The sequence below is a fragment of the Triturus cristatus genome, chromosome 5_1, assembly GCF_964204655.1.
Source record: "Triturus cristatus chromosome 5_1, aTriCri1.1, whole genome shotgun sequence".
Classification (NCBI taxonomy): domain Eukaryota; kingdom Metazoa; phylum Chordata; class Amphibia; order Caudata; family Salamandridae; genus Triturus; species Triturus cristatus.
In genome coordinates, this window is record NC_140587.1 from 311,828,125 (window position 1) to 311,900,213 (window position 72,089).

Consider the following 72,089-nt stretch of genomic DNA (forward strand, 5'->3'; position numbering starts at 1 on the left):
GCATCTAAAAGATTCTAAAGCAAAAGGGTAAAAGGAACCAAGTTAAAGTCCACTAGGGGCAAGTCCATAAACATGGGCAAAAAGGGTAAATAAGGCAAAATCAAGTAGTTCAGAAAATAAGGATTCCAGATCAACTGCTTAAAGGCAGAAGTATCGTCAAAAGACTGTCCCAAAATAGGAGATCAAAATTATAGGAAAGCATTCAGTCCTCTTGCAACGACAAAGGAAAAACCATGGAGTTCATCCGTAGCTCTTGCTATGAAAAGAAAAAGCATGATGATGCCCCTCTTTTGGGGTGTATTCTTTCATAGTCTTTATGACGCTTTTGGTGATGTGGTATCACGCCACAATCGTCAGTCCATCACATGGTTAGATTACATATGAAATCACCAAATACATTTTTGTTATTCCTGCAGGCTTTCCCGTGGTACTCATGAGAAGTTACTGGCTTTCAGGCCTCAAATGTTTGTAAATGGTAAGAAGTATACAGTGTAACAGTTCATGGCATCGGGTAATATTTCAGTTTCCCACCAAACCATTTCACAGTGAACTCTAAAATAATGTACTTAAAACGCAAGAAGTTACATGTACAGAAGAAATAAAGCAACATTTGCAGAAAAGCAAAAGGTCCATTAAATTTGGCTATGGAAAAAATGCAGCTTAGGATAAATATTTTTAAAATGCATATGTCAGCTTTCAATGGATTAATATAAAATTGAATCTAATATACTGCATCAAATCATACTTTTATAATCAGAGAAAATAGTAATGCTTCACCAATGTATTATTACAGGAAATTGATTAATATTAACTATGGCCTACTGCCACACATTTTCAAACTTCATACATGTAACAAAAATCATTTTACTAAAATCATTTCTGGTTTTATATAATCATTATGGTCTCTACTATCACAATTGTAAGTTTGAGCTTCCTAACTAATTTTATTGCATAATTGCACCACATGATGCATTACGAAGAAATGCAATAAATATGCCAAGCCACATCATTAAAATCATAATATGTTATCAGTAAGTGGATAAGTAATTTTGTTATGGAATCCTCTTAATAAATTTCTCTTTTTCTTACACTTTTCAAGCACCCTTTTACAGTGCTCTTATTTACTTTGTCTCAATTGCTGTCTCATTTCCTTTAACATGTGCAATGTGCACAATCAGGGATCTGTGTCTAAATCAGAAAATGCGTAGTGTAAGGAAATGTGAAATATTTTGCATCAATAAGCCCCCTTCTGATGGCGAGTCAAGCCATCACAAATGTTCTCAGATCTGAACACAGATTACAGGTTTGCTGTCTTTAACCTCTTTCTTCTGCTCTCTTCTAGGATTATCATTTCGTCATAATATTTACATTGGTCATACTCTATTTTAAGATCTGTTCTTGTTCTTTTCACTCCTCGTTTGTCCTTTTTGTATCTGCAGAATTTGATAGATATCATCAGCATTATGCACAAGGAGATCATCACTAAAGGTCTCAAGATGGAAATCACTAATGCAGTTACTAAGTGACCTAACCAGTTGCTAACATTTGACAACCCGTTAGCTATCATTTCCCAGGCGTACAAATCTTTTAAGTCCTCATTTAAGTTAGTAATGTTTTAAATAGTCTTTGCTCTTATCTGGTATGTAGGCGCAACAATGTTGGGCCTTTCACAACTGACAGACTCGGCCCTTCTTTGCAAGAACGATATCAAGGGCAAGTCAATAAAATCCCCCAGCTGTACTTGTGGCTAATTTGTCAACTATAGTAGAAAGTTGCCTAATTTTATGTGAGTGTAATGCTACTCCAAAAATATCCCGTACTATTTCACTTGCACTTGCACCTCTCTTCATTCTCCCGCTCTCATCTTTGAATTCGCCTTCAAAATCTTTAATATGATGCATTTTTGGAAAAACTATCCCCATATTACAACTTCCATACCAACTTCTCAGTAATTTACAAAAAGTATTCTTTCCACACATATAATACAATCCAGGAAAGACGAGATCAACACCCTCTAGGTATCCTCCCCAATTTTCATACATTTCAAAAGTATGTTCGCATTCACTAGACCCTACAATAATTGATCTTTTTCTATATATACAAGGTTTACATTTGTGTTGCCAATCTAAAGCTAATGAAGCCATTACTTCTAATATTTTATTTTCCTCTTGCGGTAATTTCCAAGGAGTTAATTTAGGCAATTCATTAGTATTTATTGTTATTGTGTCTCGTCTATTTTCCACTAGATTTATACAATTATTTTCAATTCTCACTAATTTATCTGTCAGGTTATTTCTAAGTGCATAAGCCATATCCAAAGATTGAGTTGTTCTAAATATATAGCCCACATTTTCAGCTTTTAAAGCTTCAGATGTAGGTTTAAGCATTGTGACACAAGAAGTTCAGAAAAGATCCGATCTTGATTTGAATACTAACACTGTAATTGATCAGCACCACAGAATAAGCTAGTTAATACACTGCATGAAATTCCTTGTATTAATGGCAAACTATGATAGGTAGCGCCCTCTTATTATTAAGGTATTTGCATACATACGCAGCAGTCACCAACATCCATGGTATTTACAAATTTTCTTAGCAGTCTAGTATACACATTAGCTGACAAATCAATTATTAAACATCATGATGAAAAGGTTTAGCATTCAAAGTAACAGAATCAGTGTTATTAATTTGTTTGGGGTAAGAAAGAGGGTAGCGGTCTAAGAAAAGCCCCATACTTTTGCTTATTGGATAGCCCATTGACATTGACCGACATTATTCATATTTCAACCCCCATTTCTCAAAAACATTTCCATACATTGAAACCACAAAAACAAAAACATTCCTGACATTTCTTTCTCGCCTATGGTTCTACTCTTTTCTAATAAACGTGCTCCCCACCACCAACACCCTCCCCCACAGTTCCCCCCACCCCTTGAAGGGGCGGAATAGCCCACAACACCCATCTCAACCATCGCTAGAAGGGCGCCTGAATGGATGCCCAGACTGGGTGCTCTGTTGGAGCACCCTCGGTGAACAACCAACCCCTCCCTCCCCTTATTACTAATGATAGTATATCTCTCCCCACTTTTGACTGCCTAGGTAGAAATTGATTGCAACATTTCTTGAGCTTCCTCTAGGTTTGTGAAAATGTGAAATTTGCCATTCACTAGCACCTGGAGTTTAGACTGTTGTGCTATTGCTACCTGCGCGTCCTGGACCTTAAATACAAAATGGAGCTTCACAATCTCCTTTCGATGATGTCCTGCTGCTGCGGATATATCGGCGAAGATTCGACAACAGGGTACTTCATTGGTGGAGAATAGTTTTCTTTGAATGGCTCTAGAAAGTACTTGTTCTTTGATACGATAGTCTGCGACGTTAACCAGAACTGTCCTTGACAATTTTGAATCTGGAAGTTGGTGAGTCGGTACCCTGGGAGCTCTTGTAATTGTCAGATCTCCTAAAATGTCAGGTGCAACATTTGTCTTGATGAATGTCTCAACCCATTGCAAGGTTTGGGCCCCTTCACAACCATCTGGCACTCCTAGGTTGGAGCATCGTGAATGGTTTTCCAATTCATCAATCTTATTTTCCAGCAATGATTTGTCTGTCTATACTAAATCCGTTTGCTGCTTCAATCTAGTCATCTGATCCTCGAGCTGCTATATCCTAGACTCTGCCTCCTGCATCCTAGCGGGAAAGATTGCAACTGCTTCCTCTATTTTCATAAGACGATGATGCAGAGATGCAATCTCAGTTGCTTGTGATGCTATTTAAATCTCTTATATCATCCAATATAAGATTTAGCATAGTTCTTAAGTCCCAGTGCACAGATTGGTCATCGCCTTGCACCTTGTTTGAAAGACGCATCTTGGGATTTCTTTCTGAAACGGCTTGAGATTATTCTTGCGTGGCCACATCCTTTCTCGCATCTATTATAAGAGGCTGGGGCGACAGCTGCAAGACCGTGAGGGTATTCTGTTGCAAAAGGGCTGACTGGGTACTGCTTTCTTTTAAGAGGGCAGCATATTCTGAGGAGGGAACAGTGAACCACAGACTTAAAGATGGCCCAATTACACATTAGTGGAAGGCCCCTGAAGCATGGCTGTTGAATATTCTTTAGCCTTCCCTTGGGTTGAGCTCATGGAGTCTTCGATTAATGCTACAGAAGAAGAGATTTATTTTTTTCACTCCTTCCTCGATGGGTCATTTACTTACCGGTATGTCCCTGTTGTCGCCTACCCTCCTGTTATTATTGAACGGATTTAATCGTTCTTCTTGCATAGGGTCCTGCAGGATAATCTACATGGATGACTTAATACTCCCAGCCACCAGTCCCTGGTCCAATAAATCTTCCTCCGTGCATAGGGGACTTGCTACTGCTGCTGACCCATGCCAGGATGATTGACTACGCTGTCCCCTTGCTGCTGCCGATGCTGTCTTCATGTAAGCAGTAAGTGACAGCAGGGTCCACATTCATCATAATATTTGAAAATGTAAGATGCTTTCCCATTATAGTAAACCAAGAAGATCTTTTAATCCTTAGGGCAAGCTTAGAATGGATTTAGGGTGGAGGGGTTGAAAGATCCTCTTCAATAAATACAACCAGCAGCTGTAGGTTTCTTTAATTTATTGAGATAAGGAGATCAGGATTAAGTCGTCTGAACAAGCCTGAGCCAACTCTCCTTCTGTGGAATCTGGACCATGCATACAGTGTTCCAGATTCCACCCAAGACTTGCAGGTTACCACACATCTCCCATCTTCACACAACCTTTAATAAACACCAAATGCAGGTTAACATTAATAGCATCTTAAACATGAGCTACAATTACCTAACAGCAAAAGAAGAATGAGCAAGAAAAATCAAATAGAAAAGAGAAAGAATAAAAAAATATATATATTATGAAACCTTATACATTCATGTCATAATCTTTACCCCATATAGGTGCATGTCTTTGTCTCACATTAACATGGCTTCTCCCAAAAACGGGAGAACATTGATTACCTTTCCGCCAGTTCACATTTTCACGAGAGACTTTTTGGTCTTGTAATGGATGAACCCCACCGTTAACATCATTGGAAGAAAACCCCTTAGGAACTTTCACAACTTTTGAAAAACTCCAAACATTACCATCCGTCAACTCCACCACTTGTCTTCCAACCCTCACAACCTTCATGGGAGCAGAAAACCGAGATTCACCTGTCCTCACAATTCTCCCTTTTTTCACACGCACACAATCATTAACTTGCACGGGACAAGAGGAAACTTTGTTTGAAACATTGTCTGAATTTTTAACCATACCATAAGACCAATCTACATCAGGTTTTCTAATTTCATTACCTTTGTACATTAAATCCCTCATCCATCTCCGACTCAGATTACATAAACTCTTCCTACCTCTCATTTTTTCAAAGGGAGATATGTCACCTTATCTTCTGGGTGTGTTCCTATAATTCCAAAGTAACTTATTTATGGCATCATGGCAATTCTTCCCATTGCTAATGGCAAGTTGTAATCCTTCTTTCAATACTCTTATCCATCTCTCCATAATTCCATTGCTTTGAGGATAATAAACAGAAGAACGCATATGTGTGATACCATGACTCTCAAGGAATGACCTCATTTCCATAGAAGTTAATTGTACCCCATTATCAGTTATTATACATTCAGGAAAACCTTCCTTCTCAAATACTTCATTTAAAAACTGAATAACAATTTTAGAAGTAACTTGTAAAACTAATTTAACCTCAGGCTACTGAGATAATTTATCAATTAAGACAATAGCATACACAGGATTATGACCTAAACTCATTGGTCCAGCAATATCAAGTGACACACACTCCCACACTTGTGTAGGTCTTGAAACAGGTGCATGATGATAAACCAAAGTTTTTTGTGATTTATCACTACTATTGCATAGGCCTGGGCGAAAATTTCGTTCCGTTCGTGGAAATTGCGATAATTTGACATTTTCGCGTTCCGCGGAGAGCGCGAAAATGTCAAAATTTCCGGTTTCCGCAGCTTGGCGATAATTTGTTGCTTGCTCGCGCTGTAAAATAATACATTCTCTCGCTCGCGCGCGCGATCGCCTTACCTGAATCCCTGCGTTCGCCGACAAGTTTTCTTGATCCGGTCGCGTTCTCCATGAGATGTTGTATTGTTTTTAGCCATTTGCGCTGTCTCGCGACAGTTCGCGCCCGCAGTGACGTCATGCGTCGCGCGATCACGTCTTTCTTCTCGCGATCATGCACCGCGAGACAACTCAAAACAAGATGGCCGCGCCCGCAAGCAACCACATGGGTAAGTTGGCGACCTGCAACCATGCAGAAAATCTCGCGAACATGCGGGAAAAAAACTTCCGCATCTTCGCGATATTTCCGCTTGTTTGCGATAATTTTCAACATTTTCGCGATAATTTGCGAAAGTTAATTTCGCAAATTCCGCCCACCCCTACTATTGCATTCAATGCAAGATCTAACTTTTCTCTCAATGCATCTATCAACAGCAGGTCACCAGAATTCACTCCTAAACCTCCTCTTCATACTGGTCATACCACGATGTCCTTCATGAGCCATATCTAAAACAATTTCTCTGAAATCACGAGGCACCACTAACTGTAAACCCCTCATTAAAATGTCATTCTGAATGGACAATTCTTGTGCCATCTGATAAAAAGGTAAGAGACTTTGAGACAACTCAGCTTTCTTGGGCCAGTTAGATCTAACAAAAGACATATAATAATATTAGATTAGCCTTGGATAAGCAGCAGTCAGCTATCCTTATTCTGCTTGACTTGTCGGCGGCCTTCGATACCGTCTCCCATCACATACTTGAACGCCGTCTTTGGGAGATGGGAGTCAGGGGGTCGGCCCTAAACTGGTTCAGCTGCTATCTGAGAGATCGCAAAACCGTGGTCCAGGTGGGCAACATCACAGCTAGTGAACGAACAGTAAAGATGGGTGTTCCTCAGGGCTCCATATTAAGCCCCACCCTTTTTAACCTCTATATGACTCCATTGGCCGCTGTGATTAGACAATATGGCTTCGATGTCATATCTTACGTAGATGATACTCAGATTCTAATCACACTGGGCCCCGACCCAGATGAAACCAAGCAGCGTTTTAAAGACTGTCTGATCCAGGTGGACGAATGGATGTCATCAAACCATCTCCAATTAAATGGAACCAAAACAGAGATCATGCTGTTCGGTAATGCAGCTGACCATTGGACGCATGAGTGGTGGCCACCCAAGCTCGGTCCTTGCCCTGCATATAAGAACATGGTCCGAAACTTGGGCTTTCATATTGACAATGATTTGTCTATGAGTGGCCACGTAAAGCATGTGATTAGCACATGCTATGGTGTTATGCAGAGTCTGCGTAAAGTGTTTAGGTGGCTTCCTTTAGAGGCCCGCAGACCTCTAATACAAGGCCTCATCATGAACAGAGTGGATTATGGCAATTCGCTTCTGCATGCCATTAATTCAGATCTTTTGGCTAAACTCCAAGTCCTTCAAAATACGGCCGCCAGGCTAGTCCTGGACTGCCCATACATGACTTCGGCCCGCCTCTGCTTAAACTCCCTTCATTGGCTCCCAATAAAGAAACGAACCCTGTTTAAAATACTATGCTTAACTCATAAGCAAATGTATGGAAATGGCCCCAAGTATTGGCAGCCAAAGCTCCGTTGGTATAAACCCTCCAGGGCCCTGCGATCCAGTGATGCTGCCCTGCTCATCCCCCGAAGGATTCGTACAGCTAGGCAGGGAGGCCGTGCTTTCTCCTATCTGGCCCCCTATTCATGGAACAAAATGCCTTACCATCTCCGTACCATGCCCAATCACGGTGACTTCCGTAAAAAGCTAAAGACCTGGCTTTTTGCTAATTAATCTGTGGCCCTCTGTTTCTTTTTCGGAGTGTCTGCAAGCGCCATGAGACTCTCTGAGTGATATGTGCGCGATATAAGTATCTCTGACTTGACTTGACTTGACTTGACATAACTTTGTTAATATCCTCATCGTTATTGCTCGACAACATCCATTGATCTTCTTTTATGCACCCATTAGATACTTCACATATTGATACCACTTTTTCACCATCACCATCGCCAATAATAGCATTGTCATCCTCAACAGGCAATCTTGACAAACAGTCAGCAAGTAAATTTTTTATTCCCGGAATATGTTCTACTTTGAAGTGAAATTCTTGTAATTTATATTGCCATCTGGCAATTCTAGCCGTTGCTTTCCCACATCCTTTAGTCATAAATAAATCTACCAAAGGACGATGATCAGTTCTGACTTTAAATATCGTACCGTACACATATTTATGAAAATATTCAATGCCCCACCAACAAGCAAGACTTTCTTTTTCAAGTATGGAGTACTTATCTTCAGCACCTCTTAGTGGCCTTGATGCAAATGCAGTGGTGACAAGATGCCCTTTTTGATTTTGCATAAGCATTGCACCAATGCCAACATTGCTTGCATCGGAAATAATAACAGATTCACATGAAGTATCAAATGGGGACAAGGCAGGTGCCGAAGATATACATTTTTTTTAGAAAAGAAAATTCTTTACTACATCTCAAATCCCACATAAACGTTTGGTGCTTTTTCATAAAATTCCTCATATGCACTGTTTTGTCTGCGAATGAAGGAATACATTTAGCGTAGTACTCTGCCAAGCCTAGAAAAGACATCAACTGATCTTTATTTTGAGGTTCAGGACCGTCTTCAATAGCCTTCACTAGATTCCGTTTCGGAGAAATACCATTCTTACTGATGGAATGTCCCAAATAATCAACAGAGTTTAGCCCAAATTTACATTTCTCCATAGTTAAGGTTAAACCATTGTCTTGGAGAATGGACAAATCTTTTTGTAGAATCTCTGTGTGTTCTTGTGCATCCTTTCCAAAGACTAATATATCGTCTTGAAAGTACAAGACATTATTCATATCCTTAAACAATTTATGCATAACCCTCTGAAATACGGAGGAACATGAAATTAGCCCAAAAGGCATTCTTTTATACCTAAAAGCACCTTCTGATGTAATAAAGGAAGTAAACTGTTTGCTATCTTCATGTAATGCAATCTGATGATATGCATTTGATAAATCTAAGGTAGAAAATATTGTGGCCTCTTTGAGTTTAGCAAACATCTCTCCAATGTTTGGTAGAGGATGTCTGTCAACCCATACATTGGCATTCAGATCTATTAAGTCCACACATAACCTAACTTTTCCATTGGACTTGTGCATGACAACAACAGGCGAAAGTCACTCAGAAGATTCAATTTCCTCAATAACATCTAGTTGAAATAATCTCTCTAATTCTTTCTTAACAGCATCTCTCAACAAGAACGGAATATTTCTGACTTTATGAACTTTGGGAATGGAATTTTGTTTCAATATGATTTTGTGTACAAATTTCTTCAATAATCCCACCTGAGGGGAAAATACCTTGGGAAACATTTTCTCCCATTCCGTATTGGCACTATTACTAACTTGAGAAATCAAATCAGAATAACCCAATACTTGTTCTGGATGATTGGGATCTAAAGTTATCATCAAATCTCGTTACTGTGGCCAACCTAAAAGACAATACCCCTCTTTAGCCACATAAACTTTAGAGGCTGTGGTTTTACCTTTAAAACTAAGGTCAGATTTAAAATAACCCAAAACCTCAATTGGTTTCTTGCCATGTCCTACTAATTTGATGTCTGGAGGAAATAAACATACATCAGGAAACTCTTTTAACCACTCTTCACCAATCAAAGTGTGTCTTGCACCAGAATCAGCCATAACGTTTACTTCCTTATTACCTATTTGTAGCATACAAAATGGTACATCTTTGCCCGTATCATTAATTTCATACACTGCTAGTAAATATTCCGATTTATCAATGTCATTGTCAATTTCTTTAACATATTCTGATCTAGAATTCCTGACTTTTGAGTTCTTATTTCTAAATTTGTTCCTATTTCTACACATTCTGGCATAATGTCCTTTAGACTTGTAATATTTACATACTTGACTTATTGCTGGACACCATCTATCTGTAGCTAAATGTCCTGAAAATCCACATTTGAAGCAAACATACTCTTTTTTCAAAATTATGGCTAGAAGAAGATGGTTTGTTGGTATTATCCTCAACAACTATTTTTTTAACAATATGTACTTCAGATGTACTATTTTTCTTGTCTGACAATTCTTTCATGCCTAACTTCATATCTTCGAATCGATGAGCAACATCAAGAGCTTTGGGAAGAGTTAGATCAACTGCAGAAAGTAACTTTTCTTGTAACTTAATATCTGCAACATTGTGTACCATCTGATCCCATACCGTCTGATCATGAAATGTATCGTAGTTGCATTTGGCAGCCAAAATTCTTAAATCTTTCACAAAAGTATCAATAGGTTCATTAGTTAACTGTTGTCTACTAAGAAACTTGTGACGAGCAGCAACTTCATTCATTTTTTTGACATACTGTTAGTCAAGTTGTTTAATGACATTTTCATACATGTCAATGTCGTCATCACTGGAATTATCTGTAGGTATGGGAGGTAAATGACTTAATACTTGTCTTCCTTCAGCCCCTAAACAATGTTTTAAAATAGCGAATTTGCGTTTGTCAGTATAATCGTCGCCTCCAATCGCTTCAATATACGCTTCAAAGCCTTCTTTCCATTGTTTCCACTCCAACGGAGGTTCTCCTGGCGAAGCTAAAAATGGGGGCGGAGCATTAAAACCTTTCATGTCCACAATATAATGTGAAAGTGTACCAATTAGATGCAACATTAAAAACCGGGAAACATTTTTTTGTTATTACCTAACTACTAAGTATGATTAATTAATTGAGATATTTAACAAAATCATTATGCTGTGTGTATCAGCGATGAAATATACTCCCAATAATGATATGATCTTGACACACAATGACTCAATACTTTTGTTGTGTGTATCAACGATATACTCCGAAATGAAGGCTGTGTGTATCAGGGTAGGCTTGACTATTTAGTAACACACGTTGTTTTAAATTAATAAAGCTGTGTGTGTCAGCGAAGACTGGAGCTGCAGCAGACAGAAAGCAGGGTGCTAAGCAACCCTGATTGTGATGTAAACGCTAGGCAATATGCAAATCTATTGTCGTCAGGAGTAGCATCATAAAGATGATTGATTTGCATCGGCACGTGCCAGCAGAGTTCCAGAGCGCAAGACACCGTGCGCGTGAAGAAATGTCGAATCAACTCTTGAGCACGAGACACAGCACGTGCCCGTGGTGTAATGATGATTCAGTTCTTGAGCGCGAGTCACGGCACGCACGCGAGGCACAGTCAACAAATACAATTTCAAAGAAAATTGTTTAAAGTCTCACCATAAACATCAAGATGCTGGGATTTTCAGCGCTACTATTGTGCATACGAGGCCATCTAGTGGTCGTATTTTGAAGTAAATATAAAACTCATGAATGTCAACCGCCTCACGATCTGCATACGATGCAGGGCTTCAGGCTTGAAATCTTCAGGATTCTGTTTCCCTTTTCGTCACCAGTGAAAGATCCTCTTCAATAAATACAACCCGCAGCTGTAGGTTTCTTTAATTTATTGAGATAAGGAGATCAGGATTAAGTTGTCTGAAAAAGCCTGAGCCATCTGTCCTTCTGTGGAATCTGGACCATGCATACAGTGTTCCAGATTCCACCCAAGACTTGCAGGATACCACAGGGGTCTACCCAGCAACCCACTACCAGGGTGCCCTTCTAGTAATGGCATCCTTGGATGGCTGCTCCTGGTGTGAAACCTCGTAGCCCATCAATACTACCCTGGAGATGCGTAATGACAAGCCCAAAACAGGAAAGAGCGCCCTCTAGGGGCTTACCCTAATGCTTATGTAGAAATGGCCCCAATATCAAAATAAAGACTGGACCAGGCGACATCCATAACCTAGCTGACCTGCCAAAACATCCAGCACAGAAGACAACAGGCTCCAGGTGCCTGCTCCAAAACACGATCACCTCACGGAAGAAACAGCGGGGCAGCAACGAGGTCCTCGACCAGCAAAAACGCACTGGGAACAGCCGCCAAAAGAAACACAAGGATGGACAGATAAGAATCTACAGCTGTAGCCATCAAGCATTTCTTCTCGTCAAGTTTTCGTGCCCTCCACTCCCCATATCGCCGAGAGCCAACGTTTCTTCAGAGGTCAAACTGTGGCAAAAATATTGCTGGGTTCAGCATACCCAAAAGAAATGAGCTGCAGTGAATTGTGGGTTGGGAAGTGGAGCAGCACACTCAGTGGCAGAGCATGTGTGTGGGATTGCCTGCCCTAAAAGACATTGTCAGTTACAACGCCAAATAGATGTAAATGTCACAAATGCGAGACCTATTGCATTGTAAATACTTATTTTTACTTTATAACTTCTTTAGTATTGTCTTTGTGTTTAGAACTTGATGTAATAGCAGGACATGTTTGATTTGAGCACAAGACACATTCCAGCTTTATCATATCTCATCTCCAGGCTACTGCTGTTGTAGATTCCTTTTGAGTGGCCTTTGTTTGTCTCACTGCTGCTATTTCACATCAGCTCACATGAACTCTGAATATAAGCTAACCATTGTACTCTATCAATCTTGTTTTTCTTTCTGTTCTTTCTTTCTTTAACTTTTTCCTTCCTTCCTTCTTTTCTCCCTACCGCCCTCTCTTCCTTCTTACTTTTCTTTCTTTGTTTCTTTCCTCCTTTTTGCCTTCTGTCTCGATTTCGTTCTCTCTTTCCCGCTTTCTTTCATTCTTTCTTGCCTTCTTTCTTCAAGGTAAGAGGCGAACATCGATATGGATTTTCTTGAGACCCTGGGGCAAGCAGACGCTGGGTCGTGCCACAATTCTGGTCTACCCAATGAATCGCAAATATGCTTGATGTATCTTAGCCATGGGATTTGTATATTTTTGCAAAGACGCAGGATCTCTGTCAACTCAGCTCTATATTTGGAAAGATCTGGCGAAGACCATAATTTACACCAGAAGGTTAAGGGTCTGAGACCCAGCTCCTCTGAGATCGGTCTCAGACCCAGATCCAATCTGAGTGGCAAGAGTGGGGTACTAGTTGGTAGAGCTGCCATTTGCCTGATGAAATTATTTTCCGTTACCTGCAACTTCTGCCCAGACGTGTGCCCCCATATTTCAGCTCCATAGGTCGCTGCCCCTCTAGCCTGGATTTTATATATTTGTAAACGGGGGGCGAGTGGCTTATATGTCAATCCTTTGGTCATCCTGGCAATACCACCCACCGACTGAGTCAGTTTCATGTTTGCCTTGATTTTATGCGAATCCCACGTCATAAACTGATTAATTACTACCCCCAGATACTCAAACGTGTAAACCCGCTCCAATCTGGAGGACCCTATAGAGGGGCACGCACGCGTTGTGGAGGGCGGGTTGAAGATCATTTACTTGGTTTTTGCGGCATTAATCTCTAATCCGTGATCCACACAAAAACAAGCGAACCCATCCAAAATTCGTTGTAAGCCCATGGGGGACCCTGCTGCCATCCAACTTGGGGGCATCAGTATTGCTCATCTCATTGAGATGGTTTATAACCCCGTTGACAAAGAGGCAGAACAGGGTCGGTGCAAGGACACAGCCCTGTCTAACCCCCCTGTCAATGGGGAAGGCGTCCGAAAGGGTTCCTCCTCTTCCACATCTTACCCGAGCGAAGTTTCCCTGATGTAATCTCTTCAAGATTGATAAAATGTCAGCGGGAACCTCAAGGTCTGATAAAACAGCCCATAATTTATCCCTGGGGACTAGGTCGAAGGCGGCATGCAAATCCACGAACACCGTGTATAAGCTGCCGCCCTCAATCAACACAGTCTTCCAATATAGAAGAATCAAGCGGAAGATTTGGTCGATAGTAGAAATGCCTCTGCGGAACCCTGCTTGGTATGGACTCATAATCGCACTCTCCTCTATCCAATCCTGAAGGCGATTTAACATAAGTCTACCAAAGATCTTCTGGGGGACATCAATAAGGCTAATAGGTCTGTAGTTGGCTGGGAGCAGAGGGGAACCCTTTTTGAAAATTGGGACAATCTCTGCGCCCAGCCAAGTACCCGGCACAGCCATGCCTCCCAGGATGGTAGGGCGCCCATACATCCGGTTCTTGCTTGAATAAGTCACCCGGCATACCATCCAAGCCTGGTGCCTTTCCAGATGCCAGCCCAGCAACAGCCGCTCGCACCTCTTCCATTATGAACAGCTCCCCATTCCCAGTGGGGCAAGACAGTTGGTTAGAACTTACCCTGTCGTCCTCCGGTAATTTGTAGAGGGACTGGAAGTGCTCCTGCCATACCTTAGCTGAAATGTTAGGTTGTATGGCGGAGGCCAGCTCCTCCGAGCCTGTGTTAACACATCGTCAAAATTTGCGCGAGTCCCCCCTAGCCAGGAAGATGGTGAGTTTTGCCCATTTTTCGTGTTCCCATTTGCTTTTGGCATTGGAAATCAAAGATTTGTATGCTGATCTCCTTGCCCTAATTTCCACGTTTCCCTTTCCCTCTTTGATTGAGATCATAAGGTCGGTCTTTGCCTTGCGGCAAGCACTGTTATACCAGAGGGGGCCGGCGGTTTTACCAGCAAGCCTGCGTGGTTTGTTGGTTAAGCATTCGGCAAGGGACTTAACAAGGTCACCGTGTATCTGGCCTAGTTGCGTGTGTACGTCCTGGGTGATGTCTTTCAGCTTGAGTGCCTGGACCTTTTCGAATATGGGGATTACCTGCGCATAGAGCTTAGGTATCTTCTCGGGGTGGGAGACTATTAGCTCCCATTTCACTCTACGCCTGTTGTTCTCAACAACCAGGCTCTCCTCAGAGGACACCCTTTGTTTCCCCCTGGCCTCAGGCCTAGGATGAACATAAACTAGTTCCAGGGCATTATGATCACTATCATCTCTGGCAGTTACCCAAAAGTCTCTAATATGCGACCATGAGGTCAGGGGAACCAGGACATAATCGAGTCGTGATTCTCTGCCCACTCTATTGAAAGTGCATTTGGGAGGAATGTCGGAATTAAACCTTCCATTGCAGGCCCGGAGGCCATATTTCAAAGTTAGGGAAGTAATTTGTAGGGCCAGAGGAGACCACGTTCTTGGGGCCGGAGCCTGGGAGGGGGGTATGGACCAAAAAAGGTCCTCCTCCGAGGCCAGCCCTTCCAGAGTACCTGTGAGGGGCTCGAAGTGGCAATTGAAATCGCCACCTATTAAAAAGGGAGTACCCGCAGGAATTTCATTAAGGGCTAGCACAAGCTCCGCAATTGTGGGCGACTCCTGTGTAATGTTCACTGGCCTAGAATAAACATTTATCAACAGGAGGCTTTGGGAGTTAGGCCATTCCAACAGTACAAGTAGGATGTCTTCCGTATTCGACGGGAGAATAGCAGCCCTACACCCCAGGTCAGTAGCCACCCATATTGCAAGGCCACCTGAGGGGCGCCCTCTTCCCCCCCAAGTCGCATGTGTTGAGAATGTTGCGAAACCCGTGTAGGTAATATCTTCCCTTGCCCAAGTCTCTTGAAATAAGCATATATCCTTTTCCTCAATGAAGGAACTCCAGGTCGGGGTATTTAGTTTGTTGACTAGGCCCGCGACATTCAACGATAGGATCTTGAGAAGGGAAGAGTTACCTATCGCGGATTGTGGGATTGTGTGCGGAACCTCCCTAAAGTTTGTCCCCAACAGTGGACTAAAAGCAGAGTTAATTTCTTGAGCAACCCGCTCCATGGCCGTGTTAACTGGGGGACTAATAATCCCTAGGCCTCCTTCTTCATTAACTTGAGTGTACTCTTGGTCGACCTTCTCCCCAGGACGATCTAGTTGATTATTAGATGTTTTGGCCTTGATTTGGTTTGGGTCGCCACCTCCCCCCAGCCCTCTCGGTCAATCCACCATATCTAGTGAACTAAACCTATTGTGGGTGAAAGGATAATCAAATCGAGGAAAACCTATAGGGGGGTACTCCCTTCTTTCCCCTGTGCCCCTTCTTCCCCTTCTCCTGCCTACTGGTTCCCAACCTTCCTCATCCTGGTCAGTAATTACGGACGGGTAAAAGAATGAGAGGGGAAGGGATTGAATAGAGGACCCCAGGGCATTGTCAGGCCAGCTACATATATGGGAAACTGTGCGAGGGTCCCTGAAATTAATCAATACACAGTCTCCCTGAATAGTTTTTCTAGTGTTTCCTAGCCATGGAACTCTCCTCACCATGAGGACCTCGCTATATATGCCCACGGGGAGAGGTCTGTGTTTGGAGAGCCAGTGGATTACCTTATTTTTTAAAGCCTCCACAGGTTTGCTAGTAGATGGTTTTAATTCAGGGATGCCAGCTAGGATGACTGTGTACGGGACTGCCTCCGGAGGTAAATTAACTGGCCTGTGTCTTGTGCCGTTACCCTGGATCCGTGATGTAGGTTCTAGCAACGTCCCATGTGGCCCAAAATTTGTAGTACAAGATGGGATCGGGAGGTTTGGTGTATGAGGATTGGATGGTCTGGGATGGTGTACTTGAGCTGGCTTTAGTGAGGGGCAGCCTTCCTTTGCTAAAGGTACATGCGTGGGCTTCGTGTTTTGGCTATCTGTTTTAAAAGCCTCCGCTATTTGGTCAATTCCCTTTTGTAGATTCACTAAGGATATTTCCAATTTTGCAAGGCGATCTAGTAGAGGAGTAAGCATTTTATTCATGAGAGAATTAATATCTGAGAGAGAAAATCCGTCCTCTCGCGGTGTAGCATTATGGCTAGGGGATGAATGGTCCCTGTTCTGTGGTGGGACTGTCCCCGTGTAAGGTACTCCATACTGAATATCGTCAGCCCACGGGTTAAGCTTAAAGGTCTTATGCTTGCGCCCGCCCGTAATTTGCGCCCTTCTTTTTCTTTTAGAAATTGCTCCCTCCCGTTCCCCCTGTCTTGACTGTACGGAAAGATGGTTACTATCCATGGTGGGGGCTTTGGCGATGGCACTTGCTTTGACGGTGACATGGTCAGGAGGGGGCCTAAGTGAGAGAAGGGGTAGTATGCTCGGCTCTGCCAGAGCAGCAATATCACGGTCTGAGGTAGATATAATCGAGATATTAGGCTCAGTAGTGCCAGGTTCCCCCCCCCACATCAGTTACAATACATTCTACGACTTGTACTGGGAAGGTAACCTGTGCAAGTGGCCCCAGAGACGATCTCCTAACCCAATCAATTTCCTGTGAGATACGCCTTTCTAGGGTGGTTATTTCCTCGATCAGCAAGGAGCCTGCCTTAGCAAAGTACATATCCAAATTACCAGCGGCCATACCGGCGGCCAGTGCAGATTTGCTCCGGGTTTCTCTGGCAGTCATGATCCTTAATACAAACCTCCGTTCAGGCACTGACGAGCGATGGCTGGCCGAAGGGGTGTGACCTTGCCCTTCCTCGCCCGTACTCGAACGGCCTCAAACGGCCCGCTCTTTGCCCGGTCTTCGCCCCGGGCTGCGCCCCGCTCGCGTCCCGCTCGCGCGGGTGTTGGAGTGTCTATATTAGTAATTGGGGGGAGGAGTCAGGAAGAGGACACCAGGTGGAGATGATAATGTCCACGCTATGCTCCCTGGGCCTCGCAGTCCTGATTAGATGCACCCCCGAGTCTGTTGCACAAGTGTGCAACGAAAGTCCCGCTGCTCCGCAACCTCTCAGGCAGTTTCAAACACCAGCGGCAAGACCAAAGCCTACGAGCGGGACCCGCGAAGCAGGGGCCGCGAGGCGTGAAGAAGCTTGGGGGGAGGGGTCAGGAAGAGGACACCAGGTGGAGATGATAATGTCCACGCTATGCTCCCTGGGCCTCGCAGTCCTGATTAGATGCACCCCCGAGTCTGTTGCACAAGTGTGCGCCGAAAGTCCCGCTGCTCCGCAACCTCTCAGGCAGTTTCAAACACCAGCGGCAAGACCAAAGCCTACGAGCGGCCAAAACATTTAAAAAGTCAAAACACATACTCACTGGCAATCACTCAGGGTAGCAAACCAACCCATCCTTTTTCACAAATTGTGCCACTTTCGACATAGACCTGCTTTATGCAAATCAGTCCTGGCACTACTCCTCATTGGAACAGTCCATTGTAAACTGCCAGGTGATTCCCCAGCCACTAGAGACCAAAAGCAACCTGAAACTAGTTTCAGCTTAGTTGGACATCGTTAGTAAGGTATAGCTTAGGTCACATGGCACAGACAGGCAAAAAGCAATAGGCTGGAATGCTACCCAGAGCGATATTCAGTGGTTAAACGTTTTAAAAGCTTTTCTCCCATTACCTTTTGTGTGTATTAAGAAACACCCTACTTGGACATGGGTATACCTAGAGATGGATCCCTTGCTCCCTATGCAATAGTATCCAACCTGTACCTCCCTGATAAGGCCTAATTATGCTGAAACTTGTGAGGGTGCTTGTGGTCCCTTCTGGAGGGGCCCTCTCCTGGCAGTTCAGGATGGGGTGTTCCCATGAGGAGCAGCGGAGGTCCATCAACTAGTGTCTGAATGTCTGAAGGCCTTCCCTAATTCCGACATTCTTATTTTCTGTCTGGAACCACCATGTGGGTCTTAGAGGACACCAGCAGAAAAAAGAAAACAAAGAACCAGCAGTACAAAACCTTTTAACGGTGCAAACGCTCTGATTTGCAAAATCAGAAGGTTCGCAAAGGTTAAAAAGATTTTACTATGTACTGACCCAAGGTTTACCAACTCATATAATGGGTTTAGAAATAGATACTGCATCATGATTTGGAAACGGCGTGTTTAAGGCGCCCCTTGGAAATTGTGATTCAGTCTCATATGTATGAATGTTTTATAACTTGAATTCTAGTCTCAAACTATAGACAAATAACTGACTCCCAAACTGGGGTGTTAACTGATTCGCAAAAGGGAAAAGTTCCATTAGAATAGCAGCTTCGGGGGAAGCAGACAATGGTTTAGGGGTCTACCACTAAAGCTCATTGAGTCTTTTTAAAAATTGTAGGAAACTGGGTGTCTGTTGCAGTAACCCCCAACACACTTTTTGCCTGGTTTTTGGTGCAACTTTGACTGAGGTGTATTGGGCCTCTGCTAACTAGGTTCCCAGTACCAGTGTTTTTTCCCTAAGAACTGTACCATGATTGGCACAACTTCAGTGCCCTTGTAAGTCCCTAGTAGATGGCACCCCTGGTACCTTGGGCATTGACACTGAAGAGGGACCCTGAGTGTCCCCTCACCAAGGTCCTGCAGTCTGCCGTTGCACACTTCGTACCTTGGTACAGACAAAACCGAAGAGTCAACATGGCACACATACCTGTGTGTCATGCCCGCACACCCTGCCTGGGGTGTAGGTAAGCCACCCCTCTAGTAGGCCTTAGCCCTATGGAAGGGTGCACTATATTCCCTGTGAGGACATATCTGCATCAGCAGATATGCCCCTGCAATACCCATGTTGATTCATGGGTATTGTAAGTGAACAAGGAAGCCAAAGAGTGCACATGGACTGGACACTCAGTTTTCCTAAAGGAACTCAGACTACTTTAAGAAAACAAAAAAACTTTTCATATTCGAGATACAAACTCCAGGATGGGAGTGTACTATCCCTTATAAGACACGATCTCTGCATGTGTCATTTGCAGTGATCACAATTTGTGACCTGCATAGTGCTTATTCATTAGTGATTAGTTGTTTTGCAATTTACTCTGAATCCTTATTTTGTGAACCAACCTATTAGTACATAGGTTGGTTTCCTAAATTAGATGCTGGTCACAAAAAGTCCAGTCTGACTTTTTGCAAGCAGTATCTTGGTACATGTGGCCCAAAGTCCCTGAAGAACATCGAGGAAGTTCCGTGTTACACACGTACGCACGTTTTGTGTTTCATACATGCACATCCCTGTCAGCATTTCATTTATGATGAGAATGTTCCTGCCGTGCAGGAAGAAAAAAGTCCTCATAACTGCCATTAGAGTAGGGAACTACATCCTTTCATAGTTCGGGAGGAGACGGGACTTCTGCTGCCCCTGTGGGCTGGCAGACGGCCCACTGCATCAAACTGACACCCTCATACATTGTACCACAAATCAGTACATGATGCATGCAATTCCTAGCACTAGAAAATTACATTTAGCGTGTATTTCTTAATAAATCATCCTGCAAACCTGATGTCTAATTAAAAAAAATAAGGTTTCAGACACCTTGATGTTGCCACCACAGTAGTAACAGGCACAATAATAGCATAATAAACAAGCATTTGCAATGCAATAGGTCTCGCAGTTGCGAGATTTTTAGCTATTGCCATTGTAAATGACAATGCCTTTTATTTATGTTTAAAAAAACCTGCAATAATAACAGATATTGTCATTTACAATACCAATAGGTCAAAGTTTTGAAAATGTGAGACCTATTGCATTGTAAATGCTTGTTTAAGGTTGTTGATGGCCATGCTATTTCTTTGAAAAATAAAGTTTTACAAAAACCATGACAAAACAAAAACAAGAATTGCTAAAAGGCTGGTGACCTAAGCCAGACCTACTGACTTTGCCAATGCTTGTTTGTTTGGTATTTTTTTGGGGGGATAGGGGGTTTAATTGCTGCTCTTGGAAAAGCAGCTTTATATTATTTTATGAGCGGATGTGAACCTGGGTTTCACCAGTCCGTCTACCTTTTATTTATATTTTCACAGGGGAGTGCACCCTGTTCACCCACTGTTTCTCCCACTTACATGCAGTTCCCCCCTCCATACCACTCCTCCTTGTCCCTGGCACCTCTCATTGCCCTTCCTGCAACTGTAAGGTTGTTTATTTACGTGGTACTGTGCAGTCAATGAAGAGGCCAGCGCCACCGAATATTGTGAAAGAAGTCTGCATACCTTTTCTTGGAGCCAAAAAAATAGGATGCAAGAAATTATTTTGTGCCTTGTCTAGCCAGCACATGCACATTAACTGCTAGGTTTCCATTCTCATATTTCAAAGCGGCCGTTAGGAAGCAATAAATTGTACATTTACAGTTATGTTTCTGTGTTTAAATCAGCCCTGAGTTCTCAAAGAAACTTCCATTTGAACAAACGCTGTCTTCCAATTCCAATTTCAAGGCATAAATAATGTTAATATCATTTGACTGGCAAGATAATTTGTTTAGAAAAAAACATTTAAAAAGTCGCTTATTACCAAAATATTTTGGAGTACAGATTTAAACCAGTAATGAGCATTACGCGTTTGGCAAGGCTAATTCCAGGCCTCCAGTAAAGCTGATATCTCTCAGCATCACAAGCAAATCACGAGTTCATAAACAATTACATACAATTTAAATTGTTACAGCGTGTACCACCACTGAAGTGTGGAAGATACAAATCCTTTTTATGAACATTTTTTTAATATAGCTGTCCTTCGAATCATTTGCTCCTTTGATCCAGAAGTTGGCCTGCTTAACTTTGAGTCTGAGGGAAAGCAGCTTCTTTGTATAAATAAGCATAATGTATCCGCTGCCCAGATAAATACATATAAATGCACGATTATTTCAGCTTTTAACCAACAACATAAGCCCTCATTATTCTGTAAAACAAGTAGATCCCTTTCATTATCGAACCACTATAAATTCTCTCCAGATGTGCAGAACTCCATTATTTCACATCAGCTGTGGCCTAGAACACATAAGGCAGAATCTGTTCATGAAGGAGATCTCTTTTTCGAAGAGACTATCACATTGGGAGACAGGGTATGGATTCGGCTTCATTTGGGAGAGTTTGTCTGTAACTCTTTTGTCAGATATTCTAAACTCAGGAGCCTTCAATCAGCTCTAAAGATTCTCAAGTTCACAGCAAGACACAGTGAACAGTCCCCAAAGACAACGTTGTTTAACTTATTAGTTTAGTAAAACAGGTAAATGGATGGGTTTGATGCTGTAATCCAGAGTCTCAAAAAGACTACAAAAGTTAACAAGTTAAAATACTACCCAACTTTAGATAACCCGTTTCATATTAGATCCTGGATAACATCGTTGATTACATAATAGCATTATATGTGATCAGCTGTGCCTTTGAGAATTTGAGAAATATTTGTCCTTTTCACTGGGTTTCTGAGTAATATATATTTTCCCTGAGTGTCCCGCATAGCTGTGTAAGCTCAAGAGCCTCCTACAAAGGCTTCAATTCCTAAAGAGCTCTTTGATAGGATGTGACTATACAGGGAGTCTGCTGAAGTTCCACAGAATAGGTGGGTGTCCCACAGTTTTTTCCTTAAGAATTGTTTTGTTGGCCTACAACTAGTTCCTGCAAGTGGCTATGTAAATCGCCTATACAATTATGACTTCTGATAATGTGTGTGCTTCCTGTGCGCCCATGAATTTTTTTCAGTCTCCTGGAAGCTTTGTGCATGTTCGTGATGAGAAAATGCTGTAAAAACGGAAAGATGGATTTTCATGAAATGTGGTTGAGGTGAAGCGCATGGTTCCACTTCCATCCTTTGATGATGATTTACACCTAGGGGTAGCTGTGTGCCGAGGTCTTCATCAAGAGGTTTACCTTCCTGTGCCTACAGTGATGGAAAGCTTTCTTAGAGAAAGGACGGCTCTGATGCTGACAGTGGACTTGAGTTACTATAGTACCATGCATACATTTAATTCTGTTCTGCACTGCTTATTAAAACTTTGTGAGAATTTGTAATTTTGTGTCTACTCAGCGCGATTTACACCACAAGGTTGCACCGGCCACAGGGCTCCTGGTGCTTCGAGCGGGCCGCCATTTTCGGAGGTCAGCGCACTAGCTCTCAACACGCTGGGGGTTTAAAAGGCACGACGCTGCGAACGCGCAGGGCTGCCTGACTGGGTCCTAGCTGTGTTCAACGCTCACCAGTCCTCACGCTGTTCACAAAGGTCTCCTACCGATTTTAAATTCATTTAATTCTGTTCTGCACAGCTTTTTAAAACTTTGTGAGAATTTGTAATTTTGTGTCCAGTCAGCGCGATTTACACCGCAAGGTTGCACCTGCTGCAGGGCTCCTGGTGCTTCGAGCGGGGACGCGATTTTCGGAGGTCAGCGCACTAGCTCTCAACACGCTGGGGGTTAAAAGGCACGATGCTGCGAATGTGCAGCGGACGCTCGCAGCTGGCGCGCCTAAGGCAAGCCCGTCTGTGCCCGTCCACACTTGGGCCGGGCTCAGGGCCTGTCCCCTTGCCGTTGCAACCCAACAAGGCTGACCTACACCAGGGAGGACCTTGCCAAACTTAACCCTAAAATGGGAAACATTAGGTGTCCTTTTTTACCTCTAGAAGGATTATCCAAACGTCTCAGAATTACCTTCCCCTCCTGCAACACCTTTTATCGCTCAGTCTTGACCTCCCTGTCTCTGGCCCTAGCAACAGAATAGGTAAGAGGGACCACAAGACCCGCCCTTCACCTCTTAGAGGCATGCTGTTGAATGCTAGATCATTGATCAAACATAGCACAGAATGTGCTTGGCTCATCGGAGAACAAGACATTAAGCTAGCTCTCATTACCGAGTCTTGGTCCGATCAGGCCTCTGGGCCTGACTTGGCTAACGCCACCCCACCCGGATTTCACTGTCACACTTTGGACAGACCTCACGGAAGAGGTGGAGGTCTAGCAGTTATCTACCACCACTCACTGGAACCTATATTTCACAATGCTTCAAATGCTGCTTGTGAGGCTCTTTCTTTCAGCCTTTGCACATCACACCATAGCACCCTTAAGGGGATACTTCTTTATCGCCATCCGGGGCCAAGGAGTGCTTTCCTAGAACAGCTGAGGTCACTGCTAGAAGATGGGTTATGCGCAGACTCCTTCTCTGTGCTAGGGGACTTTACCTTCCATCTGGAGGATCCATCCAATCCAGACACTGTCGCTCTAGGGCAGATGATGGAGGCAGGTGAACTTAAACAGCTGATTGAAGGACCAACTCACAAAAAGGGGCATACCTTAGACGGTATATACTCCAATAATCCCACACTGGCAGTCACCTTGGTTCTCCCTCGGGTATGGTCTGATCACAGTGCCATTGTTTTTGAGGTCACAGAGCCCTTAGGTCATAAACTTAAACCTGATCTTACTGGGAATATTGGGAAAATAGTTTGGAAAAACGTTAACTCTAAAGAGCTAGGGGAAACATTAAATAAATCTAAGCGCCCCCTCCCCTCCAAGGTTGAAGAGGGTGCCTCTGCATGTACCGAATGGCTAGAGGAAGCCTGCAACAAACTTGCCATGATTAAAAAAATGGATCCCTAAAAGGACGAAACCATCGGCCCCATGGTTCTCAGAAGAACTAAAAATTCGAAAACAGTCCTGCAAACGTATGGAAAGGGTGTGGAGGAAAGGCTATACCAGCAGGGATAAGGATAACTACAAACAGAGTCTTAGGCAGTATAAAGATAAACTGTTGGAAACCAAAAAGATGTACTACATAGAACAAATCACTCAGGCCAAATCTGATCCTAAAGTACTTTTCAAAACTATCTCCAAACATGCAGCCCCAGTGGCTGGCAAAAGCCCAAGCAGCCCAGAGCTGTGCGAAACATTAGCCAAATTCTTCCAACAAAAAGTAGAAACGATATTCTCCACTTTTAACCTAGCACAAAATGAAATAAAAATGCCTCTAAGTACGGAATCAAACACACCTGTGTTAGCCACTTTTACTATTGTAGAAACACCTAATGTCATAAAACTTCTAAACTCCATTTGTTCCGGCTCCCCGTTGGACCCCTGCCCGGCTTCAGTTTTGAGGCAAATCTCTGAAATAATAGGGTCAACCCTCACACCACTGTTCAATAACATTATTACATCAGGCATATTCTCTATCCAGTGGAAGAAGGCAAGAAGGCCTCTATTCTGCCCTTACTAAAAAAAAAACTACTTTGGACCCTAGCGATGCAAAACAATTACAGACCTATTTCCAGACTCCAACTTCCTGCCAAAATTCTTGAAAAGCCGATAAACACTCAACTCAGCTCATATCTTTCAAACAACAATCTGCTCGACCCCTCGCAATATGGTTTCAGAGCAGACCATAGCACAGAGCTGGCTCTAATCAAATCCACTGAGGAGGTGAGGGAGGCACTGTACAGAGGAGGAAAGGCTATTCTGATCTTATTAGATCTGTCAGCAGCCTTTGACATGGTCCATCACAAGGTCTTGATGGGCCGGTTGTCTGAAATAGGGGTTCAAGGAGCTGCATGTAATGCTCTCAAACAGTGGACCTAGACAATCATAGGCCAAAGCCTTTCTCCCTCCCCTGCGGGGTACCACAGGGATCTTCATTGAGTCTGACACTTTTTTATATATATATGATCTCCTTGGCAACCCTGATTAGATCCTATGGCTTTCAGATAAGTTCATATGCAGACGACACACAAATAGTGTTATCAATCTCTCACGGTCAGGAGAAGGAAACTGGGTCTCGCTTTCATAATTGCATGAAGGCCATCTCTGGCTGGATGACGGCCAATTGCTTGAAACTAAACTCTGGCAAAACAAAGATCCTTATATTTGGAAACAACCCCAATATCTGGCCACCAGAGTGGTGGCCAGATGAGTTGGGCACTTGCCCATCACCCACCAGGAAAGCCAAAAACCTGGGGGTGATTATGGACAATAAACTCTCGTATGATGACCACGTAAGCATGGTGGTCTCGGCCTGTTTCCTAAATCCTCAGGAAAATAAGGAAAATAAAGATCTTTGTCCCCAAGAGCAGTCTCAGGATAGTGATCACAGCCCTTATCATGGCAAGGATCGACTACTGTAACAGTCTTCTGCTAAATACTCAAAAAAGGCACATCAATAGACTGCAAATCGCTCAAAATGCTGCAGCAAGATTAGTCACAGGAACTCCCAAATTTGTCTCTGTAAAGAAAGAACTGGCTCAACTTCATTGGCTCCCCGTGAGGCTAAAAGTACATTTTAAGGCCATTTGTTTGGCCTTCAAAGCCCTCAATGGAATTGGTCCCAATCATCTGAGGCAGAAATTTAAGTGGTATGTGCCTATTAGAAATCTTCGGTCCAGGTGGCAAGATGGCGGACTGACCCGATGAGGCCTGCTGCCGCGGCTCTCTACTCCTCACGCCTGCGCACCTCACTCCGTGATCCGGAATTCGCATCACCTGCTTTGCTTTCCGGAATGAGGACGAGGACGTAGGTGGACACCGTGCAAAATCATTAGAGCGGAGCGGAGCAGCTTTTCCTTTAATACTGATATGAGGCTGGTGGGAGCTAGGTTATCCCTACAAATGAACGTATTTGCTGTCCTGCTCCGGTTACTGGTCCGTAATTTAAAATCTCCACGCCAGATCTCTGGGGCACCTCCGCAGCGGCATTGGAGCTTAAAGGAGACCATGGCTCCTAAATATGATAAGGCGGCTCGGGGGGTGCAGGGAACTCAAGGTACACCAGAGGCAATGGCAGAGAAACGTGAAGCCTCTAATCTACCAAAAACTACCGAAGTGGATGCTCCGAATAACCCCCCCCGCCACAGTTCGTGGTCTGAATCCAGGTCGACGGGGCGGTCAAGGGGGAAAATAAGTAGCTGCCTCTAAAGACTCCATCATCGATATCGGTGCGGCAGGAAGGACTCGCCTATGCACCGCAGCTGCCACCGCAAACACCGAGGGAATGCTGAGGCAACCAACTATGGCAAAGGCATTCACGATGGCTTCACCAGCATCCTCCACTGTAAGTACTAAAAGAATAACCACACCTATATCTGCCCCCCTGACTCCAGGGACTACGGGAAAGGGAGAAATAGCTGAAAAAAGAGGAGGTTTCCCATAGAGGTTCTACAACTGGGCTACAAGGACAATCCGGTCCGGAGTTGGGTTCACAGACGGATCCAGAGCTGCTTAATAGTGCCCTAATAGTTGCCCATTCGGAATCAGTGGTTTCAGAGGATTTTTCAGAGACTGTAACAGATGTATTATGCGTCCCATCTCTGTTGGCAGGGCCTTTGGGGGAGAATAATGCCTCACTGGACGGCAACGGGACCATATCTGTAGATAGAACAAGGGATTTGATTGTTTGTATCCCCGAAGTCCCCAATATTTCTAGCCAACTGCCACAACAGCCACAAATGCTACAACCCCCGGTGTCTGTAACACATGGTTCTCCCGAGGGGGATACATTTTATTCATTAAATGATGACTCTGATTCCCCTGTTCCCAGTGATTACAGTATAAAAGATGAAACAGACTTGGGGGAATCATCCACTGCACAAAAGACAGTTCACGGCAAATCAAATACTCATAGGCGGAGAACTAGATCTAAGTCAAGCCCAGCTAACACGGACCGCCCTATGGCGCGTAACTTGGAATGGGACTATTTGGCTACCAGCCAAATTTATGAGAATGGGGGGGAGGGGACAGTCGGGGGGCCAGCTGCGCCTACTGGGATGGCGCCTCCTACCTCCGTAGACTTAGTGTACTCTACTGTAAAAACAATGCAGTCCGAGGCTAGAATGGATAGCAGGAGGTCGCTTCAAGCAACAAAGAAATTGCAGGCCTCTATCCGTAAAGTAAACAAGCTGTGCTCTGAAATGTCCGAAAGGGTAACCCAGGTGGAGGACAGAACTGTTGCCTTGGAGGAGGCTATAGATAAATTGCAGGAATCTAAAGGGCTGCAAGAAAAACGGGCGACGGACATGTGTTGGGAGCTCGAGGATTTCGAGAATCGTCAACGGAGAAACGTCCGCATTCTTGGGATTGCTGAATATGTTGAAGCGAGGAACATTATGTCCTTTGTTATCTCCCTGCTAAAGGGAGCATTCCCGGAACTCTCACATTGGAACTGGGAAATGGAGATCCAACGGGCCCATCGCTTCCCAATGGCCCAGAAAAGGAATTACTCAACTAGGCAAGAAGTCCGCCCTAGAGCAATTTTGATTTTTGTTAGGAACTATATTTTGCATCAGGCTTTAATAGATATGGCTAGACCAGATGCTAAGCGGAGTTGCGATGGACACACCTTCTTCACACAACCTGACTTTTGTCACACTACAGTGGAGCATAGATGGAGGCTCCAACAAATGATTTCTGGCTTTCAGGGGTTAGGATGTGAAGCCTACCTCCTCTATCGCGCTCGCCTTAAGATTATAGTTAAGGGTCAGATCCACATTTTTTTCCGAGATTAAGGCTCAAGAATTCATGTCAGATCTCAAGGCCTCCAAAGGAAGGGAGGCTGTTATATGATGTACATATTATGTTTACATTTGGTTATCAGAGGGGTGTGGCCAAGATGGCGCGGTGAGCGGACGACTTCCCTGCGAGCTCCCAGACCCCTAAGCTCCTAGACCCGGTTTCTGCGCAGAATCTCCCCCTGTTCTGCGGGGGAATTGGCGGGGGAGGCGGCGGAGTGCTGGTGGGGGCTGTTCTGGAGCTCAGAGCCCCCGGGAAACACCTAAGACGCCCAGCAGCTCGCGCGAGGGACGGAGCAGGAAGGAGGCCGAGCAGCGGGCCGGGCCTGGCAGACGCGATCCGGGGTGGTTGAATACGCGAGCGCCCGGGCCCGAGGGTGCGGCCTACAGCTACACGGCAGTGAGGTCGGGAACCAGGCTGTGGAGAGCTACGGAGGGACCCGCGGTGTGAGCGACCTGCTGGCAGCGATCGGGGGTGTTATTCAGCCCAGGAGCATACGCTGCTCCACCACGCGTGGCCAAAAATGACACAGATGCACGTGGCGATCTAGCCCACGAATAACGCCCGGGGAGCTGCGGAGACACGACGAGACACCGGCAGTGGAACAGCGCTGGGCGCTGAACGCAGTGGGCGATCCGCGGAGGAAGCAGTGCCGGTCGGCACCTCTACCGGGTACGGAGGCTTCCCCGGCGAGCAGAGGGTGAAGCGGATTGCCGACGGTACTTTGGCTCTGGGTGCACCTCCAGACCTTCACGAGCGGGGCTGCTGGGGACAGGTGCAGGCAGCGAAGGAGGCGGTGGGCTCTGGCTCACGATGCAGGGGCGAGATAACCACGAGGAGAAGGAGCAGTGGTGGAGGGATCCACTAGGGGTCCACGCACCCGCAACCGGGGGTGTGAAGCCTGCTGATTGCCCTGGAGAGGAGGTGCTGAAGGGGGCAGACTACCGGATCACGGAGAGGCGGGGGTTGGGCCCCCCCCAGCGGCTATTTACCTGACGGGCTGGCACCGCTGGAGGTGCGAAGGAGCGGACGGGGGACCGAGGCTCATGACAATGGGGGCCGGGAGCGTGTGGAGGGTACTGAGGCCTGCACCAGACCCAGTGGCTGCACCCGGACGCTAGCAGGTGAAGATACGGAGGTACCGCCCGCGAGGGGACCCGGAGCCGGCCGCGTACAGACCTGAACAGGGTGCGGGGCCCTAGCTGCAGCGGCGGATAGGCGGGCGCTGGTCCGGGTAGCCGGGGCCCGGAGGGGCTTCTACTGCCTGGCGCTCGGCGCAGCCGGGGACCGAAGGAAGGAGCTACAGAGGGGTGAGAACGTGACGCTACCGGAGGGGCCCGGAGGCGACGGAAGCAGACAGGAGCCCTTACGGAGTGCTGGTGGCGCTGACGGCTCGGGCGGCCTTACGTCCCCGCGAACATGGCAGGAAACAAAGGAGGAAAGAAAGGGGAACGCACTCTCCCCGAACTACTGGGCAGGCACCAACAGAGAATGGACAGGGGCAGCCGTCGCCCTGCTCTTCCGGAGGATCGCTGGAGGCTAGCAGTGGGGAGCCCCCGGTCACCAGGTCCTTTATGGAGTCCCTCTTTGGCTCCCTCAGGGAGGATTTCCAAACCTTGAAAAAAGAGGTAGCCGGTGAGGTGCGGGAGATGCGCCGGGAGGTGGATGGCCTGGGTGAACGTGTGGCTACAGTGGAAGATGCAGGCCAGAGGAGAGAGGAAGAGTTCGCACAATTACAACAAGAGGTGCTGCGCCTCAGGGACCAACAGATAGATCTCCAGGTGCATGCCGAAGACCTCGAAAACAGATCTCGGCGAAACAACGTTAGGGTCCGGGGAATTCCATCCAAAGAAGAGGGGACAGACGCAGCGAGCTATCTGCGGGACCTGTTTCGGGAGGTCTTGGGAGAATCGGAGGACTTCCCATCCGGATTGACAGAGCGCACAGAGTGGGGCTGCAGCGAAGGGCGTCGTGCCACCCCCGGATATTCTGGCCTTTCTCCCAGACTTTCCACTCAAAGAACGCATCCTAGCGGAGGTGCGGAAGCGGCAGCCCTTGACTTTCCGGGGACACCCAGTCGCCCTCTACCAGGACTTATCTGCCATCACGCTTCAAAAACGAAAAGCATTCAAAATCGCTACTGACTTTCTGAGAGAACATGGAACGCCCTACGCCTGGGGTCACCCTTTTCGACTCATATTCCGATGGAATGGCACTATGCACCAACTACGCTCCCTGCAGGAGACATGCAGGGTCCTGGGCATCACCGCGATGGAGGACGACACGACCACGCAGCGACGGGGGCGCTCTGGGAGGGATGGATGGCAGCGGGTGTCCAGGCGACGATCCCACGAGCGCTCCATGAGGCCGGACTCGCCCACCATCAGGGCCAGCATGGAAAACGCGGTGATAGAGGTGGCTGGGAACACCGGCTCCGGCAACGTAGCACTGGCGGCATAAAGAGACTGCTCCAGGGGGAGATCACCATAGCCAACTTCAATTTGCAGGTTTGGGGGCTGGGGAAGGGCAGGGGCTGGCGGGGTGGGAACGGTGGCTGGACGTCCACTTGAGTACTCTGCCAAAGACTTGTTCCCTAGGGGACGAGACTTGGACTATGATGAACCAGGGTTTGGGGTTGGGGAGGAGAAGTTCGGAGAGGGGGGACTCAGAGTTGTTGGCACGTTGCCGAGGGGTGGGTTGGCGGGTAGTTCGAGGGTTCTATACAGGGGGTTGGGAGGGGAGGGGGAGGGAGGGAGGTCTACGGGTTCGGTGGGGGAGCAGGGGGGAACAAGGGAGTTCATGGCCGAGGTTCCGGCCGCGGCAGCGGTGCTCATGACACGGTCCAGGGGTATACTAAAGGCCTGCACGGTCAAAACTGTCCTTCCACAGTCCGCCCACAACACTTAAAATTGTAAAGCTTAATGTCAGGGGCCTCAACAACCCGGTTAAGCGACGAGCTGTACTGTCCCTATTAGAAAGCACCCAGGCGGATATTTGTCTTCTTCAGGAGACGCACCTTTTACCCCGAGACTGCCTTAGACTACGCTCATGCACATTCCCAACACAGTTCTTCTCGTCCTGCAACACTAAAACAGCGGGGGTGGCGATTCTGGTAGCTCGGCACTTTCGAGGAGAAGTCCTCCACAAACAAGCGGAACAGAAGGGCAGGCTATTAGTTTACAGGTTCAGAGTGGCAGGTCTCTCCTTTACAATAGGGTCCCTTTACAGCCCGAACGACCGGCAGGAACGCTTTCTTAGCTCAGTGCTGGGGGAGGTCACGGCTACACAGGACAGGCACATTATTATCGGGGGCGATTTCAACATGGTCTTTGACTCGGCTCTCGATAGATCCGCACATCGCTCGCCGCAGGCCGGGGAGTTCTCGGCAGGGTGCAGGGCCCAGCTGGCGGATCTGGATCTACATGACCTCTGGCGACGCCTGCACCCGGCTGAAAGGGACTATTCTTATTATTCACACGCACACAAAACTTACGCGTGGCTGGACCACTTTCTGGTCACGGGGCCTATGTGCACCTTGGCCACGGCGGCGGAGATGGGGGTGGTCTCCATGTCGGATCACGCCCCAGTCACGGCCACTTTTGGCTTGCCACCAATTTCTTGCCCTCCTCGGGTCTGGCGTCTCCGGGACACCTTATTGTACAGGCGAGACGTAGTCACACAAGTAACGAACGTGATTCGGGAATACCTCTCCCACAATGAGGATTCCGAAACATCCTGGGCGACCCAGTGGGCTGCTTTGAAAGCAGTGCTACGGGGGGAATTTATTGCTATCTCCTCAGCGGACAATACAAACCGGCGGCATAAGCGAGAGGAACTCACTCAGAGGGTCCGTGAATTGGAGCACATGCACTGCAGGACGGGGGCTCCCCGGATTTGGCGGCAGCTCAAGGAGGCGAGAAAGCTCCTGACGGCTTTAGACATGGATCGCCCGGAATTTGCAGCGTTGCGCCTAAGGCACGCCTATTACACGGGGGGGACAAGTGCGGCCGGCTGTTGGCGAGTAAGCTCAGGGTGGCACGACAGAAAAAGATGGTGAAGGCGATCTCCGACCCCACGGGATCGCCGGTCACGGAGGATGCCCATATAGCGCAGCTCTTTCTCAGGTACTATGCCGACCTTTACGCCGGGGATCCCCCGGATGAACTCGCAACGAAGAGATATCTGGACTCGGTCTCTCTGCCATCCTTGACACCTTCACAGGCGGAGATACTGGACAAGGAGATACGGGTCGAAGAAGTTATATCCGCCATTGCCAATCTTAAGCATGGTAAATCCCCAGGGCCGGACGGCTATACGTCCCTCTTCTATAAGACGTTTTGTGCGTCGCTAGCGCCGATCCTCACGTGCATTTTCAACACCTTTGCTGAACCGGGGGCCATACCCCGGACCTGCTACGAGCGTCCCTCGCGGTTATCCCCAAACCGGGGAAAGACAAGTCGCAGTGCGGCTCTTACAGGCCGATATCTCTTTTAAATATAGTCCTCAAACTGTACACCGGGATCCTGGCAACTTGCTTGGCCCCCCAATTGGCGGGACTTCTAGACCCGGATCAGGCGGGCTTCGTCCCGGGACGGCAAACGGTGGACAACACCAAAAGGATTAAGCATCTCATAGAAAAGGCGTCACGGATCCCGGGGGAGAGAATGTTGCTATCGGTGGACGCCGAAAAGGCGTTTGATCGTGTTTACCGGCCTTATCTAGAACAGGTGTTAGTGAAGGTAGGGATAGGGGACAAATTCCGCGGCATGGTTTTCAATTGCTACAGGTCCCCGACAGCTATGGTAAGGGTGAATGGGTACTGCTTCAAGAATTTTAACATTGAAAGGGGCACGAGGCAGGGATGTCCGCTGTCGCCTTTACTCTTTGCTTTATACATGGAGCCTTTCGCGCACCAGATACGTAGCAACTCGGCAGTGAGGGGGGTGAAGTTTGGCGGCTTTATTCATGCCATTAGCTTATACGCTGATGATGTTATACTATCATTAGAAGATCCGCTTCATGCCCTGCCGACGTGTATTGAGGAGTTGAACTCCTTTGCGGAGGTTGCAGGATTCAAGATGAACATGGGAAAGTCAGTGGCCTTGGATCTTTCTCTCTCACCAGCAACCAGAACCATTTTACAACACAGTGTTCCGATAGTCTGGTCGACGGACCCGGTGCCCTACCTGGGAATCCAGCTGGCCCCCACCCTACCCGCTATGGTAACGGCAAACTACACCACCTTGGGTAGAAAGATACGGGAGGAATTAGCCCGGTGGGACCGCAACACCCTTTCGTTGTTGGGTAGAGTGGCGGCCGTTAAAATGACGATTTTACCTCAGGTTCTATATTTGTTTTGGGCACTTCCGCTGCAGCCGCCGGTTGGATGGACCCAGAAGATGCAGTCCGACCTGGCACGCTTTATCTGGCAGGGCAGGAAGCCCAGAATGAGGAGGGCACTCTCAATGCTAGCGCCGGAGGCTGGAGGACTCAGCATTCCGGATCTCCGCAAATACTTTCAAGCAGCGCAGTTGCGCTATCTAGTGGAATGGAGCAGGTGGGAGTCCGACAAGCACTGGCTCTTCCAAGATCAGGCAGTGGCGGGGAGGCCTCTACAGGAAGTGCCGTTCCTGCGCAGGGCTCACCGCCCCGCAAATCTATATGCCTCCTTTATCACCAGAGTGCCTCTGCGGGTCTGGGACGCCACAAATCTCACGCACGTTCTGACCACATTTCCTTCGCCGCTGACGCCCCTGGTGGATGATCCTGACTTCACCACAGGAATGGAAGGGGAAGCATTTGCTCACTGGCGTGCGGCGGGGTGTAGGACTTTGTGCCATATGTACAATTCGGACGGGGTCATTCCCTTCACGTGCTTCCGACAAGAATATACATTTCCGGAGACTGAGAGGTTGCGTTACATGCAGGTTCGCCACTGGGCGCTGCACCCTCACGTGCGAGAGACAGCTGATAGACGATTCCTCCCGTATGAACGCTGGCTCTTATCGCGCACATCTGACGCTAAGCTCATAAGTGACCTTTATCAGTTTCTCCAAATGCCCTCTTCGCACTTCTATAATCCAGGGAGGGAGCGCTGGGAGAGGGAATTAGGTAGGTCCCTGAGTCATGAAGAATGGGAACAGGTAGCTTACAGAGCCAGACACTCGGCATATCACACAGGCCTCACCCAAACCTTCACTAAAGTCTCGACATATTGGTACTATACCCCGGAACGCATACATGCCATGGACCATAGTAAAGAGGCCACTTGCTGGAGGGGATGTGGGCGGGTGGGAACGCTGACGCATATCTTATGGGACTGTCCCCTTCTTGACACCTACTGGAAAGAGGTGATAGACAATGTAGACTCCCATTTTGATACTGAGCTGCCGCGCTTCATGGCCTATATTCTACTGGGTCTCCCGAACAGGCTGATGTATCCTTTAAAATCCCGCAGAGGTAGGCAGATAGCCATTGCGCTAGGGTCGGCCCTTCAGAACATTCTTGTACACTGGCGTTCCACTACACTCCCCACGGTCACGGGCTGGCTCCATAGATTGGGGCATGTGCTAGGTATGGAGAAAATGTCGTTAGCAGTGGCAGGTGATGCGGAGCAGTTCAACGACATATGGCAGCCGTTCCAGTCCCTACTGGTCACGGAATTCAGAGAACTGACCTGCCCGAGATATCTTCGACTCCTGCTGCTTACTAAACCGGAAGACTTAGCCTCTTGATTGAGCTCGACACGGGGTACGTGGGAAAGGACAACGGGGAAACGCGGGTTTGACCGGAAGCACGCACTGGACGAGGGGAGGGTTAGGGGAAGGGGGGGGTTCGGGAGTTGGGATGCGGGGAGGGGGTTTCCAGGGACGGAATTTGTTTCTTCTTTCTGAGTATCGAGGCGGATTGACGTCCTATTGGACGGGTTTTAGTTGCAGAGCCTTCCACCCAGAACGGAGCCTTGGCCGCCAAGTAATGGCACCCTTCTCCAGCGTGTATCCTTTGGGTTTGCTTTTACATGGTATATTTAAAAAAGGGGTTAAACTTACCGGATGGTTTTCCACCATTAGCCTCCAGTAGGTAGGGGGGCTTTCTCGTCCCCTCCAGTTTAAAACGCGGCCGGCCACGAGGGGTTGTAGGCGGCATGCTGTGCTTAAGGATGATCTGCCCGCAAGGATCTTGATGGGGCTTTTGTCATGCTGATATACATGTGCAGTTACCCGCCGGCTCTCAGGGTTGTAGGCGATAGATGCTGATGCCGTTGAAGATACTCTGTTAATAATAATAATAATAAAATAGATTTAAACATAAATTTGGTTATCAGCGAGGGTTAAAATACTGATGTACTATATGGAGAAGGTTCATTAAGTGTGTAAAATGGGTGGGGCGGGTGGGGTGTGTGGAGGCGGGAGGATTGGGGGACGTTGCTGGGTGTGTGGAGTGGGGGGCCCTAGGCAGCCTGAGTTGAGTGCTCAGACTGACACACATAGGTCTGGCTGACCTATTTGCCAATGAGGGGAGTAGGGGTGGTGGGGGGTTTAATTGTTCAGGGGGGGCAAGGGGTTCGGGGGGGTCGGCATACATCACAGTATAGTTTCACAAAAGAGGAATGTTTATAAAGAATATAAGAAGCAAATAGCAGGAGTTTGGTTTAGAGAGGATTTTGCTCGCAGGGTTGAACTAAGAGAGAGGAAGAGTAATGATAACATCCATAGGAAAAAGTACCAAAAATTAACCTATGAATCCTGGAAATCTTAGAATTGTTACGATTAACATTTGTGGGCTCAATGATCAAACAAAGCGACAAAGGGCTGCCGTCATTTTAAAATCCATGTGAGCAGATATTTTATGTCTCCAAGAGACTCACATAGAGGGTGGTAGAGGAGGAATCCTCGAACAATTGGGGTTTCGTCTACTGTTCGCTACTAAGCATGGCACTAAGACAAGAGGAGTTGCGATTATGACTAGAAGGAAAGATATAACTGTCAAAAAGAAAATTTCCGATAAATGGGGCCGATGGGTTGTATTGAATTGTTTATATGCTAGGGAGGCTTTTACTTTATGCTCATTGTACGGTTCCATGGCTGACGATCCTGAGGTACTGGAGTATTTAGACGATGAGTTAGTAAATTGGCCTACCCCACTATTAATATGTGGTGACTTTAATATTGATGGCCTTTGTGGGCTCTGGGGCAGTAATGGTGACACTTACACAGGACGTAAAAAGAGAGTTTTCAGGGCACTTACAAACTTAGTTAAGAATCACGGTTTAATAGATTCATGGCATTACTTAAATAGCAAAGGCCCAGGTAGCACTTTTTTATCTGCCCCACATTAGTCAGTCTATAGGCTTGACTACTTTTTTGTCTCACACTCACTATTACACGGGATTAAAATTTAAAAATATCCCAGGATTCTATCCGACCACAACCCACTTGTACTTACACTGGAGCTTACTAATAATGTACAGGACGAACGGGCATGGACATTTGAAAGAGGGCTTTTGTTAGATTCTGATTATGTTTTCCATATGAAGAAATGGATCCAAACTTATTGGAATATAAATAGATATAGCGCTCGTGCTGGGGTTGTATGGGACGCTTTTAAAGCCGGAATCAGAGGGGAGACACTTAGCTTTAGCATGTCTCGACAGAAAAAGGAGAAGCACCGGGAGGCACTGTTGTATAAAAATCTAGTTAAAATTGAGGAGGAACTTGCAATCGCAGTTAAGACAGGTTTAGCCTTAGAGGATATCCTATTCAGGTTAGCTTGGGCTAAGGCAGAAATTGGAGACCCCGCTGCCTCAAAAGCGGCAGAACTCTTGTTAGTTAAAAGAGAACATACCTATGAGTTCAGCGAACGGGCGGGCCACACGCTGGCAGTTAGACTCAGGCAAAGGAGTGCTGGATGTGAAATAAATGAAATTATAGATGGTCATGGAAGTCTAATTACGGACCCACCCGGGATCCAAGAAGTGTTTCGGCAATTTTATCAAACATTATACAATGCAGAACCCCAGATACAGCAGAGCCTAATCCAGGATTACCTCAATAACATACCATTACAGAGTATTGTTAGCGAGGATAGCATGAAACTCGAGACGAGATCTTTAGTGCCTTAAAAAACCTCCCGTCCGGGAAGGCCGCCGGACCCGACCAGATCCCTCTGGAATTTTATAAAAACTTTTGGGAAGAAGTAGGACCTGATCTGGTCGCAATGATAGGCTTGGCAGAACTTGGGAGTTCAATACCTGAGTCCTGGTCTGGGGCAGACATTATAATAATTTAAAAAAAGGGGAAACCACCCCAGGAACCTGGGTCATATCGGCCAATAACTTTAATAAATAGTGATGTAAAGATATTATCCAAAGCCCTTGCTTCCAGATTGAATCTTATTATTGGGAAGGTAATACATCCATACCAACATGGGTTTATCCCGGGGAGAGGGACTACCCAACACATCTGGAGGGTAATAACATTATTCCACGCAGCAGCAGTCCCAGGGGACCCTATGGCCATGCTGCTATTAGATGCAGAGAAAGCTTTCGATAGGGTCTCCTGGGACTACCTATGGGAGGTAATGAGATGGTACGGACTAGGAAAGGGGTTCATTAAGGCCATTAGCAATTTATATAAAGCACCAACAGCGCGCCTTAGAATTAATGGAAAGTATACTGCACTTTTCAGGATAAAAAGGGGCACTAGACAGGGGTGTCCCTGCTCACCTCTTTTATTCGCAATCTACATAGACCCGCTATTACGTCAACTCGAATCTAGTCGGGAAATTGAGCCTATTATATATCAAGGAATATCTACAAAGGTGCTCGCATACGCGGATGATGTCGCTCTGGTAACCCCCAATCCTTTATCAGCAATAAAGGCAGTTGACGATATAGCTGTAGCGTTTGGAGAGATTTCGGGCTATGCTTTAAACAAACAAAAAAAACAAATTGTTGTAAACCGAGAGATACCCCGATCCGATCCCCCAATGATAGATTCAGCAGTGTACCTCGGGATTACTATAACTTCAGAACTGGATAAATAAGTGGCAGTAAATATCGATCCGATAGTACGGAAGGCCACTACAGACCTTTATAAATGTCATAACTTGCATCTGTCTCTGGTTGGCAGATGCAACGTGATCAAGATGGTCTTTCTCCCCAAATTTTTATATTTGTTTAGGGCTACCCCCTTGGAATTTGAGAAAAAATGGTTTACCATGTTAGATAATATGTTTAACCGATTTATATGGGCACACGGAAAAAACAGAAGGGCTTTACGCTATATGACTTTACATATTGATAGAGGAGGTTGGGCGGTACCAGACCTTACGCTTTATTATTGTGCTGCGGCACTTCAGTATATGTGTCGGTTGGCTGGCGGCGGTTCTAAAGAACCTGACTTGGAAGACAAGATACCAGATGTATACAGGCTATTGTTGGGGGAAGATGCAGTAAATTGTTTTTTTAAATTTAGTGAGCCAAGCGATTTCAAGAGAACCAAATTTAAGACTATACAAGCAGCTTTTAAAATATGGGCTGCATTAAAGAAAAAGACAGGCTTAGGAAGAATGAATTTTTATACACAACTGTTTGGCAACCCTACGCTACCACAAATATTCTCGGATCAAATTATGGCAGGATCGGCAATGTGTGGTCTTACGAAAGTCGGGGATCTAATAGGTCCAGATGGCTTTTACCAATTTAAGCATATTCAGGATAAATTTGGAATTGACACCAGGAATTTTTTCAAATATCTTCAACTTAGAAGTTTTTTTAGTAAAAAGGTTGGTGGGCTTATCGGATTTAGTAAGGTTGAAACTATTGAGGCAATAAAAAGTATTCAGGGATGTACTATTAAAAGAATCTATAATGAATTATCTGCAACAAAATCAGATGACCTTGAAAAATACAGTAAGAAATGGGAGGATAGACTGGGCGCCGAATCGAATAATTTCATTCAATCCCTAGAGATGGCACGGACAGTACTTAGTTCTGCCGGGCTCCAGGCACAACATTATAAAAGGGCCTTTTCTTTATATTACACACCGGCCAAGATATTACAATGGGGGGGCCAAGAGGGTATTACTTGTCCACGATGCAAATCATCTAACGCTGATATAGTCCATATGTTCGCCACCTGTCCATGTCTAGACGGACTCAACTCATCCATAATGGAATACTTTGAATCCACCTTGGGTTTTAAAGCTAAACTAACTCCAGCTCTGATACTCCTCGGGGTGGATAACAGCCAGGAGCAATCAATGCTGGACAATTTTCTTTTTCTCGCTATGGCTGTTTTACGTATAACTATTGCATCAGCTTGGCTAGATCAAGCTGCACCAACATTCCAGTTATGGCTTGTTCGGCTTCTTTCAATATTCAATCTGGAAAGGGGAATATACGAAAGGAAGGGCAAAAGAGGGAAAATTTTAGGCAGACGGATATGGGCTCCTATATACAGTTGGAAGGAATCATTGACCCACAACGGACTCTAAACAATATTCCCATTTGGGATAAATCTTGAGATATGTAATAGTTTGTTCACTTTTTTCTAGTCGTTCATTTACTCTTCCATATCATACTTCGAATTATATACATATTTTTTTTCTCTTCTCTTGCTCTTCTTTTCTCCTCTCCTTCTATCCCTTTTTAATAGTCAATAGATATTTACAATGTATTTTTGCTTTATAACATGTATTATGTATCATGAATACTTATTTATTCTGTAAATTGTCAGAAAATGAATATGCTGTGCTGTATAATAAATATTTTAAAAACACTATTTAAAAAAAAAGAAATCTTCGGTCCACAGGAGCCAAACTAGCTGTAACTCCGCCGATCAAAAAGGCCAGTTTGGGCGGCAGAAGCTTCATCACTTGCACTCCAAAGCTTGGAACAAGCTTCCACTCTACCTGAGGAACTCTCCAGATCTCCTCTCATTCAGAAGGGGGCTGAAAACATGGCTCTTCACTCAGTAATTTTCTCTTTATAGACCTCCAGCAGGCATGCACAGCGCCAGGACACTCCAGGGTAACCTTGCGCTTTATAAGCTCCATTAACATAACATAACAAAACACAACTTCAAGAATCTGAAGGATGGCTCGAAACAAGTTGTCAGATGGGTGGTTGAAGGTAATGCACGCACATCATTGTAGAGACCAGAGTCAAAGAATTCCAACATTCACATTGCAAAATCTTTGATTTATGTATCAGCAGCAAACACAGCTTAAAGAAATAGGTGTGACAATATATGTGTAATGGTGTGCTATGCAAACAGATGACCACACCGTGTGTACAATAATTCCTTTATTTTCATTGTATGTAATTAGCAGAGCAGCTTGTGTCCCCACACACCTCTCTGTCAGTGTGTTAGTGCCCTCCCCACTCACACAGTCAAGACTGATTTGCATAAGGCAGGGTCCAAACTGAGGTGGCATAGTGGGCAAAATATGATTGATTGGGATGCAACTGAGTGATCGCCAGTGGCTGAGATTAATTCAAGCACCCCCATTCATTATCTTGCTGTGTTTGCAATTGATGCCCTAAGTGCACCGGATATGCCTAGACGTGGGTCCCGGGTCACTGTGCCACTGGAAACAAAGCTGTACCCAGCTGAAGAACCCACAGCGAGGGCGAAATTGGTCTGAGGTAGCTTGTGTTCCGGTTCAGGGAGGACCTGACCTGGCACTTCGGGGTGGACTGCTCCTATGAGGAGCAGGGTCAAAACTGATTTGCATATGGTTGGGTCCAAACTGAGGTGGCATGGAGCGAGAAAAATTATGGTTTGGGATACGGTCCTGAGCGATTGACAGTGGCTGAGATTAATTCAAGCATTCCATCTATCACCTTCTCATTTTTGCATTTGATGTGCCAAGTGTACTAGGTATGCCCACACGTGGTTCCAGGGCTCACTGTGGCACTGGAATCAGGCTGCACCTGAATGAAGAGCCCATAGCAATGGTGAAACTGGTCCTGGGTTGCTTATGATCTGTTTTAGGGAGGATCCTGCCCTGGCAGTTTGAGCTGGATTTTTCCCATGAGCAACAGTGTCAAGACTGATTTGCAAATGGCTTGGTACAAACTGAGGTGGCATGGTGGGTGAAAATTGATGGATTGGGATGCAGCCCAAGTGATTGCCAGTGGCTGAGATTAATTTAACCATTCCATCTATCACCTTGTTATTTTTGCATTTGAAGCCCTAAGTACTCCGGGTATGCCCAGACGAGGGTCCCGTGCTCACTGTGCCACTGGAATCAATCTGTAACCCACTGAAGAGCCTATAAAAAGGGCAAGACCAGTCATGTGTTGCCTGTGTTCCGGTTCAAGGAAGATCTGGCTTGGCAGTTTGGTCTGGACTGCTCCATAAGGAACAGGGACAAGACTGATGTGCATATTGCTGGGTCCAAACTGTGGTGGCATGGTGGGTGAAAAATTATGGATTGGGATGAGGTCCCGAGCGATTGCTAGTGGCTGAGATTAATTCATGCATTCCATCCATCACCTTGTTGTTTTTACCATAAATGCATAATCATTACTATTTTATGATATCGGCTAGTGTGTTCTCAGTTGTCACTTGTGAGACAGGGATCTGCCCTGGATGTTGTGCAGGACAATGCCTGAGATCATCACAAACTTGTTGACCTGTCACTCTTGTCTCTTACCTCCCTCGTGTGGTGCGATGTTTCTGGTCTTTCCTTACCAAAATGCTTTCTTGCCAGATATTTTGCACATCTTCGCATATACCTTTCTTTTCCACACCTCTGGTATTCTTGTCCCATGGCTGGGCAGGTTCTTGGATGATGGTAGGCTTGCCCACACCTATAGCACTTAAACTTGTATTCTCAATGATTTTCAAGGTCTTGCTCCTGTGGTGTTACCTGGATCTTGACCTCCGCCGATGCTCCTGCTAATGTTTGTGGACGGCTTGCATTTGGCATATGATATGCCTCCTCTCTTTTCTCTGCTTCTCCGATTTGTTTTCCTTGACCTGCATTGCTGCTTGATCATTGACAGAATTGAAGAAAATGCTTGTGTTTGAAAAATGTATCTGTGTCTGCTCTGCACAATGCTGTCTCCATCTCCTGTAGTAAAGCTGGACCAGGTAGGACAGAACTGGTTTCTACTGAGCTTGAAGACTCTTGCAACAAAGAATACAAAGAGAAAATGGGGAATAAATATTAGACCTAAAACCCCAAAACTTTAGATTACTTCTGAAATCTAGAGGAACCTCTGCCAAGGAAGAAGAGCTGAAGAGCTAAAGAACTGTGAGGAGGAGACTGCCCCTTTGCTGTGTGTTGCTTTGCTGGGTTAGCCTTCAGTTGCTGCTTCTGGCAAGGAGAGGACAAAGACTGGAACTTTGCTGTGAACCTGTTTGTGAAGAATCTCCAAGGACTCCTGGTATTAAGTCTCAAGGACGCAAAGACTTCACCATCAGCTTTCTTGAACTCCACTGCTGGGAATTCTGACCATGTCAGGATGTCTGTTCCACTTCTGGGCCTCTAGAGGTTCTTCCTGTTGCTGGGAACTGAAAACGTTTAAAGAAACCAAGAAAAGCGACACATCACCTTTCCAGTGCCTGTTTTTCCGACTCTGCACCACTGCCGTGCGGCCAAAGAATCAACGTAGCACCTGTCAGCAGCTGAAAAATCTGCTGCACGCCCTGTCCAGTGCGCCAACCTCCGAAGTCCAAGATCACCGCATAGACTCTGACACAGGTCCTGCTGTGTGGCTGAAAGAATCGACGCATCGTTGGACCAAAGCTGAAGAAATCAACTTAGTACCTGTTTTCTGCTCCAGCATCGAACTCCGGTGCATCCTAGATTTCCACGCATCGCACGTGTGCTGCAAGTTTATAGGCACATCCCCTGCAGACCAGAACAGTCTTGAAATCGACACCTGACTTCCCCCTACAGTCTGGATTTGACGCATCACTTCTCCTGCGTCCTGCAGAACTGTTGCATCGCCACCCCAGGACTCAGGAACTGACGCATTGCTGTGTTTTTCGCCACTTCCCTTCTCTGCGGCTGTTTGGCCTAGTGAATTTTGACACACCTAAAGGTACACTGTGTAAAATCAGGCATCCATAGATTGCTATGAACAGAATTGCTTGAAACCTTTTAAAAGTCATATTTTGAATTGTGTATGTTGGATTTTTGTCGTTTTTGGTCTTGTTTGGTTTAGATAAAGATACTTTATTTGTCTAAACTGGTGTGGTGTCCATTTGCAGTGTTTCCACTGTGTTACTGTGTGTCTGGGTGCAAATGCTTACACATTGCCTTTGGGATAAGCCAGTCTGCTCATGCCAAGCTACCAAGGGGGTGAGCATGAGTTATCTAAAGTGTGTAACTCCCTTATCCTGACTAGAAGCAAGGGGCTCTAATTTGACAAAGTGCATATCTCTGCCAACTAAAGAACCCCATTTATAACACAGACTATTTATTTAGCATGCACTTAAGAGGTCTATTAGAAGGTGATTTATTTTCCATCTCCTTATCAAAGTTGCTGTAATAAAGTCTTTAAGTGACACCGTGACAGACTGCAATATGAGTGCTTTGTTTGGTGTTGATTTATTCTTGTCTCCTTGGCAAATAACAATAATAATAAATCACATGCCATACCTGAAAGGATTGCTATTTAAAAGCACATTACTAATAAAGCGGCCACCTTAGTGAATGTTTTCAATGTTAAAATGTTTATTACAAACATATGGCAGCCACATATAGATGGCTCCAAGTTTTTGCCATTTTATATTGTGGCATACACTTGTATTTAAAAAAGAGCAGACCAATTGGCTTTGCTGATACTTATTTAGATGCGGAGTGAGCAGTGGTGGCTGGTGGGGGGAGAGAGGGGGTTTTGGGGTTCACTTTAGGGGGACACATCCTTTTTTGGGAGGCTGGTCACAATTTCCTGTCGTACCAAATGAAATACTGTGCCAAATTATGGAATTCATTACAGAAGACCTACTTCACACAAACAAACAAAAAAGACATCAACACACAGTTACATTATTTTTAAATTCTGAATTAATTGAAGTTTTCATTGTTTCATCTATATATCCAGCAAAGAGCAGGGCTAATCAATCAATTATGGGGCACCATTTTTTTATGCTTTCACAGCCAAGGTTCATTTTGTGTGATTTAAAACTGTAAGCCACACAGAAAAACAATTTCCCATCACCAAGGTCTAGAAGGCTCCAAGTTTAACACAAACAGATCAAGAGTAGCCTGGAGTCACCAGCATGCTAAGGACAGGTTCCCGAAAGCAAGATGGTCGAGAAGTGCTAGCATCTTTGCATTCAAGCATCACAATGGCATGTGCAGTACTGTAGCCAGGCTGCACAGCACACTAACCTTCCACCTAATTGTACTGCACTTATGGCAAGGGCTGCAGACAGACACATGCAATTGCTGCTGGGCCTGACATTTCATCATGAATAGTGAGATGTATGTGGTGGAGCCTACATAAATCAGTGTTCTGCCTACAGGCTGCCTGGTCGTTGGTCAACAACTGCTCTGCAAGCGGATTTACGGCCAGACATATGCACATGCAGCCGGTTTTCACTGTTCTCCGCATTATTAAATTTCAGGCTGACACAAACATAAAGCCACCAGCCAGTGAAAAGAAAAGAAAGAGATACATTGCACCGGAGTCAACAGAGAGCCAGCACGCAAGTGTTCAAATTTCACCCTTTATGTGTAACACCATTTCGGTGCTTCCCTGCCAAAGCAACTAATCGCACCCCAGTGTGACAAAGTAAGGTAACAGGCAGTATGGGTCCCTAGCTGCATTAATTAAGCATGCAACAACTCGGGTTCACTTGTACAAGTCAATTCAATTCAAAAGACCTTTATTCGGATTTCATAAAATCCATAAAAGTACAACAAAAAACAACACATTTGCACAATAATACACTCCATAAAAAACACCACAATCACAACAATTCATTTTCAAATATGCAGCTGTCATAAAATAATTTTCAGGGATTTTCCATCATTTTGCGTGCGTGTACTATTAGTCTCAGAAAAGTGCTGGTGCGGAAGATTAGTTCATCTGTATCCAGGGAAAATAATAATGAACAGGATTCCCCCAGAGAAAGGGGTCTTAATTTTCTAAAATAGGGAGTTAAAAACCAATCAATATATTTTAAATAAACTTTGCAGAAGAATAGGAAGTGAATATCATTCTGTTTACTAGTGCCATGACATGGGCAGGGATTGTATTCTACTGTATGATGATACCCCAAAGGGAAAGCCAACAGGAATTTTACAGATACTGCCCTTAAACGAAAAAGCAACGATCGTTCCCAATTAGACATGGGGAGAGTTAGATAGGATGGTAGTGGGTACCTACACAAATCATACCCCATATATGTGGCAACAGAAGATTTAAGTGACTCCCTCCCCATTCTTTCTGAATTAAAAAGTGCATAAAGTGCTTGTTTAACTACGACCTTATCATTATTCTCAATTCCAGTGGGTTCTGAGAAAAGATCGCCTTTATCCACGGCACATAATGTTTTGGAAACCTCGGCTAACCAAGGTATTGACATATAGTGATCACATTTTAAGCAATCCATTATAATGTTTTTTGTTAGGGTCGCTGAGTTATTTGTCCAAATCCTAATCCAAAATAGGGCTGGTCTGGCTCTAATAAAATCACAAACGTAGGGGAGATTTAGTTCTTTATGACAGATGAATTCAGAAGCGGAAAAAGGAGCACCCAATATTTTCCTGCAAAAACGGTTTTCCTCACGCTGAATCCCTGAGTTTCTCCCTGAGCCCCAGACCTCAGCCCCATACGTAGCCACAGGAATGCACTGTAGTTTGAAATTTTTTTAAATGGCCCTAGTGGCACCTATTTTCTTCGGGCGTGGGAGGCTCAATATAGAATTGGTGGCTTTCGAGAACTTGCCCATGGCGTGGGCAGAATGCCCACTCCATGAGCCGTTCGCAGCGAAAACCAACCCTAAGTACGGAAAAGAGGTTACGGATTCTAGTTTATCCGAACCTACATTTATAGTATTGAGCTTCCTTTTCCCGGGTCCACAAGACATGATAAAAGATTTTTTTAAATTTACGCGCAGATCTAGTCCCTCCATATGCTGGACGAATGCTCTAACGAGCAAACGAAGAGCATTAGGAGTGCGGCCCATAATGACCGCATCATCTGCGTATAATAAAACTGGTAGTGGATTCCCCTGGATAATTGGAACGTCTCTCGTCACTTGTTTCAAGGCTTTGGCAAGACTGTTAATATAAATAATAAATAGCAGGGGTGCTAAAACGCACCCCTGCCTCACCCCCCTACCTATTTTTATGGGTCCAGACACATCACCACCAGACCCGATCCTAACTTGCGCTTTGAGGTCAGTGTGAAGATAGGCCAGAAAGTTTACAAGAGTTGCATCCAGACCATAGTTAGAAAGCATAAGCCATAATTTGGATCTATTAACTAGGTCAAATGCAGACGAAAGATCCATAAATGCGAGATAGATTGGGCTGGATCGAGCAACGTTATACTTATCAACAATCAATTTCAAGTTTAAACATTGCTCCACCGTGCCCACACCGCTCCTAAATCCCATCTGGCATGGATCCAATAAATCTGTATCTTCAGTCCACTCTATCATCCTGTTATAAATAACTCGTCCAAGGATTTTTAAAGTATTGTCCAAGAGCGAGATTGGACGGTAGTTGGCTGGGTCTGACCTATCGCCCTTCTTAAAAATGGGAACTATAGTACTAGTCGCCCAGGTGTCAGGCATAGGCACCATGGGTAAACTATTAAAAACATTAAAGAGAATTGGTGCCCATAAATCCGTATTATGCTTAATAATATCTATAGGAAGCCCGTCGGGACCAGGGGCCTTGTTACCAAGGCTCTCTTTGATGGCTGTGACTATCTCAGAGAGGTCGATCTTGAGGCTGCATGACACCTTCAAAGAAGGAATAGTTACTTCTTTAGAAGGGGTAGCATATATTTTAGCAAAATGGGCCTCCCAACTACTACTAGTAATGTTACAGCTAATTGGGGATAAGTGTTTCCCCATATCTCGCGTCTTCCTGACAGCTGACCAGAAGGGGCCGCAACTCTTCAAATTTGCGCTCACAACCAGTATTTCCCACTGTTCTGTCAGCAGGGCAGCCTTCCTTTCAGTTGTTTTTAACTTATAGTTTTTCCTGGCCAGCTGTACCTCTAATGTACACCTTGGTTTAGAGGACAATGCTTCGCGTAGTTCCCTATTTGCCAAAGAACAAGTTGAATCAAACCATCTTGGTTCTTTCGCTATCTTTGGCAGTGGGACTGACAACAATTTTTTAATTACTAAACACAGTTTGCCAAAGTCAGTGATTATTCTATTATTATTTCCATTTAAAAGTAAACAAGAGTTAATTAAATCAGAATGGTCATTCTGCACATTTTCTAAAATAGCTCCGCTATCAATTCCCCTCCATTTTAGCCGCAGGCCATCACCTGATGGTGTAATGTCTCTTGCGCCATTAAATTTCGCGTATACAGGGCGAGAGCCTAAATGCAAGGTAACTGTGAGGGGGTTATGATCGCCAAATGATGTCTTTATCACCTTGGATTCCAACACACGGTCCAATAAATCAGAGGACATAAAAATAAAGTCAATGGTTGAACAACAATCGCGCCCCCTAAACGAGGGACAGAGTCCATGTCAGGTGTTTGAGACACTTCCATGGCATTACTAAGGGTGTGTTCGCTCAGTATCTTTGCTAATTCAAACCCCCTTTTTTCAGCTTGGTCTATAATGTTGTTAGTGTCCTTGGTCCAATACTTCTTTATTAATTTGGCATTAAAATCTCCGCCGATTAGAATCCCTATCCCCTCCTCTGATTCCAAGTTTGTTTCCAATTTCCTTAGAGTCTTAGAGAGGGCTATATAGTTTGTATTGGGTGTGGAATAAAAATCAATATTATAAAAATTAATTATATAAATCCTGGGTTTTAGTTTCAACTCGAGAACCTGAATATTCGGGTTTCCTTCTGATAGATCTTTGATAGTACCTCCCACCAATGTGCTGACACCTATAAATAATCCTCCCACTGCACGGCCAAAAATAGGCTTGCTTGAAGTTACACTAAAGCAATGGTAACCCTCAATAAATAAATTGCTAACAGCCCATGTCTCCTGGAACATAACAATATCTTTGTTATCCAGTAGCTTGATCCATTGAGGGTCAAGCAATCTTGGTTCAAACCCAGCAACGTTCCAACTCAGAATGGACAATTTGGAACGTTTTAGGACACAAGAGGCATTATGCCCACTAGGCTGCTTAGGTTGAATTGATAGGGTAATTGTGTTCTCATGTGTAACTAGGGACATAGCCGGAACAGCGTATGGTGCCATTATCTCAATTTCGTTACATTGTACATAATGAGGGTTTTCCCTGGTGGTAATAGGTACATCCTCACTCCCTCTATTTCTTTTCCCCAGTCAATCCTGACATTCCAAGTTGGAGAGAGCATATTCAAAACGATTATGCGTTGGTATGTTATATATATACCTTGGCTCGTTCTGGGGCATGTTAAAATTTTATTTGGGCCTTTCATAAGGTCTCTCCCTTGGGTTGAAATAAGAGGGAGTGGGGAGAGGTAAATGTGACATTTGATGTAGTGGGGGTATAATCCGTTGGCCTAATAGACGACCATTCCTAAAATTAGTGTTGAGATCTTGATGAGGATATTCGTAGCCGTTAATAATATTGTGGTTCATACCTGGTTGATCTGCTAAGAAATTAATCCCAGGGTTAGAATAAAAGTCAATTAAATGTCTATAAAAATACCCAAGAGGAAGCAGAGTAGTATTGAATTCCCAAGGTAAGGGCAATGGGGCTTTTGAGAGTGTAGATTGCACCCATTGTGGGGATCTAAAGTTTATAATAATGCAATCTCCTTCAAACTTTTTTCTCAGTGGGCCCACCCACCCTACTCTCTGGGTGTGAATAATTTCCCCTGCTCCTTCCATTGGAAAATTGCAATTTACAGAAAGCCAATGGAGAGTTCTATTTCTTAAGCTTGTATGATTTTCCTCTTGGGTTTCCCTCAGTTTTGGGACGTTGGCTAAAACCAAGACATACGGTCCGCAATCTGGGGGTAAACTGATGCGGGCCGGAATCTGTCTCGCATTAGTCACTTCAATTATGTCGGGCTTATCTGTCAAGTGGTGTTGGTCAACATCGTGCACTTGTGTCGTTGGTGGCCTATTGCTTATGTCAGTAGATTTCTCCCTTCCTCCAGAACTAACTGTCTTAGTGGTTTTAGTGTCAAATACCTGTCTGGATAAAAGTTCTGAGTTTAGTTGATCTTTACTTCTACTCGGTTTAGATGTGGAGGGAGAGGCATTGGTCTCCACTATACATTTCTTGTTGGCCATAGTGTGTTGTGGTTTATGTGTGTTAATGTTAGTTGTACCAGGGTGTGATATAGTTATGGGATTACACCCTGTACCTAATTTTAACACATGATCATCTAATGCCCTCAACCTCTTATCGATATTAAGGACTTGTTGATTAATAGGTCCTAAGAGGGTGGTTATTAAGGTCTCCATTCTCCCCCAAAATCCTTCATTCCCCAGCAGTGCATTAGTTAATGAAGTTTGTTCATCCTTTTTACTAAAATACACTTCACTGTGACCCTTGTTTTGTTCTACGGGAGTGAGAGGCCTCCTCTGTTGAGGGCGCCCACCATTCTCTCTACGTTTGTCTACTGGTGGCTCTGTTTGTTTCCCTTTTTGCTTTGCTTTTTGTTTTCCTGCTTTCTGTCCCCTTGTTCGTGCTGGTGTACTTTCACTTTTTTTCCCTATCTATAATCGATACATCTGAGCATAATTCTATCCCTTCCAAGTGAGCCTGCTCATTAACTGAGGATGGGATAGTGTCAGCGCTCTTATTAGCGCTTGATCTTAGCATAGACGGGGTTACTGATAGTCTATTATCCATTGTACGATGGTTAGGGGATACGCTGTCCAGGATTATGCAATTCACATTAAAGTCAGTGCCTGGTAGCCCCGCGTAAGATGTTATATCCGATGTGGCAACCAGGGAATCCAGTGTATTGTCCTGCAGCAGAGGTGGTTGCAAGCTTAATGGGAGCGAGAGGCGCCTTTCTGTGTTTTGGATAGCAGAAGCCACAACGCCGATTGTCCTCTGGAGCATTTTATCAATAGCAGTCAAACTGGGCAATGGAGTGGGGGCGGTGGCAGTTGAGGAAGATGTTGGCTGCTTACGGGTAGATTTAAGCACAGGTGGAACTTTTTTCCCCATTTTTCAATATGTGTTTGAGTATACTACGCAACAATAATAAATAATTAATTCCCGGTCACAATATGTACTATACTCACACACTTGACGATCTCTTACGACTGAACCCCGACTTTAAATAGGCCAAGGGGGGTTGCCCGGCCCGACCTCCAGCGACCACGGACGGCCACAGACGGCCCGCCCTTTGCTTGGGCTTCGTCCGGCGCGTCCCGCGAAGCGGGTCTCAGCGGCTCTTGAGCGCGCCTCCTGGCGCTTGCGCTGCGTCGATGGTCCGCGCCGCCGCTGGGACAGCCGGGAATTGTAGTCCCGGGGTGGCGACGCTGTTAGGTGCTGCTGAAATAGAGCCCCGTGACTCCAGGCAGTGGCGGCGTTGCAGGTTAGTTGGAACAGCAATAAAGAACTGCTCACGAGGCCCCCTTGACTCTTGGCGATGTCGGCACGAAGTGAAGCACAGGTAAAACCCCTCCCCCCCGCTCCGCCGGTCTCAGCGGCTCTTGAGCGCGCCTCCTGGCGCTTGCGCTGCGTCGATGGTCCGCGCCGCCGCTGGGACAGCCGGGAATTGTAGTCCCGGGGCGGCGACGCTGTTAGGTGCTGCTGAAATAGAGCCCCGTGACTCCAGGCAGTGGCGGCGTTGCAGGTTAGTTGGAACAGCAATGAAGAACTGCTCACGAGGCCCCCTTGACTCTTGGCGATGTCGGCACGAAGTGAAGCACAGGTAAAACCACTCCCCCCCCGCTCCGCCGGTCTCAGCGGCTCTTGAGCGCGCCTCCTGGCGCTTGCGCTGCGTCGATGGTCCGCGCCGCCGCTGGGACAGCCGGGAATTGTAGTCCCGGGGCGGCGACGCTGTTAGGTGCTGCTGAAATAAAGCCCCGTGACTCCAGGCAGTGGCGGCGTTGCAGGTTAGTTGGAACAGCAATGAAGAACTGCTGACGAGGCCCCCTTGACTCTTGGCGATGTCGGCACGAAGTGAAGCACAGGTAAAACCACTCCCCTCCACTTGTACAAGTCATTCCGACCCATGCCTGGGATAATTTTCCCTCATGCCCGGCTGCAGGCAATATCTGTAAGGCATCTTTCACAACTTTGGAGGACATTTCAGATAAATAAAGCTCGGCCACTTGACAGAAACAAAAATCCTATCAGACGTGTTAACAAACACGTCGTGCACCAATTATATGACAAAAATCCGATTTTGTTTAACATTGTTTCTCGTGATGTATTTTGAAGTGGCATGCTGGATTTATTCATTAAATTCTGTAAAGCAAGCGATACACTTTAAATGTATTACTGGCTTTACAGAATTTAATTAGTGAATTCAGCATGCCGGTGCCTGGATACTAACTAAACTTTTTTTGCTTACCTAGTTGCTTGGTGCTACGCCGTGGCCCACTCACAGGTTTTGGGGCTGCTCTAGGGAACTATCAGTCCTGTCACTGCTGGTCAAACAATGGTTTCCACACACAGACCTGCCATTAACAGCAGCGCGGGAAGCAAACAATTTGTGCATGCGCAGTTTGTCTTCAAAAGTCAAGATGACAAACTGCGCAGACTCGAATTCTCGGCTTCCCACTGGCCTGCAGCCTTTACCCCACCCTTTCCCTACTAGTCACAGGACAGGACCAACCCTCCTGTGACAAGTTGGGACAGGGTGGGGTGACCATCCGCTCCACTCTCTGACTGACGTGAGGGCCCAGAAATACAGGGCTTAAGTGTAAAACGCCCGGGGCTTTTTTTAATGCCACGTCGTCAGGGGGTGGAGACTGGTCCTTCAGGCTATGTGTTTGCTGAGCTGATGACCTCACAACTAGGCCTGGCCTAAATTTCCGTTACGCTCGCGGAAATTGCGATAATTTGACATTTTTGCGTTCCGCGGAGAGCGCTAAAATGTCAAAATTTCCGCATTCCGCAGTTTAGCGATAATTTGTTTCTTGCTCGCGCTGTAAAATAATACATTCTCGCGCGCGCGCGATCGCCTTACCTGAATCCCCGCGTTCGCCGACAAGTTTTCCCGATCCGGTCGCGTTCTCCACGAGATGTTGGATTGTTGGTAGCCATTTGCGCTGTCTCGCGACAGTTCGCGCCCGCAGTAATGTCATTGGTCGCGCAATCGCGTCTTTCTTCTCGCGATCATGCACCGCGAGAAGAGTGAAAACAAGATGGCCGCGCCCGCGAGCAACCGCATGGGTAAGTTGGCGAGCCGCGACCACGCAGAAAATACCGCGAACGGGCGGGAAAAAAACTTCCGCATCTTCGCGATATTTCCGCGTTTGCGGAGATTTTTAACATTTTCGTGATAATTTGCGAAAGTCACTTTCGCAAATTCCGCCCACCCCTACTCACAACCCTTAGGGCAGTGAGCTCGTCAGCATAGCAAATACATCAGGCCACAGACAATAGGTTTAGAAATCGTTGCTTGCTCGCTGGCAGGCAATGCATCACTGAGAGTCTCTCTGAGACTAATCACGGTGAAAAGAGTTCCAACCTCAAAAGTCAAGAAAGAGGTGTGTACACATTTTTTTAAATCTTAGATATGAAAGAGTTTGTTTGTTTTATCATTTTGGCAATAGTCGACTGGGGGTGAAAGTGAAGGGGCGGAGCCCCGCTAGCCTAGCTGAGAAACCGCCACTGGGAGTGAGGAAGAGAAGGCATTTTTTCCAGTTGTTAGGAATAATTCCTATAGTGAAAGAACAAGTAATGATGTTTGATAGTGTAGGGGATAGGATGGTTATAAAGTTTCTGACGATGTACACAGGACAAGAGCCTAAAGGAGAAGGAGACCCTGACTTGTTACTAGAGGCCTAAAAAACACAGAAGTGACTGGGCTCACATTGACGTTGTAAGCTCTGTATGAATGTCAAAGAAAATGTCCCCTTTGGCTAAAACAGATCCATCAGTTACAGACACCTCACACATCCTTCTGCATCATCAGAGCATAAACGTTCCCAATCACCAAAGTTTAAAACAAATTATTTATTTTCAAAGTAAAATGAAATATAAAAGCCAAGTTAAAAAAGTATTTTTCTTAAAAAACTAGAAATTTCATACACCAATAAGCATAATGACACAATTCATAACATCAAGACAAATAAGATTTGTAATAAACACATATAAAAATACACAAACATTATACACACAACACGGGAGAAACATTTAGACATACAAAGATGTTCACAACATTGTATACGTACACCCGCAACTATTGGATTATCTGCCGAGTTGAAGTACTTTACATAATTTCATAAACTTGCAGATGCCCTAGTAATCAAGTGTCTATACATTCAAACATTGACGCGTTTCGGTGGGTTGTCGTTTGATAAAGACCACCTTCTTCAGGAAATTAGAAGACTCCTGGAATCAAATTTGTAATTTCTAAAATACATATACATAGACAAAAAAAAAAATACAAACAACAAACATCAGACAGCAATATCTAGGGATTTACATTTCTTTAAAAACTTCATTTATAACCTGATGATGCAGACAATAGGCAAACAAATTCTGCCAACTCAAACAAGTTCCCACATTCCAGCAACGTATGTAATACATTTCTAGGTTATGTTCCTGGTAATACAAGACTTTAGAGCAATATCAATATACTCTGATTATGTCAGAGACAAAGAGCAAGAGATCTCTGATCCAATGTCCAGACTCCAAAAGTTAAAATTTATAAAAGAGTTTATCGAAATATAAGTCAGACATCTTACCCAGTCCACAACGGACAATGTTTATGAAATAAGGAAGGTCATTACCTGAATATTTAAGGTAAAACCCAAAACTCCTCCAGGGGTGTATGGCCAAGAAACTCTGATTTAAAAAAAACACAGATAAATTAAAAAGCTATGGAGAAGAAAGGTTCACTGGTTGTTAAACCAGCCATTTGATTTTTAGAACCTATGCACCACTTCCAATCAGAAGCAAAAGAGCGCATTATCTGTCTCACTCAGGGGCCAATACCCAGTGTCAAATCACAGTAAAACTATGGGCATCAATATCTGTGGAAAAGAGTGAGCAACCAGTCAGTGCTCCCCAATTCTATTTGTCCTTCTAAGATAAGCTGTTACCACATGCCTTTCTTGTATTTCTCAGTACATACCAATTCCTTAAATAAACAGCAGCTGTAAACTGCAATTCCTCTACTGTTCCACGGATATATGCGGTCCACAATCATCAGACCCCAGGCCTCTTTCCTTATTTGTGAATGGATGAATAGAGGTTCCTAAATTGCGTAAGTGAAAAAGAGAAAGAAAAAGGGCTACCTATTAAAACCTCAAGAGGAATGTTAATACTTTTTAATCTAATTACCCTTGCACTAACTATTAATTCACTATCATACTGTGTCAGTAAAAACATCACTGTTAATCACCGAGTGGATTTAATGAAATAAGGTCACAGTGTAGTGTATGTTTTACCCTTACACTAACAATAGCCCACGACTGTTTCTCATATGGTATCTTAAAATCACAAAACGGACACAATTCTCTAAAAAAGCTGGGCAGGTTTAGCCTCCCAAGGCTGTCTCTCACATAGTGTTGAATACTGCCAATTAATGCGGTAGACAGAGAGACTATTAAAGTAGGACCTGCACCTCAAGATATCAAAACCGGGAGCAGTGCCTCAGCTTAACGATGTGAGAAGCTAAACATGGTCACACCGTAAAAGTTAGAGACAGTTTAGTCAAAGTGCTAAATGGCAAAGGGTCAAAAGATCGATCTATTTCTGTTAAGAAATGGGGCAATTTCGACCGATTGAAATGGTAGAAAGTAGAACTATTAAAATGAGCCTTGCCCCTCATGAAAACAAAAAAAGATATATGTCCCAGCTACGTGATAAGGGAGGCTCAAACTGGTCCTGGCTGGAGCATTAAACCAATCAGTGAAGGAATTAAATAGCAAAGAATCACTCCCAATTACAACTAACAGCAAGTCAGTCCTCATGGACTCTTACCTCCCGTCTGTCTGTACGTCAGTCACGATCGCGTATGTCAGTATCGGAAATAGGCATAAGGCGGCGATTTAAATGTGGATGCGTACGTGTCACATGGATAGTACACACCCAATCAAACGTTTCTTCCTTCACTCCTAAAAGCCAACCAATGGTATGGTACATCATCTGTGGTTAGATCTTCTGTAAAACGCATCCGCCATATTGGACATATTTCAATAGCTAACATAAGGAATTGTAGAAGCCTGTCTATTGCTTTTGGCATAAACACGCCAATTGTAAACAGTTTATAATTCTTGCCTTTATTGATTTTTACTAGTTATTCTTGGCAACAAGCCCTTTCATTTCTGCAAAAACAATTATAATTGAAAATTATAAACAAAACTTGTTACCCACATAAGGGAATATATAAAAACCTAATAAGAGAAAATATTTCGAGGGATATTTATAAGTGCCCATAATAGATATGAGGATAATATCCATAAAATAATTAACCTCAAAGGAGAGCATCTCCTCATTCAAAGAGAGATATTTATAACCATCAGTCCTAGGTGTAGGATGCAGGAAGGCAATACCACTTGTAGATCTATCATATGCCTTCGCTTGCAATTATTAATATGAATCAAGAGTCTCAACTGAGATCCCTGGTCTCGCCAAATGGTCGGTGATCAAAAGAAATACCGCTGGCACAAAATACAACATAGTATTCAGCGCCATAATGCAGTCTCTACACTAATGCAAGCGAGAGAGCTCGACATTAAGGAATAATGCTGGCATAGAATACAACGTGGGGTCCCGCATCATATTGCAGTTCCTCCAATAATGCGTGCGAAAAGAGCTCAGCATTATGTTACAGTCCCTTGTATAATGCATGCAGTAGATCTCAAACAAATATTATAATATCCCAAAAATAGAGCAGACAAGAAGTCTCAGCATTACCTTGCAGTTCCTCAAATGAGGCATGTAATGAATATTAAAATAAACAGTTCATATGAAAATACAGAATACAAAGTTCTTATTTCACCAGTCTGTCCCACTCTTCTCCTGAGTTGAGTCCTTTACGTACCGTATTTAATTGAGAAATGAACCATTGTTCCCTATCTTTCCTCTTTTTAACCATGTCTCCTCCTCATTTTCCAATCCAAATTTTTTCCAATATAAACCAACGTATATCACATGCGTTGTGTCCAGCTTTTTCAAAGTGAGACACTAAAGGTGCGTTAGGTTTTTTTACTCTGATAGCTGGCATATGTTCCTGTAGTCTGGTACGTACTTCTCTTCCAGTTTCCCCTACGTATCCCAGACCACAGGGACAACGTATTAGGTATACTACGTTTTGGCTACGGCAATTGTTCAGGGGTTTGGATGTGATAGTAATCCCATTATGATTGATCTCTTTAGTAGATATACAGAACTCACACATGTTACAAGTACCACAACGTGTATTTCCAATTGCTGGGGTATTGAATATTGTACTTTGAACGCCACATGGTTTTTCCCTATATATGTGGACTAAGTCATTTCTTAGATTTTCGTTCCTTTGAAGGCAAATAAAGGCTTCTCCAAGGTTGCAGTCTCCTCTTCATTCAGGATATGCCAATTTCGATTCATGACGTTTTTAATTTGATTACTAATCTTAGAAAAGTGGCTCACAAACACCAATCTGTGATCTCCTTTTTTCTCTTCTCTGTTGCCATAGATCATGGCCTCCCTATTATTGAATCTTGCCCTTTTAAAAGAATGTGAAATCAACTTCTTAGGATAACCTCTCTCCTTGAATTTAGTTTTCAGTATTTCAGAGTGCTTATAAAAATCCTCAATATTAGAACAGTTTCATTGCAAACGAAGAAACGGACTAAATGGGATGTTATCCTTTTGGGATTTAGGATGAAAACTTGAGTAATGGAGCAATGCGTTCTTATCAGTTGGTTTGGTGTAAAGCTCCACCAAGAGGGTTCCATTGTCTTCTTTTATTGTTATATCTAAAAAGTCAACCCTAGACCTACTGCACTGAGACGTAAACTTGAGGTTGGAATCTCCCAAATTCAACCAGGCAAGGAATTCTGTAAGATGTTCCATACTTCCTTCCGAAATATAAAAAACATTGTCAATGTAGCGGTACCGGCACACTACATTTTCAAAAAAAGGAGCCAGCTCGTTGTATATGTGCCTTTTCTCAAATTTTACTACGTGGAGGCAAGCCAAACTTGGCGCACAGGTTGCCCCCATGCTTGTCCCCTTCCTCTGTATATATAGTTGATCCTTAAAAAGGAAGATATTGTTCTTCAGTATCATCGAGGTACAGTCTACGATAAACTCCTTGTTAGCTCCATCTAAATCTAAATCAATCAGAAGTTCTCTTATCATCTCTATGGTATCGTCCTGGGGGATATTCGTATAGAGAGACTCAATGTCCAGGGTAACTAAACATTGAGTCTCTCTACTAAAAGGTAATCCCTCTAGCAGTAAAATGATATGTGAAGAACTCTTCCTCACATATAAAATCATATATGAAATCACAAGGCTCGATTCTGAGCCCCACATTATTCAATCTGTACATGGAACCTCCTGCCAAACTGGTGGAGTCATATGGTGTTGCCATAGTCTCTTACGCAGACGATACACAACTGGTGATCAATCTGTCTCGTGACCCAGTTGTGGAGGCTGAGAAATTTTCGGCTTGCCTGGTAGCACTTGATGGGTGGATGAAGCAGAACTACCTCCGCCTCAATGGTAATAAGACGGAAGTTCTTATTGTTGGCCCCTGTCCTTCCATCTGGACATCTGCCTGGTGGCCCATAGAACTGGGCTCTGTCCCTGTCCCGGTTGACACAGTCAAGAACCTCGGCATACTCCTCGATTCTAATCTAGCCTACACTAATCATGTGGGTAATGTTGCTGGTAAATGCTATGGCATCCTGAAGGTCCTGAGGAAGGTCCTGGACCTATTGCCTCCTAGCGCCAGAAAAACAATGATACATGCCTTGGTTACCTCCCATTTAGATTATGGGAATTCCCTCCTATGCGGACTCAGTAAAAAAGGTCTAATGCAGTTGCAACGCGTCCAAAATGCAGCTGCTAGGCTTGTCCTGAACCTCCCTAGGAGGGCCTCTGGGAAAAATGCTCTGCGTTCCTTGCATTGGCTCCCGATAATGGAACGAATTACATTCAAAACAATGTGCATTACCCATCGCATTGCTCATTTAAAAGCACCTTCTTATCTACAGAAACTGCTTCCTGTCTATCGACCTTCACGCCCTCTTAGGTCGATGGGCAACATGTTATTAGTTGTTCCACGGATTCACAGAGCAAGGATGGGAGGACGGTCCTTCAGATACCTTGCCAGTAAAGGCTGGAATGACCTTCCCATCGAATTGAGGATGGAACCGTCTGAAATTAGGTTTAGACAAAGGTTGAAAACCCATCTTTTCCCCAAAACATAATTTAGTATAGTTTCTCCTGCACTAATACTCCACCTCCGTGTACGTTGCTCGTATGATGTTAGTGGAATTGTCAGCGCGGGGACGCACTGTTCCGTGTGCAACCATGCGCTTAATAAATGCCATTAATAATAATAATAATAATTGTCTTTGGTATCTCTAAGTAATTGTAAACATTCATTTGAAAGCTTCGTAAGTCTGATTTTTCCGGACTGGCTCAGAATGTTCTTTCACCTCCAAAAGGCATAACATCCTCCTATCATAGTCTAGAGAGTCAAAGAGGACTACCCCACCACCCTTGTCTGCAAGCTTAATGGTAAGATTGAAACATTTTTAAGGGATAGAATAGCCTCTCTTTCCATCTTACATACATTCTGGGGATACAATTGATGTTGTCCTGACAGAATCCTTTGAATCCCTATTTCTACTGTTCTTTCAAACACCTCAATATTTTTTCCTAACTGGGTCAAGGATGGGGTGAAAGTGGACTTAGATTTAAGTCCAGAAACATTAGTGGATTCTCTCAGGGGACGATCCTCAAAGAAATATTTAGTGTACATTCCTGAAAAAAGCACGTAAATCATTCTCTAATTCAAATTTGTTAACCTGGGCTAGAGGGACAAAGCTAAAACCCTTCTCCAACACCCCAACCTCATATGGGCTCAATTCTCTGCTAGATAAATGTATTATTGGTGATCTACTTGTCTCCAGTATCTCTGGTTCTGAGTGTGGATGTACTCCTGTGCAGGAGGACCCCGGTTCTGTTGTTCCCTCCCCGCATTCCCGTTGTAACATTGTCCTCTCTTGGATTTTTGATCAAAAAACCCATATTATTTGGTGTTACCCCTACTATTGCTCTCATCTCCTGTTCCTTTCTCCTCACTACTAGACCCAGAAGTGTCGGAGAAAGTAACCCCTTTCTTTCCTCCTCGCTGTATACTGGTCTATTATTGGGTCTTTCCCATCGATTCTCATTCCTTTGTTGGTAATAATTCTCCTTTAAAAAAGGATACGTTGTCTTGTAATTAAACCTACCCATATCTTTTTTTAGTTTATTGTTTTATTTATTTATCAAATAATCCCGATACCCATCAACATCTCTATTGATATCATCAAGCTTCTTCTTTGCTTCATCTAGAGCCGTACTATCCCTTAACTCCGCTTCCAATTTATTGATGGCCTCATATATCCATGGAACAGTAGAGGAATTACAGTTTGCAGCCGCTGTTTATTTAAGGAATCGGTATGCACTGAGAAATACAAGAAAGGCATGTGGTAACAGCTTATCTTAGAAGGACGAATAGAGTTGGGGAGCACTGACTGGTTGCTCTCTCTTTTCCACAGATATTGATGCCCATAGTTTTACTGTGATTAGACACTGGGTATCGGCCCCTGAGTGAGACAGGTAATGCCGTCTTTTGCTTCTGATTGGAAGTGGGACATAGGTTCTAAAAATCAAATGGCTGGTTTAACAACCAGTGAACCGTTCTTCTCAATAGCTTTTTAATTTATCTGTGATTTTTTTGGATCAGAGTTTCTCGGCCATACACCCCTGGAGGAGTTTTGGGTTGTACCTTAAAAATCCAGGTAATGGCGTTCCTTATTTCATAAACGTTGTCTGTTGTGGACTGGGTAAGATGTCCGACTTATATTTCGAAAAACGCTTTTATAGATTTTAACTTTTGGAGTCTGGACATTGGATCAGAGATCTCTTGGCCTTCGTCTCTGACCTCATCAGAGTAGATTGATATTGCTCTAAAGTCTGGTATTACCAGGAACATAACCTAGAAAGGTATTACATATCTTACAAGTTTTATGAGAGTACGTTGCTGGAATGTGGGAACTTGTTTGAGTTGGCAGAATTTGTTTGCCTATTGTCTGCATCATCAGGTTATAAATGAAGTTTTTAAAGAAATGTAAATCCCTAGATATTGCAATGTCTGATGTTTGTTGTTTGTGTTTTTCTTTTTGTCTACGTATATGTAATTTAGAAATTACAGATTTGATTCCGGGAGTCATCAAATTTCCTGAAGAAGGTGGTCTTTATCAAACGACAACCCACCGAAACGCGTCGATGCTTTTAATGTATAGACACTTGCAGGGCCGGCTTTAGTGCTGGTGGCGCCCTGTGCGACAATGTTTGTTGGCACCCCCCAATGACCACCTCCACCACAGATTCTCTCACTAGCACCCTTTAACAGTGACCAAATCACCATAACCACACTGTCTCGGATGCATTGAATTCGTTATATAGCGCCACTCATACCAGTGTAGGGTGTCAGAGCACTTTGCATCACACACACATTACACAGAGACAATCAATCATACGTGTGTAAATCAGTGTATAGGAAATGTTACATAAGCCAAAGGACTGAAAGTGTAGGAGTCACATGTCATCCATACTGGTAGGCAGTATAGTTTAAGAGTGCTTGGTGTGGCGAAGCACAAACGCAGAGTCGAAAAAGAAACAGCATAGTTGGGAGTTTTCTTTAATAATAAGAATCAATTTCTACCCAAATTAACCCTTTTTGCAACATTAATCAATATTCTAATAATGTATACTTTGAAGTGTGTATGCAGTTCTGGGATGAAAGTTAATAGCTCACTATTGTATATTAGGACTTTACGTTATAAATTGCAAGTAACAAAAGGATGTCTCTTTTGAAAGCAGTAATCTGCTGATCTGTTTACATCATACGCACTCTGTAATCTACTTGGTACACGTTCTTTGCAGCAGGCATATTAACCCTCTGCACTAACTTCACCTAAAAGTCAAAACCTCAACTATACAAAATGCTGATCTCTCTCCAGGAAGATAATTAATCACAGGAGTTTTCTTGACATGTATGTGAGGCCTGGTAATTGCCGGCGGAAAGAAACGCTGCAGCAGGTGCTTCAAAAGCTTAATAAACTATCAAACACGGCGCCCCCAGGAAGCCAGCACCCGGTGCGGTGGCACCGGTCGCACCGCCCTAAAGCCGGCCCTGGACACTTGATTACTAGGATATCTGCAAGTTTATGAAATGATCTAAAGTAATTCAACTCGGCAAATAATCCAATAGTTGCAGGTGTATGTATACAATGTTGTGAACATCTATGTATGTCTAAATTTTTCTCCCGTGTTGTGTGTCTATTTTTTGTGTATTTTTATATGTGTTTATTACAAATCTTATTTGTCTTGATGCTATGAATTGTGACATTATGCTTATTGGTGTATGAAATTTCTAGTTTTTTAAGAAAAATACTTTTTTAACTTGGCTTTTATATTGCATTTTACTTTGAAAATAAATAATTTGCTTAAACCTTGGTGATTGGGAATGTTTATGCTCTGATGATACAGTAAGGATGTGTGAGGTGTCAGTAACTGATGGATCTACTTTATCCAAAGGGGACATTTTCTTTGGCGTTTGTCTATTGAGTGCTCTAACTCTTAGGTTCTAGGGAGCCCCTTCTCATTTTTTTAGATAGCTCTGTATAAATGACATTATGCAACCACTGCATATCATGGTGTGCCCCGAGCTGAACCTCATTATGACCCCCCCATAATGCACACATCATTGTGCGGTCAATTGTACGGTGCTCTCATTATCTACATAATTCAGTTCTCACATGAGGCATAGCATTCCCTTTTAGAATAATGCACATCACCAATTATTCCCATCACACACAAAGCACAATAGTTGGTTGTGGGGCATCACTAGGGTTCCCCTTGTGACCATCACCTTGTGCTAAACCTTGGCAAACACCATCATATGCTTCTTCACTGCATTTTATCTTGTGCTCCATGAACAGATCATCTTTTGCTGTATAAACTCCCATGTCCATGTAACTCTGTGCCCTCTGCTCCACATGCTTATGTATATACTCCAATTGATATGACACGTTTATATTGCCATTTTTTCTTGCAGGAATAGTTTATGCATAAAATGTCGTCCTGTAACTGGGACACTGGCAGTCATATTTGCTAATATTTCACGCAATGCTGGGAAGCAAGCAAAGTTGCTGCATTGGGTTGTGTGAAACAGAAAGAGCAAAAAAGCTCCTTATTTATATAGATATGTAGCATTTCTGCTCTTTCCTTGAGCTGGTCAACTCTGTGCTGCCAAGTCAGGCCCCCTTTGCACCATAGTGCAATAGTGCGAGTGTCTGCGGGACAGTATTGTGTTTGGACAGGATAACATGCCTTCCTGCACAAAAACAATCCTTAGAGGTAAAGAAAGAGGAAATAACGAGGAGTAAGAGAATGATTTTTTTCTAGTTATGCTTCCGGGACGAGTGCTGATTTGACGCAATACCAGGTTTACAAACCTTTATAAATCTGGTATTGGGTCAAATACATGGGTGGATGCACGAAACCACCCCTGTCCCACCCATTGAATGGCTACCAGCTCAAAATGTATGGTTACGCAGCGCAAGTCTCTGCGTTGTGTTACATTTCTTTACAAAGCCATGCAAGGTAGCGCAAATCATCCCGCGCGATTTCTTTAGAAACATTTTGCATGTACCTTGCAGCTGGTTTCTTGTGAATCTTTCCTACAAAAGGGCATATCTCAAATACCAGAAATACTTTATATCGCATGATCATCCTCTAATCCACAGCTCTTGTTGGTGAGAAAGGGAGGCTGCATCTCTGAAAATCAGCTACATTTCAGTAACCAGGACCCGCATTGAAAATATCAATAAGAGAGGCCTGGGTTGCATTAAACTTATACATGTGATGAAGAAACCCCGGCCACTCACTAAAAGGATATTGTAAATCACGGAGGATTATTTTGTAGAATATGGGGTACTTTAATCCTTATAATACATGGTCACACGTTTCCCACAAATCAGTTAAATCCTTGATGCATAGCTCTTTCATATGAAAGAGAGGGCATGTTTGCAAACATGAAGAATATAATTAGAATCTCTGGTGTAATTTTAAACACATATAGAAGCTGTTAGATATTTGTTGCAAAAAATGTATTGGAATAAGTTTAATAAGAATCAGTTTTAAATAAAAAAAGTTACAGTTGAAGATAATTATGCTCTAATCTGATGGGCCTTTCCCCTCAGCTGCTGGCTCTGGTTGAAGGTATTATGATGTCAGAGCTCAACAGTAATACATTATTACAGCTGAGTTCTGATGTCATTTCTTTATAATAGGCAACTTGGTGTGTCAAAAGTCATTTATTAAAAAGAAATTAGAGACAGGTTTTCAGACAGAAATTGCAGAATCCCATGTATTATATATTACTTGTGCAGAGGTTCCTACGTGGTGACTTCAAATATTCTTTGGCACTTGCCCTTTACCCTTCCGCTTACACCTGAGCCCCTATCTCTAAAGACATTAATTTCTAGCTTCTCCCATGTTGCAATCCTATCCTTACCTAACTTTCGGTTGATGACAACACAGCACTGGATGGTTCCAGAGGTTTTCTCACAAGATCACTCAGGAAGATCTCTCTAATGCAAACATAAAAAATAAATGAAACACTGAGAAATGTTTAACACCATGGGCCTTATGCATCAATGCATTTATTTCCCCATAAACAGAGGATGGGAGGAACCCTTTGATACATCAGGAGCCTGGCATAAATACAGTATTACTTAATTATTGTACACACCAAATAACACTGATACACTCCATGAACCAACACAGGATGCAGATGGGGTTGTGACATTACAGCCAGAACTGCAAGACTTTAGAACTGGGGAATCATCATGCTAGGGTCTTATTACTAACGGTGGGCGGTGAACTTTGCTCCGCTGGAAGAGTTTGCAAAGTTTTGCAAACTTCGCGCTCCTTGCTGGCCCCGGCCCACCCCCATCATTGTAGGTGTGGTGACTGCTATGTGGTGAAAAGTAAACAGTGTCAGAACTCAAGTTCAGATTCTGCCCGATTTAAAGCCCCCACAACTTGTGCTTGGCAATGGTCTATCGAACTCAGTCTTCTCCTCTCTCCACTTCCTTCAGTTCTCTGCAGAGCAGACTAGAGCCACGCTGCTCTACTCAAAAAACTGAATTCTCAGTGTAGCCTCCCCCTCTCCAAAAAGGGGTAACGTGACCAATGGCACTGAAGCTACGAGCGTCAAGGAAAAGGGTCATCTGTTTGCCTTTTCCCCTGCAGCTGCACCTCAAAACCCCCCCTGAAAGCACAACCCCTGGAAACAGTATAGAGCTAATTAATTACTGAGCAGTCTCGTAACATACTGCATGCAGCGCAGGCACAGGCAAGGCAAGAAGGTGAATGAATCTAAGCCAGGCAATGTAAGTAAGTTACTTAAGTCCTTTTAACCTGCCTGTGCCCATAGATTTTATTTAACCACTCCGCACAATCCGCGCCTGGCAGGCTTCAAGTAGTGTAAATTATTGGAATCTCTCTCATGTGGAGAGCTAAGAGATATGGCTAATAATTATTAATTATGGATCTGCATTGAAGGACTCCGCATTAGTCTGTTCATTTTCTTTTCCTTTTGCTTTAAGCTTCATGGAAAGGAAGCAAAGGCGGTCTCTGAATAAAGAAAGATCAGCTTTTACTAAGCAAGATTTGTCCTTGACACACCATCATAATTTACAAAGCATTGTTGCTAGCACAAGGCATTCTTTATTTCCATGCTGCTAACGTTCCGGATCTGCTGCTTCAGTCCTACCAAACCTTGGATAAAGCTGATTTTGTCTCGTACTGCCTCACAGTAAGTCCCTGGATTTGACTTGGGGAGGGTGGAGCGGAACTCAGCGGAATTCCACTGAGTTTTTATCCAGCTCCACGGAATTCCACGTAGTTCAACTCTGTGAGCTCCACCCAGCCTTACTTATTACCAGTACGGCGGTCCATAGGACCGCTGTACTCATGGTGGCAGTCCAACCATCGCCACCTTGCAGGCCCACTTGCAGTATTACGATTAGGGCAGGTGGACCACCACAGGACCGCAGCATCTGCCGGGGATCCAGGATCCTGCAGTGGTCGAGCAACGGTCAGGAGCAGAATATGCCGGTGGTGCCCCTGCAGCACCCCCAAGCATATTCTGAGTTGCCCTTTCTCTGCCCTTTTCACGTCGGTGAGCCCACTATGAAAAGGGTGGCGGAGAGGCAACTAAGAGGGCCCTAACAGGGCCCACGTGCCGCTCCTTGGCCTGGGGGTGCATGCAGGGGGGCACTTGTAGTACCTCCCTGGAATTGCACATCTGTTCCTGCACAGTGTGGCATGCATGCCTCACTGTGCCCAAATGTTCTGCAGGCACTGTCATGGCGGCAGGCTGCCTCCTATGAGCCTAACAGCCCACTGCCTTGAGAACATCGCAGTCGTCCCGCCCACCTGACCAGGATTGAACTCCTATAATCAGGCAGGCGGGTGCACTACGGCTTTGGCAGTCCTCCAGCGGATGGTGCAGCGGCGGCGCCGCTGTAGGACCGCGAAAGTCATAATAAGGCCCTTAATTTCTCTGTATCTAAAGAAAACAAATGCAATCTGATCTTGTGTAATATAAATGTAAATAGCGGTCCAATATTTTTGGGTCAAATTTGTGCTATATAAAACTGCATAATACATAACTCTGCTCATTAGTCACATGTGAGTTGAGTTCTAAAATTGTAACCCTCATGCAGTTGACTTGTAAACCAGGGACAGTACCTTTTGGAAGGCCAGGGAAGGTACTACAGCCTTAGTTCGTGAAGCTTTTGGGGGTGCCAAGTTATTGTAAAAGGGCTGAAATACTGCCTCTTTTCAGTTACAGGCTACTCTTTAATGTTGCTTAAAAACTTACTGAAAAGCATCTTTCAACCCACATTTTACTTCATTTTCCTATGAAAATGACCACAATGAGGGCTTTTTAAATCTAATCAAAAACGCAGATTAGTGACAACCATATAACCTCAGAGAGACTTCTTAGAGCTGATTTTTAGGTCGAAGCCTACCAGACAGTGCAGCTGTCTTTTTTGCTAAAACATCTTTGGGACATTCAGAAAGCTGGCCTAAGAATGCATTTCGCCTGTTGCTTACCATTGGCTTTGTGATTTGTAATTCACATTTTCTGGCTTTCTATTTGCTGGCTTTATTTGCTTTAGGCTGTCCAGCTTGAGTTTGTCCGTCCTGTTGCCCAGACCGTGCTTGCTGTACTCTTCCACAAACTCGCTTTTTGTAAACAGGCCTTAAATCTTGTTCTTATCATGTCACATTTCCTGTGCATTCAAAGACAGAGGTCAAATGTCAAGCTGTCTCTTCAGGGGGAGCTTGGTGTTTACGTTTCTGTCTCTGACTTCAAAGTGAGAGAGTATATGTGACAATCCTGCTAAGTATCCATGTAAGAGAAGAGGAGAGGGTGTAAGATTTTTTTTCTAGCACATAAAAAAGGAACTGCAGATGTTTCAAAATAAACTAGAATTAGTACAAATGAAAAACATGTTTGTAATTCTGAAGTGTGGTGGAAACAAATATTTGAATATGATCAAAACACATCAATACAGTAGGTGATGACATTTGCACACATCGTTTGTGTGCAGTAAATCTGTATTTTGGTGCAATTGTAATGCTCATTTAAATAAAAAAAATGTGCTGTTTGTAATGGCAGTGCACTGCCTCACCATGCATACTCCACACTAAACCACCCCAATCCACTCTATGCCCTTCCACTCTATTGCATGCCACTCCATTCTACAACACTTCACTCCACTCTACATCATCCCACTCCACTCTCCACCCCTCCAACCTAAGACACTCTACGACACACCAAGCCACTCGACTCCACATCACTCTAATCTATGACACCCACTCCATTCTTCCACTCCAATCTACCCCACTCCACTGCAATGTACCTCAATCTACCCCAATCCACTCCACTCCAATCTACCCCATTCCACTTCACCCAATCTACCCCTCTCCACTCCAATCTATCCCCTCACTTCAATCAACCCCACTCCAATCTACCCCACTTCAATCTACCCACACAACTCTATCCCACCACACCCTACTCCAATCTACACCACTCAAAAATACCCCGGCTCCAATCTACCCTACTCTAACGCAATCTGTCTCACTCTATTCCAAACAACCCCAATCCACTATTCTTTGATCCAATCTACCCCACTCCCCTCTACTCCAATCCACCCTACTCCACTCCAATCTACTCCACTCCACTTCCATCTACTCCACTCCAATCTACCCCACTCCACGCAATCTAACCCAATCAACCCCACCCTACTGAGGTTCCGTATGAGACGGGACGGCACTTTTTGAGTGGTGACGAATATGGATGAGTTTGGTATCCCCGAACCGCAAATGACGAGTATAGTGGGTGTACGCAGTTTCGCTAGGCAGCCACGTATGGTTCGTCTCATTTTTGGGTTTGTTCATCCGAACCCTCGGGTTCCATTTTAGATACAGCATCCATTTTGTTTCTTGCCCTCAGGTAGCCAGCGAACGGGCTTTTTGTCCGCTTCGTGACCCTGGGACTTTCAAGCCTGCACGAAGGACACGTGTTTCTTTGAGGTGACTTTTACGATGAGGGAAATGACACGAGTAAGGCAGATGGCCTCGCTCAAGGCTCATCTTGCCGCTCCGGTCTATTGTTTCAGCCACGCATACATTAGACACGAGGTCTTTGACCCTTCTATCGAGTTTCCTTTATTGCCCCTGACACTCTTTTCTAACCTGTTGTGTATTCTTGTCCTTTCCTTGCATCTGTTTTCCGTCCTTCCTCTTAATGTGTTTATGGTTAGGATGGAATGTGTTTACTGCGGAGGGAATATGTTTTTACAGTTGGGAACCGGCAAGATTGTTGTAATTATGTTCCGGCCTCTGAAACATGAACGCGACCCTTTTGAAGTTTATTGTGGGAACTGAGTTGTAACCTTTATTCGCCATACTGTGCTATGGCAAAAACTTGTATAAAAGGAGCGATCCACTTCTACGAATTTGAAGCAGTCTCCGAGAACCTACACGCTGTGTACTTCTTGTGACCTCTGTATCCCTGCAGTAAATAAACGCTGATCTCTGACGTCGCTGGAAGTGTCCCGTGTCTCTGTGTTTGGTACGCCAGAACAGGTAACCCACGAAGGTTTCAGGTGTTGTTCCCTGGCACCGCTGGGTCTTAAGAATAACCCAGTCCTTCAGTTGGCGCCCAACGTAGGGCGACATCAACGGTACCGGTCCAAAGCCCGACGATGGTGAGGAACTTCGTGTGAAATCGCCGAGGGAAGGTGCACCCCGCTTCATCGATCCAGTTGTCGAAATAAGTGGCCCGACGTCTTTTCCCGCGAAGATCCCCGCCTCCTGACGGCTGCGACGGACCGATGCCCTGACTGTCGACCTGTTTTGGCGCCTGGCGTAGTCCTTTGTACGGCGAGACGCTCAACGGGCCTTCCTGGTGACGCCATTGTTCTCTCAGTTAATTATTTGTGGGTCGCTCCCAGTGTTGCTTTGTTGTCTGCATGGTTCCATAGCATTCGTGGTTCTTAGTTGTTGGGTTTATTTGACGATTGCAATTGCCAAAAACCGAGGGTCTTGCATTTTTTTGCGAGGACATCGTAATTCGATAGCCCTTGAAGTTTGTATACTCGGTTAGTGTGCACGATGCCTGGCCGTAGTACTTTGTTTGGGTTTCTCAAATGTTGCAGCATGGATTCCCGGCTGGAGGATTCATGTCCGATACCTCCGGTTGGAACTCCAATTTATGAGCTCTATAGTCGTCATGGCGTGGGTCCTATCGTATATAATGAATATTGGGTCCGCTACACTAAAAATGATGGCGTCCTTAGTTGGCCATCTCATGGTAGTTTCGAGACTACCGTTTTAGATAACTTGGAAGCTAAATTATTTAAAAAGAAAGCTAGGCCGGCCATGTTTGATTCCTTCCGGTTATGGCGGAAAGAGGCCAAGCAGAGAGAAATCAAACAGAATAAGAAGAATAAAAGAGAAGGTGTTATCACGGTGATGCGCAATGCAGAACAATATCAGTTAGACAAAGATGAGAAAGAGCAGGAAGTTAGTGCTCGGCTTCACCATATGGCAGTGGATAAATGTTATCCGGTGCTACCTTCTAATATTGATAAGACAGGAGAAGAAGCGATGGAGGATTCGCTCTTGTCTTATTTGATGAAATCCCCACCTCCCTATGCTCCCGATGTTATGGGTCCCGTTCGTCCACCTCTTCCTCAACCCGCTGTTTTGGCGGCTGCTGGTCAGCCCGCCGTTCCTCCCGTACTCCCGAATCCCCTTGGGCCACCGATCGTACATCCTCTTGTTCCGGCTTCTCTCCCTACTGCGCCTTTCCAAGTCCCTCCTCAGCCTGTCATTCCTGTTGTTCCTGCTGCTGCGTCTACTTCCACTGTTTCCACCCCTATTGTTGCTACGCCTGCATCTTCTTCCTCTTCTCCTTCCGTTCGTAGTCGTCTCATGACTGCTGTTGCTTCTCTTTATTCTCCGCTTTTTGGGCCGATACTTGGCTCGACTCTTTCAGATGTCGCTCAAAGACGCAGTCAGCTTCCTGATGGTAGAGAACGTGAATCGTTGGTGAAAACGGCATGTGGATGGATTCGTAACCCTGTTAAATACACCCCACGTGTAGTGTTTGAAACGTTTTCTCAGTTTAATGTGCCCACGCAACGATTTGTGTTCGAAGAATTGTGTAAGTCATTGAAAGAGGAGTGGGACGATGATATAACTGATGATATACCACCTGAAGTTTCCGAGCTACAGCTTCGGTTTGCTACGGGTGTAATCGTGGGTGACAAAGTTCGAGAGGCCCTAGAACGCTTGTTATCCTTTCGATGTACGGTGCAACCTCGTGCGTTGTTTAAGGACGGGACTGCGGAATGGATGGCACAACCTGGTCAATATCCCATGCGGGAAGTTCCCCCGGTATGGATGCCAGGTGATCCTGCTGCTAACCCTCCTGTCCCAGGCCACTTCCAGAGAGTGTGGATACACCTCCCTTGGAAACGATCGGAAGTTTTACAAGTGAAGCAATCCTTGCCTGATCCCCGTAAGAATCCTGAGGGTTATTACAAGGAGCTGTCCCAATTGGTGGATGCTACTGTTATGAACCTAGCCGATATTGACATGTTGTTTGGCAATGTGGTGCCTCAGCCGATTTGGGCGAAAATTCGTCACGAGAATCACGCAGCCGAGCTAGGCGGTGACTGGGCTGCCCTTGCAGCGGCAGATGCCCGGCAGGTCGGTGGGGCTAAACCTGAACAGATTATTGTGGCTTTGCCTCAGAGGATCATTACCCTCATGAAAACACTTATGCCAGCGATGCGCGTCAATTGGGACAAATTATCAGCGTGCAAGCAAAAGAGGGATGAAAGCGTTTCTGATTTCTTTACGAGATTCGAGGAAGCGTTTGTTGATCATAGTGGTCAGGACATGGGTTCCGAGGGTGGTCAGCGGCTGTTCGTTGATAAGTTTGTATCGAACTTGTTGCCCGACCTTAGCAACAAGTTGAAGAATTCTGAGAGTTCGTGGGCTGTTTCTACCACTGCCCAAATATTGGCTACGGCCCAATATTACGAAAATAGAGAAAAGGAGGAAAGTGAGCGTGCAGATAAGAAAACGAAGGATCTTAAAACTAAGGTCTTATTGCAGCAAGCCTATCCTCCGCGTTCGAATTTCAGTGATACACAGCAGCTAAACAGATCACAACCACAGTTCTCCAGATCGCAGGCGCGAAATGCTCTGCCCGCACCTCGCTCTGTGCTGGGATATAATCAATGCGCATATTGTCGTGGGGAGGGCCATCTGAAGTTCGATTGTCCGGTTCTTCGTGATAGGACCAATGGTGTGTCGGCTCAAGGAGGACGTAGTGGTCCTCAACAGGCTTCCCGTGGTAGAGGTCGCGGAGTTACCCAGAATCAGGCCGAACGCATTGCCACGTCTTCGGACTCGCACAATTGTTTCGATCGGCGCGAACCATCGTCCGGTCGGTCTGCACAGTATCATGTGGATGATTGCTATGTTGAGTGTGATGTTGATGCGGATGGTATCTACTAGGACAGCCATAGACAAAGGAAGGGAGAAGTATCAGTTCCGGTTGATCAGAGAGGGCCTTATGTTGCAGTAGCCACTTTGGGCGTCGTCGAGCCTTTTCTGTTGGACACTGGTGCAGCAAAAAGTTCCATCATGCATTCGAAACTCCCTGGCGCGCCTTTGTCTGGCTTAACGAATGTTTCCGTTGGATTTTCTGGCGCCCCCGTTAGCAATCCAGTTTCTAGCCCTTTGCCCCTTACAATTGGGTCTCATGAGCTAGAAGCTCCTTTGATTTTGACTACTGGTTGTGGTGAGAATCTTTTGGGCTTAGATTTGTTGAA